Below are 72,089 nucleotides of genomic sequence, written 5' to 3'. Positions count from 1 at the left end.
AGTTCCTCTCTTGAAATTGTCTACGTGCCCCCTGTGTGCCTTTTGCATATACTACCAAGCTATATAGAATTTAAAAAGAGAATCAACATTCTAGGCAAGGTTCGGGAAAAAAAAAATCTGTCACAGACTTTTCCTTTTAGTGATTTCTGGATCATTTTTTTCCAGTCAAGATGACATTTCAATTTTAAAAGCACTTTGTTTGAAATCACCAAGGTATGAAACAGTCATCTTGCAAGGAACAAAAATAGCTTAGCACAAACCACCAACAGAGAAAGAGGAGTTTCTGTTTTAAATTTTTCTCTTTTATATTATTTAGATGTTGACCTCTTGTGTGATCTCGGACTTCTTACTGAACTAGATTCTCAGAAACTTATGCTGACTTGCTACTGGAAACTGCTAACACCTGCTACACCTTCAACCCAATATTTGACTTACATGGCAATTAATTCTGCCTTTACATCATATGGCTTGTAAATGAAATTTCAGTATTTCAACTCTAGTGAAAATTGTGTTAAGTTTTGGGCTTGCCAGTACAAGAGAGAAATGGATAAACTGCAAACAGCACAGATCCACTAAGATTAAGTGACTCACATAACTGCATAAAGGAAGAAATTAGGAGACCAGGACTTGTTAAATATGGAGAAGTCTAAGGGGAGATCTGCTTGTCCTTAATGACTAGTGGGAAGTTACCCAAAAGAAAGAAAAAACAGACTCCTCAGGGGTGCTCAGGGAAAAAAAGGAGACACGACAAATACAGGCTGCAGAAAGATAAATTGTGGCAAAAAAAAAAAAAAAAAAAAAAAAAAAAATCTTTGAGTGCTGTGAAGCAACAATAGGAATAGGCTTGTGGAGAGGCTATGGAAATTGCACTCTTGGAAATTTCCAAGTCATGACTGGTCATGTCCCTGAACAACATAGTCTGTGTTAAGATTTAGTTCTGATTTGAGAAGGAGGTTGGCTTAGACCTGTGATTCTGATAGATACATGGGTGAAACACTTGCTTCTTACTTTGTCAGCTTCCTACAAATCCTTCATGAGACTTTCAGTATCTTTCAAATCTTGTTTATAGCAATAAGACATTAGAGCAGTGTATAGATGAGTGCCTTTCTTTACTCCAGCCTAGCCCAAAAAGCTTTCAAAATAGGGTCTACACAGCTGCAAGTTCTCTTCCAGCAGATAGCAGCTAAATTGCTCATGCTGTATCACTGTCAAAAAAATCCTAAAAATGGAAGTGTAATGCCATGTCAAGTAGAAATCTGATCCAGCCTCCAAACAAGAAAAGAAGCCAAAACAGTGGTGGTTTTTTGAGTAGTAGCTGTGCAAAATATGATTCAGGTAGTGAATGCTTTAGCCACTAGTTTACATAATACAATTTTTACTTTGCTGCCGCTGAGGAAGCAACTTTCAGCCTTACCTTAAGCACACACACTTACAAATTTGCACGTATTGCTTACATACATTTATACATGCCCATATACCTGTATATATGTACATACATGTGTCTGTTCATACATGAGGTACACATGTAGAAATACACATAAAGAAATACAGGCTGAGAGTAGATTCTTGTGATGTTAAGCTTTGCAGAATATCTGGAAATGGCAAGCTGAATTCCTTCTTTTTTGCACCAAATAATTCCCTTTCACCACATTCCTGGAAAATCACCTTTTCTTAAATTTTTGAGTCTCATAAATACACATAATACTCTTCTGGCAGTAAAAATTAACCTTAGCAGGAATTGTCTACTCAGAACAGAAGCCAAATGTGGGAATTTCTGTTGATAGTAGAACATGTAGACCTCTAGCCTGTGAATGATGTCCTGCATGTGAGTGAGTTTAATTACATCACTCTCTCTATGAAAAATGTGCAATTTGGCCATATGGTGAACTCATTTCAGTTTCCCATCACTGACTGTGCTTTGGGCATTTTTGCATCCTAAACAGTATGAATCCTAAGCCTCATTAATTTTGTTATTAGCCCTGCTGCTTTTATGGATTTAAAACCCCTCAGTGGGTGTGAAAAGACAGTTTTTGAGGAGGCTGTGCAACTCTCCCCCATTTTACAGCTAGAAGTGTGTCTGATCCAGAAGGAAGCCTGCTGCCTTTCTTTTGACATGGTCTGTGGAGCATGATAGCATGATTTAAAAATTAAAATTATTTTTAGAAGTCTATTGGTCTCTGGTATCTTGCCTGCTCTTTTCCTGGGAATAGAGAATGGGATCTCTAGGAAAAACATTTCTACCAAAGTCTTCCAAGTAATGTCTGATTTGTCACATTTTTCCTTGCACTTACATTTTGAACCACTGGATTTTTTAATTTTACTTGCAGGTCTTCAGTTTGCTTACAGCACATTTGCTTCAGATTCACAACCTCTTGTCTACATTAAAAAAAAAATCAAATTGTGATTATTGTTTTCTAGTAGCAGCCTGCAATGAAGTGTAGAGTAACAAGCTACAGCATATATAGCACCCAGGCTCCCAGTACACATTTAGATTATGCTATTTTCAAGCTAATGCTCTGAAATATGAATGTGGTCTCATAGCACTATCTTTTTGCTGGAATGGCATGAGGTCCAAGAAACAAAACTCACTCCTGAACTGCAGGCACACAAAAATGTCACACAGGATCCTGAGCCACCTTAGTCCACCCACTACAGGTCCACCCACTACTGCAGGTGCACAGCCTGCAACTCATTGCTGAGAAAACCTTTCTCCTTCTTTCTGCCAACATTTTGCATGCCAGACAGCAGAGTCTGTTTCCAGTTAAACAGAGGAACTAATACTACACTCAGCCAGTATTCAGTGGGGAAAAAACCCTCTCTTTCAGCTCAGTCCAAGAACACATGACCCTTAGTGCTCTGTGCAAAATGAGTTTCTATTTTGATTTATCCATAGCCACTGGGCTGTTTCTCTGCTTGGTGGAACACCACTGTGCAGGATGGGAATGCTTTCTTTTAATATACTGGTATCTGTACCTCAAAGTGCATCTGTCAGCAACTGTGGTGGACTCTCCCCTAGTTTCCAAAGCCTATGAGTCTCATGAGTTTTCTGCAGAAGGCTAAGCAAAGATGAAGTGGAGCAGAAAGGGAGAAGCTATCAAACTTTAAGGAACAGTAGGTGTGATCTCTGCAATGTTTAGCAGAAACTTCCATGTGGTTTGCACAACACTGATAGTGCTCCCACAGCAAGAACTCATCACTACGGTACGGCTGATGATTTCAGCACAGGACAGCTGCAGTGCAGGAAATTAAAGGAAGAGTTTCCTCTCATCTGGATCCAAGAATCTGTAATTATTGCTTGCCTGTACACTGGGAAGGGGAAAAAAAAAAAAAAAAAAAAAAAAAAAAAAAAAAAAAAAAAAAAGGAAGATACTAAGCATTTGTATATTAGTGAAATTCTACAGTACTGCAGAATCAGGAAGAAAATTAAAATTTTCAGCTGAGTAACACACACTATTTATCATCAGCAACAATGAAGTAGATGGTGAATTTCCAGATGGTTATAAACTATGTGCCATAAACTAATTACCTAGAGTAGATAGCAGGTGCTGCTTCCCTTTTTCAGCAAGACAGCTTTTGAGATCAGGAAGAGCCGAGAAGGAACTGCAAGCTATCAGATTTGTCCCAGCATGGGATGGGGAAGGTACCTGGGTGTCTGGATGAGCTTTCAGTAGTAGCAGTTCAAGTGTACATAGTATTTGCTCAAGCTAAGAATTCTCTAAAGCTAATCAGCTCAAGCCTTCAGGAAATAGTCTTCAGTGAAGCAGCTTGCTTCATCAGAAAATACAGATCTGGCTGCTGGCAAGGTCTTGCTGTGACTGGATCCTGTATTCTGGATCCTTCTACTGTAACCAGTACGCCAAATGGTACAGTTCAGAGCATCACTAAGAAAGAAACATAAAAGGCTTTTCTTTGTTGCTTACTAAATTCCAGTAATGAAGTTAAGATGAAATTTGTTCACAGGGATTCCACAAAAATGAAACCAATTATTACTGAATAGAGTCAGATTATCAGATGGAACAAATACAGACTGGAACAACAATGAAAGAAACCACTTTCCTGGGAAATATTCTCTGTTGTGATCTTACTACCATGAGCAAGATTGTGCTATAATACAAGCAAAGAGATGTTTTAATGAAGCTGTAATAGTAAATTCTGTTGTTGTCAGATCACTGAAGAGGCCTATGAAATTATTGTTTTATTGCCATGAAACTGTTAATCACTGAGTGATGAAATACTTGAGACAGTTTCAGTTGAATATGAGTTGTTTCTGAGCCTCTTTTCAGGCCTCAGTGTTCCTAGGGTTCAGTGAGCTGTGCACATTAATTGCACTCTCATTTTAATGCAGCCCAACCCACTAAAACACTGGCATTGCATTTATTCAGTCAGCAAGTCCTGACTCCTTGCAGAGTGTATCACATGTAGGACTTCAATGCCATAGTTAACTCTCCATCTGCACAGCTATAAGTAGATAGTGTACAAATGTCTTCTAGAGACCACTAACCTGTTCTACAGGTATGTATGTGTATGTTTCTCTTCCTGGGCTGTCAGTGACTCTTGCCCATAGCTAAGTCAGCAAGAACATCTCAGTGATATAGAATTAACCTCTAATGTTTACCAGGGTAGATGAAAATCAGCTTTGATATAACTTGTTTTGATTGGAGAATTTATCTTGCAGTGATGTAATATTATCTCCTAGTATTTTTAGCCTGGTTTCCTAGAAAGCATCTATAACTACTAGAACAGGCCTAGAATTCTTTTTGCATTAGAAACATGTAGGTCTCATGCAAACAGGATTGTTATCACTACAAGACTTCGAGGCACCTCCCAGTGACTTGGATGAGCCTTCCAACACATAGCCAGAGGAAATGAAGCTTTTTTTCTTGTTGGTTCTTTGTACTCAGGGCCTTCATCTTAATCTTCAAAGGCCTTCATTAATTCAATCTCAGCTTCATAAAGAACAGGTCTCCCCCGTCTCTGTGAGGTTTATTTGTAACAGTTCTATTCTCTAGGAATGCCAAACCCACTGACCTTAAGCATATAACATGTGAAAGCAGAAAACAAAATTTCTCAGCTACCTCCTCACATCTCTTCAGCAGAGGGAAATGGAAATGCCCACAGACCTGTCCACTCTGAGACTAACATATCAACTACATTTTTGCAGCTGTTTACATATGTAGCCACAAGAAAAATAAGAGTGATAAATACATACAGGAAATGTTTGAGGGGAGGTAGGGAATAGATAGTGTTGGCAGAGAAAGAAGGACTGGAGGAAAAGGGCCACAGCTGCCGCAAAAAGCGAGCATTAGTCCCACATGTGCTTCTGAGTGCTCCCTTGGCCAGTATGAAAACCCAGCATGAGGCATGAACCTGAACTCCAGGGCTTCTTGCAGTTGTAAGATTAACTCAAAGTGCTGGCAGAGAGGATGAAGACTGTAGTATAAGTAAGAATAAAATTACAACTTTTTTTTGAGGTTGTATGAAAAATGGCTATTTTACAGAATACTTTTTTTCTGATGGGAGTTGAGTGTTTATTTCTTATGCCTCCAAGCTCTTTCTACCATTTTAAATAGCTAAAAATAAAGCCTAATAACCCAAAGTTGATACCTATAGGTATCAAATTCAGACACTGCACAAACTGAGAAACCAGGTAAGTACTTGCATGTGGAGTTTCGATGTTATAGATATTTGTATGTCTCTCCTCACCCTGTGTTTATACTTACTGTAAAATGTAAGGTTCTTCAATTTGTAGAAAATTAAATGCAATTAAATGAAGTGCAAAGTTAATGTTAAAAAAAAAACTGAGTAAGAGAGTGCAATGAGATATACTGGACACCTACACTTCATTTGCATTATGCATGAGTTGCTATCACACCGTCTCTGCCATAAGAGTACTATATGCACAGCTAATAAAATAAACACAAATTACTTGTATAGTGTAAGTTTTTTACAGCTTTTCTAGAGGCATGGTAGCATGGATGATGCTGTAAATTTTTCTATTTTCTTTTCCTTCTGTCTTCTTACAACTTCAATATTTTTGACTTGTGTCTGCCTTTACAGCAATCACTTTTGTCTGGTAGGTATGCTAGTACATCTCTTCTGTCAACAGATAACATGCTAATGCCACTGTATTATCCATTTGAAATGTGAAACCAAGGGAAGACTGGTGAAAAAGATCCTACTTACGGGGGAGCAAGTACACTAAAAGCTTGCTAGCTAAAATAAGACATAATGATAAGAAAAACCAGCAAAGTCACACAAATAGGTTGGTTTACAACCGCGGAAGACTCATCCCCTTCCCACAGTGCTGCACATATCTCATAACAATGCTGAGTGGCATCCTGGCCTGTATCAGGAATGGTGTGGCCAGCAGGAGCAGGGAGCTCATTCTTCCCCTGTACTTGGCGCTGGTGAGGCCACACCTTGAGTGCTGTGTCCAGTTCTGGGCCCCTTGGTTTGGGAAGGACGTTGAGATACTTGAGTGTGTCCAGAGGAGGCAACGAGGCTGGTGAGGGGCTTGGAACACAAGCCCTGTGAGGAATGACTGAGGGAGCTGGGGTTGTTTAGCCTGGAGAAAAGGAGACTCAGGGGTGACCTTATCACTCTCCACAACTTCCTGAAAGGTGGCTGTAGTCAGGTGGGGGTTGGTCTCTTTCTCCAGGCAGCAACTGACAGAACAAGAAGTCACGGTCTCAAGCAGTGTCAAGGGAAATATAGGTTGGATGTTAGGAAAATATCTTTTATGGAAACAGTGATAAAGTTCTGGAATGGTCTGCCTGTGGAGGTGGTGGAGTCACTATCCCTGATGTGTTAAAAAAAGACTGGATGCCATGGTTTAGTTGAGGTATTAGGGCATGGGCTGGACTTCATGATCTTGAAGGTCTCTTCCAACCTTGTGATTCTGTGATGTCCAAGGTATACTCACCTGCTGCTTTTTGCTTCTTGAATGACATCCTTACTCCTCTGTCACCAGTTATTTCTGCACTCTAGGGGCTCTACTTTAAAGTGCAGCAGGTGAGTAAAGTTCCTTTTCCCGAGGGAATCAACAGCCAGTTCAGGTACGATCCAGCCTCATCTGAGAGGGATGAGTTACAGAAGCAGAGGCCACAGTAAGGACCTTTTCCCACAGGAGATATCAGCAAAGCCCACACTGCACCAGGAAAGGTTCGCATTGCTCCCCAGCCACAGTGCGGGTAGCGAGTCCCTCCTTTCCCCTGCTCCTGCATAGGGGATATGTTCTTGCTTTTCAAACAAGGTTTCCAAGAGATATTGAACTAATATCTGGCTCTCCAGCTGAGATAATGAAATGTGTCTTTTCATACCTCCCCCTCCCTAAGAAGAATCTGAGTGCAGACTGACTGTTCTCTTCTTTGTATTTCCATCAATTTTTGTACATTTTTGAGCAGCCTTTCTGAAAAACACATCTCCGAGCACTTGCTTTCCTTGTTACAAGGCATGCTAGGCTTTCTTCTTTAGGTAGGGTAGGCTGCTTTTTTTCTTTTCTTCTTCAGTCTGATAAGGCGACAGCAGCTTTGCTTTAACCCTCAAATCCAGACATTTTAATTTCATTTCTAAACACAGGTCAAAGCAAAGTAACTTATACAGAAACTGAGCTGGTTTTGGATTAAATTTGGTGCTTTCATCAGAAAAATTGACAAGTAAGGCTATGAGCAAAGGCTAGACCATTGCACGATGATATGCCCAGAATGTTTTTCAGGCAAGAGCTGCATAATGCAATGTTTTAGAAAATCAATACCTATACTTTACACAGTTCTAAAAGTATCCTGTTTAGTTTTTCAGCGATAACACAATTTTGTCTGGAAAGTAAACCTGATATCAAGCATTAAAGTTTAATAGATAAGTCAACCCAGATTTTCCCCCTGCTTTGTCCTTTACTGTTCTTCAAGTAGTTAAAAGGCATCAGACTGTATTGCTTAAAATGCACCTATTTTGTTTTCTCTGACAAAGAAAGTAAAGCATTTCATCAGAGATCTAAATCTAAAAGCTGCAGTGACTGTATTTAAGATAGAACAAAAAAGAAAGGATATGTATAAAATAGATTGGGTGAAACCTTAACCCCACTGAATCCTGTGGCAAAATCCCCACTGACTTCATAGAGCCAAGATTTTACCTTTCAATCACAGTATGAACTCAGCTGATGCTGCACAACTTTTAGAGGAGGAAAAAAGATTAAAAACTCAATATTCAAGATATAGTCAAGTGTAGATTCAGTTGAACTCTGAGCTGACATCCAGCACATGGTTTATTCAGCAGAGGAAAATTATAGATGTGAAAGAATTTTAAATGTCGTGTGCAGAACAGTAAAATGTAGCCTCTTTTTAAATCAAAATGCCAGTCTTTAATTTGGTGCACAAAAAAAATTCTCTATAATTTTCACAGGCTATAATTGTTTAAGGGTGACCTTCTAGTCTGGTCAGCTGTGATCTTCTGAAAGACTTACCATGCCATAAGGATAGCAACAATGGGAATGAGAGAAAAGTGACAGAATAGGGCAATAACAGTGTGCATGTTCAGGCAAAAAGCAGAAAGGAAGACCAGAGTTCGTTAGAGAATCTTAATGTGTTTTCTTCCATAATGCTACAATTCTTAATGTTACAATTTTTAATATGACAGAAATAACAGAAAAATAGGTGTCTTACACGCCTTCTACAACAACAGATTATAAGAGAAAGTAAATTCTTTTCATGAAAAGTGGCCTGGGCATAATATGGAGCTTAAAGAATAGAGAAGGATGCAAATCCTTGAGAGCAGCAAATACTTTACAGTTCTAGCTGGTTTAAATGGCAAAGGTCTATTGGCTTCAGTATAGCAGTCTGCAATCTTGAATAAGTATTTAGTTGTCTTCTGAGGGAGATGTGATGGCATCTGGAACAGGAGCCCCTTCTCCTCGGGAAAACACTGATTTTTTTGAGCATTCTGGTAATGAAAAGGAGAAAGCTGTATAGATGTTGATAAACATTATGTAGAAGATTACTTTCTTAAATTAAAAATGGCTTCCCACTGAAAAGTTTTGTGCAGAAACGAGGTTTTGGGTAAGGTATTTTTTATTTATACCCTTAATTTTATGGCACAGTTTCTATTACTTATACCTCTCCAAGAGAACAATGAGATTTAAAATAAGACATTTAAAAATTATTCTGTGAGAGAAGATGATAGCTTTTCTGTAGATATTTCACAAAAAGTAGTGAAAGTTGATATATTTGGAACTGAGTAGACTAGAAATAATACTGTGGTTTCAGTTCCCAGTAAGTGCAACATCACAGGCCAGTGAGGGCATGTTCACTGAGGCCTGATCCTCGTGACTTAATAATACACCTATTAACTGCAAGCACATAACAACTTTCACTGCAATCACAGTTAAAATCAAACCTGTGCCTCCCTGCTTGGTCTACAAGAGCCTGAGGCAAACCGGATCATCAGCATGGTTTTTGAAATGTTCTTAGAGGAGCTGTCGGAGTCAGCAGCAGTGGGGAGCAGAGGAGCCTGAATGTCAAACAAGGTCTTGGAGCAGGAAGGAAGATGCTGGCTGGATTCCAGCACAAAGGGATAAAGGAAAACCATGCCCACAGCACTTACCTGAGAGCAAAGGACTGGGGGCAGGGAGTGGGAATTAGATGAATTTGTACATAACACAGGAGCAAGAAACAGCAAAGAGATTTCTTCTGAGTGTTGGAATTAACCTTCAGGTTTAATATTCCTGGGTTTTGAAATCACCCTGGACTTGATGTGTTCAAGGAAACAGTTGCCCTAAGAAAATATAGTTTTGCCATAAGAAATAGTGTTTTCTTAATATTTTCTGTACAATTGACAGCACTATTTTAAAGCACTTATTAAATACCAGTAAGCACCAGTGAAAATCTATACAGGGTATAGATGGGTATCTATGTGTATGAATGCTTGTGGTGTTGGGCACTTAGCATATGCCAACAGAAAAACTAGGTTGAGGGGAGGTTCAGATCTAATTCTCTGAGGGTGGTGAGCATTCCATAGCATGTTTCCAAGACTGACTTCTGAAGCAATTTCCAGAAGTCAACCCTTTTGTTCCTTTCTATTTTTCTTAAATGAAATGGGCTACCCTTCTCTTTCAACACTCTAATTATCATTAGCCTCAGAAATCACTTTGCAATTCATGAAAGTCTGAATTCTTCATGTTGACTAAGCAAACCCTTAATAAAAATGAACACTTATTGCAAACTCATTCCATGGTAATTAATAGCCTAATTATATCTGTTTAATATCTGACATGCATCTGTAACAGGCAAGGTTCTGTTCTCACTGTTGTCTTCTATTGCTCAAACTTGCATGTTAGGAACTCAACAGTCAGCATGTGTCTACAGTAAATTAAAAGCAATCTGCAGTAACTATTTTACAGCCTGAAGCACTCAAAAGCAATAGATATGGTCTTTCTTTAGATTTTGGACAGATAGAAGGCTCACTAGGTTTCTCAGACCATTTGCATTTCTGAAGATAAAAACGTTAAAGCAGAAGAGGAGGAGTATCTTCCTGCTAGAACACAGCTCAGAGAGTTTGCGTGCAGCAGCAGCAAAATATTCAGTAGGTGTTTTCATGAATGGTCATGAAAAGAGAGGGACAATTATCCGACAGTTTCCCCTGAGTAACTGAATAATCATCCAGGGATGCCATGTCTCAGTAATCCTGCAGTGCATGAGTCAGCATCACTGTGTGGGAGAGTAGTTTTCTTTTTTACAGTTCACAGTGGAATTAGAATATTTGGAATTTTGTAACATTTTCAGATTTACAAATGTAAACTTCTGTAGGATTTTTTTTAAGTTTTCCATCACTACCGATGGACCCTTTTGCAGTAGTTGGAGGCTTAAAAGGATATACATACTGTAAATATGAACATGGCATTATAACTTCTGCTGTGTATTGGGAATGGAAAGGGGAAATATAATTTACTGCATCTGTTCTGTACTGGAGGGCAGAAAAAATGAATTTGAAGACTGTAATGCAATCTACTTAGCTTTTACAGCTTTTCTCAAATATATGGTGTAAACACAGTCCCTGAAAGCACTCTCAGGTTAAAGAGTAAAGTAGCATGGATGTAACTGACCAACTCCTTGTTTTCTGGTTTTCTTGTTTCCTGTTTTCTGGTTCTCTGAGCATGCACAGAGTCATGAATCATGCCTAAAGGACCCAGTAGGGTGTTTTACCCACAGCAATACTGTCCTAAGTTTGCATGTGAAGAAAATAGAACATAAAATAGCTATCTGAATTATCCGCCATACATCAGCTAATCTGTGGCAGATCTGGACATTAAATTTTGACCTTCTGAATCCTCATCCTCTACTTATCAACCAAGGCAGTTCCATCTTACCTATCCTTTGGTGCATAGTATCTGCTAACTGCTCACCTGTACCAGAGGAGCTTCAGGAAATGCTCCAGGAATAGTGACAGAGCAATACATTTGCTGTATGATTATTTATCCTGATGACTAGTTACAATTCCAGGAGGATATGTGTCTTCAGCTCCTTAAGTTTGCATCCTCAGCCATATTGCATGGGTGTGTAATGGCATTGCTGCATTAAGGTATTTGGTCCATCACTGAATTATGCATGCAGTCAGCAGCTGTTCTGATAGCTATACATGATATGGGCTGAATTACAATGGAAAGATGCCTCTGTATATATAGTTAGGGATGAGTTTATTACTTCTATACACACTGGAAAAGAAAGGACTTTCAGAAGGAAATTGATTTTTTTCCTGGAAAATGGAATTATATGAAATCAGAATGAGTGTGAAAAGCCATGAGAAATTATCTAGAAAGCTATTCCACTCTCTGTTTATCACTTCACCTCTGGTCTATCTTTTATAGGACTCCAACATGTAAACCACTTGAGACTTACAAATAGTATATCTTCACATTAAGCAGAATAGCTCACACTCTTCCCAGCTCTTTAAAAATTTATTTTAATGTATCTTGCAAAACTTTCTTCTCTGTAAAAGCAATATTTTGGATTTTGAAGACATGTCCATCCACATGTTCATGTCAGATCAACAACTCTATGAAGCAATAGCTGGCAAAGCTTGAGGTTTCATTAGTGTCAGAGCCAAATAAGAGTTATGCATATGTTTTCCTTACTAGGCCTATAGAACCTTTCCTGCATTCTATGCTGTTTGCCTCTGTCATTATTTGAAATATGCCAAAGGAATACAGCATACTCAGGCCAAGTATTAAATGAAAACCATATACTATACCAGTGTCACTGAGAATGACAGCTTGGAAAGAAACTAAATCTGTTCATTTCTAAATCTGTTTATGCTGTTCAGGCAGCAGCATGGCAGTGCATTTCCTGGATGGTTTAGTTTTTGACGATAATTTTGGAAAATTGGATTCTGGTGAAAATGAAAAATGTCCTATGGGAATAATATACTTAACAGCAATAGTAAGGTTTCTATAGGCAATTCTAAGCTTTGATCTTTAAACCTTCCCCCTAACGTTCTCCTTGCCACCTTTAGTTTTTCAAAGCAGCAATGAAATTCTAAGATATATTGAAAACTAGTGAAAGGCAGATTTCTTACTGAGAAGTGAATGTAGTAAATATTACTATATTTCAAAGTTTCACCATTAGTTGATCAGAACTGGAAGAAATGCAGCCTATCTAAAACATCCCATGGGCACAAACTGAAACTTCTACAAGCTGTATTCTCTCTTTGGGCTACAGTGATCTGACTGAGGCTAGACATGAGTCAACTGCTCAGCATATCAGCAGCATATCAGCTGCTGAACTAGGTCAGATCATTAGGTACTGATCCCAGGAGTTTCACTGAAGGTAATGTTGTTTACTAGAATTCCTTAAAGCTCAGTGTACTGTGTGTGGAATATCATGTGTAATGATACTCAGGATTCATAACATTTTTACTCACATGGGTAATCCTTTCTCTTTTCTTTAGCAGTTGAGGAATCAGGAAGTTACATAAAGCTAAAACACTATTGCAGTATAAATAATAATATATAATGGGCTTCCATAAATCATTTAAACTAACAGCTATTGCTTGTAGCTGCTGTCATGTAGTCTAGAGCTTCTACAACACAGCTCAGTATGTTTTCACTGTTTTTTTTCCTCATTTCAGAACACTTAACTTCTCCTGCTTTGAGCCTGAGATCAAAATATGATCCATTTCATATTTTGGGTTTCAGTCTGCCATGCATGCTTGCATTTCTACCTCCTGTTTGCCCATGTATCATATGTGTTGTTATCCAGACAAAGATATAAATGGTCACCTGGGTATAGGCAAATGTCTTTCTGGCACAACCACTGAATTCAAGTTTGTGGACTAGATTTAATATTTCTTTCTCCCTCCTTCTGCTGGGATTTGTTTGGAACAGGAGTGGTAAGAGCAGTGCAGGCCAGTCGGGGAACAACATGCATAGTACCAAATTTTCCTTTAACAGAACAGTTAATAAACCTTTCACTTTTCCTTTAAATGATCTGTTCATTCATATCCTGGATCATGTTTATTACAAGCTTGTTTGGTTTATTTTGTTTTCCTTGATTAATTTTAGTCTGTGAAAGTAAAGAGTACCACTCAGGTCCACGTGTTATACCAGGTGCCACAGAGGACAGACCATTTTTCACACAGTAGCAACATATTTTTCAGGCCTTCCTAAGCTTTATTTTTAATTCTGTTGTTTCATTTCTGTAACAACAAGACTATATTGTGATGAGGAATGCCACAGGGGTATATCAAGGAGACTTTTATTAAATCATAGTGATGTAGCAAAACAAAATTCTGCCAGAAGGTAAATCCTATTTTTAAAGCCTACAGTATATTATTGGACTTGTAGTACATATAAGCTAGGGAAAATCTACCAAACCACGCTAAAATATCCTGCAGAACAACTGATTGTGAAACATTACTTCTACTTTCAGGAAGAAATTTTAATGGTTGACTTTTAACTGAATAATGGGTTTTATTTTAAAATACATCACATTCATTAGTTAGCAGTAAGGGAGCCTCATGAACCCTAGAGCCTGGCTCATAACAATAAGTAAAAAAATAACAGTAGGATTTCTATGTACTATTCTTCTAATTGCCATGGGCTCCTCCTGTTTCTAGATAGCCATTATTTATTGAGTTGAGAGGTAAATGATTATGAAGGCACAAAACCACACTTGACATGGGGGGTTTTTTGTAAGATTTTTTTTTTTCTCTCTCTTTCTCTTTGTTTCTGCCAGAAAATACAGGTAATTCAGGCAATTTTCAGACTATGCATTTTCATTCCTCTTCTTCATTACCTAGCTTTTCTAGATTAACAGAGAGACTCTTCTAACCTTGTAACAAAAAAAAAAAAAAAAAACAAAAAAACTCAAAACCAAAACACTTTTGCATAAGAATAGAATCTTATTTTATTATTTTAATTCTGGGATTCATTTTCCCTTTTCTGCTGTGTTTTTTATAATAGTACCCTGCAAGTGAGAAAAATGAGAGACTAAAGAAGATGCAACAAGTTCTATAAAACACTGAAATTGAAGTATTGAAGCTACAGATTCCCTCCAGCTGGAACCACAGCAGATATATGTTCATGGTGACTAATTCTGTACCACTGCAGATTCTGGATGCAGAAATGGGTTCTTCTGAAATCTGAAATCTCTGAGTTAGTGAAGGTCTATTTTTTTTTTTCCTTTAAAAATCTTCCATTTGTGAAGATGGCTAATGATCTCCTCTGGGACTATTCCTTCTTAAGCTTACTCAAAGTAGGAGGACAGAATCTGATGCTTCTGGTATTAATGAATCAACTTCTCTCATAAATAAATAAGATGGAAGAATCTGAGTATTCATTCAGCCTTAAATAAAAGTTTTGCAACAATAACAGTTACCCCTTGAGTTGTATAACACTTTATGCTTCTCCAGCAGAGTGGGAATTACATTCTTAAGAGAAGAACAGGTCTGTTCTAGAAAGAAAGATTAAGCACATGGACAAACCCTTCTATTTACAGTAGTTTCCATTTTTCCTTAGACTACAAAGTTAAATTACTAACACTTTCATTTGCAGTCTAATCAATGAAATGATACAACCAGTACCAAGATGTTATTCAGAGAAAGGCAAAATTTTAGTTACAGGATACTACAAAAAGAAAAAAAAAAAAAGTAGTATGCATACAGATTGAGTAAAAAAAATCTCATAGTGTAGCCAAGTAGGCAAATTTTACTCTGGGTTGCATTCACACAGGAGCTGACAAAGATGTGGGAGGTAATTATTCCTTCTACTGATCCCAGTAAGATGAAAAACATTTTTCTCCCTTCCGTTGCTATAAAATGTTATTGTAAAGAAGATGATGATAAGTAATTCTTCAGTGCCAATGGGATAAGAACAAACATAAATTAGCTTAAATTATACTAAAATTATCTCACTGGATATAAGAGAAAACTTATTTTTGGCTGTTAAAGCACTGAAATTGTGCTCCTATGGAAGTCATGAAGTATCCTTCACCAGAGGTTTTTAGGATTGGTTAGACAAAAAGCTCTCAGAATGATCTTAGTGTAGGTCATTGACCAGCTTAGTTCCAAAGGACTGAAGCACATGGCTTTCCAAGCTTCTGTATTTCTGCTCTTCTGTGAATCTGACTGAGTTACCACCAGCTGGATCTCTTCTTGTTGCACTTCCCATTTGCATAAATTTCTTTCTTGCTGTACAAACTTCATGTTTGCAATACTGTGAGTGTATAGGAATTCAGAGAACTTCCTGTTATTTGAGTAATCTTCTCACTGTTGAATTTGTGGGGACAAATTTTCAGAGTCCCTCCCTAATTTCATGCACCAAGTCTGAAAAGTTAAAGCCAAAGTAAGCAGCAACCTAGAGCCCTAATGTCCGGTGCCACTTCTGACTCTTCCCTGTCTCCTGGCTGTGCTCCTATTGACAAAACCAGCAGCTTTCTGCTGCCAGATATCCCATCTCTTCCTTTGGCAGCAGAATCAAAAAAAAAAAAAAAAAAAACCTGTGCTATTTTCAAAATTTCTCTTGTAATACAATCATGACAGAGTATGAAACTGCCAGTTAAACTCCTCAAGTCATGTGGCAAAGATTCTTAGATTTCTTTAGATGTACACAGTGGCTCCTCCTGGCACCATTTCCCATGGTCAGAGGGGTGCCTGCAAGGGCCTCCTCCCAGGCTGCCTCACACAGCAAGGGAGGGACAGCCCCACACATCTGCCCTATCTCACAACATATGCCTGACTGTGGAGGTGCAGGCGTTGACAGCTCAGAGCAATCTGTGGTAGTTCCAGGGAGAGGTGACACCAGGGATGCTCTGCCTTGCACACAATCCCTGGCATGTCACTGCAATGCTGAGCATAAAAAAAGCTTAAGGACTCAGGACCCTCTGTCTGGAAAGGACAATAGAAATTAACTGGGACTTTGGCTTTAGCTAGTTAAGCATTCAGAATGCAACACTTTTCTTTGTCTGATTTTAGAGTTGTCCAAGTCCACAGTCACTTATGTTCTTATTAGCAAAATCTCTAATGTTTTATTTTAAGTATGTTGGAAATGCCTCAGTTTTATCAATATTTCATTCTAAGGAGCCAGATGATGCATAGCTCACTCAGGCTTTGCAGGGGAGGTTCTTTCTATCTCTCTTGCTCAACTCAGAAGCAGTTTAGACCACTTCTATTAGAAAAGGGACTGCACAAAATATAGAGGCTGCTGGTAGTTACAGTACCTCAGATCTATGACCTAATGACCTGTAATGGTTTAAGCATTCACAGAAGGGGGAACAAGGCCCCCAGTACATTTTCTAAGAGAGTACCTGATAGTAGACTGGAGGGGAATTCTCTCAACTTCCAGTTTCCAGGGAATAATTAAATATTTATTAGGTCAGAGCAAGAAAAGGAGAGTAATATGTGAACACTAAGGGGCTAAGCCATAGGTTTCTTGTGGAAGAGAGTACTTCTTTTCAAATATTTAAATTTTGAATTGGAAGAGAGTGCAGAAAGTGAGATTCTTCTCTTCTCCCAGATGAAAATCATAAGAAAACAGTGAGCTATAGTGACATGTTCATTCATGCCGTTTTTTCTAGGGCACAGTGAATATTTAATAAATCTACAAGAATCACTATAGCTTCCACAACAGTGACTGAAGAGAATCCTTTCCGCCTGAGTACCATTGGTAAAGTAATTTGGGTGTGGAAAACATAGATTCAACCTCCTACAGCACATGAATGAATCTATTCTAGTTGTACATTTTTGCATAAATACCCAGGCAAGTCCACCATTGGAATAGAGCCACTGTTTAGGCCATACTTGGTGAGAAGGTCTGGCAGAAGGGACTCACATCCAGGTGAAATCTGGTGGTTTGAAACCAATACCAGAGTAGGGGACTCCACACAGGCAAGAGATGTGATCTATATCTCACCAATTTCTGTTGGCTAACATGTGCCACCTGTCCAGCTAGATTTGGGGATATCATATGTCTAGAGCCTACATTTTTCCATGTATTGCATGTAAAGCAATGCATGGAGTTTCTAGCAACTCAGGATTGAGGTATCGGTACCTGACAACTGGGTCTTTTAATAGAGAGTGAAAACTTCCTTGTAAACCCAGGTCTGGAATTTGCATTTTCAGTCTGCATTGCAAATGACTGTATTTCAGGAAGGAAAGACAGAATAATCATTGCTATTTTATACTGTTGCTAAGAAGTCAAGCTTTCTGGACATCTTCCAGAGGTGAATGTTAGCTCAGTGGGCCAGCTGCCAAGAAAACTCTGCTTCTTGCACCTCCAGGTTTTAGTCTTGTGATTCATGATGTTGCTGTTCCAATGGATGGAGCTGTCATGAGATATTATGGCCAGACTGTCCTTCAGGTACCATGAATCCAGGGGGCCTGCAATCTTCAATGGGAGCTGGTATTTAAAATCCAGTAAAATAGGAGTTAGACACCAAGGAAGTACCAGGTGAGCCCTCTCAGTGGATGCTATATGCAACTGAATGGTTAATCATTCAAGGTGGTGACTTCAGGGTTATATATAGAAGACTTTTCTCAACAGTTGCAAAATGGTGTGGCCACAAATGGACCACAAGTCCACACTGGAGGTGACTGTCTGCAATCATGCACATGAAATGAACTCTTTCCTCACTGTGAGTCTTTGAGTATTTAGACAAATAGCTAAATAATTTCACTGTTTATTCAGCTTTTCAGAAGAGAGAAACAGGTCCTTGTTAAAACTAAAGAAAAAAAAAAAAAGGAAAGAAAAATTTTTTTTTAAAAGACTGTTTAGAAAATGAGCTTGAACAAAACATTTCAGCTCCTCACAACTGTGAGTGGTTCAGTTCCATGTGAAGATATTGTATCAAAGAGATGAATATTTAACTGTTCCTCTACCATGCCATATTTGACTCCTCTCCTGAGTTTGAGAAGCAGTCGGCATCAGCAGGGTGAATCATCCGTGCTGCACACAGCCCTGCTTGGCAAACTGCAAACAGCGATCCCCTGGGACTCTGCTCCAGTTTGCACATTTATCCCCACTGGAGGCCCTAGCTAAAATAAGGAACTCCACATCTGCAATGTGCATTTATGCTGCTTCCTGACAAAATAAGTGTAGACGGACATAAAATAATCTTTGTGAGGTGGAAGGCAGGATGTTTGGGGAATGGGGGTATCTGAAGAATCTTTAAAACTTTCTGAAGTCTGGTAAAGAGCATGGGGTAAAAGAGTGGTCAGCAGAGAAGTTTATTTGGAAACTTGTTGGAGTCTTTGCAGGAAACACAAAGGGGTTTATATATTTGGAGTCAAAGGTTATATTAAAGTTGAGCCTACTCTAGCAGTGTTTATTTCTCACTTCTAATTTGGGTAGTTTACTCAGTTCTCATGTATGTCAAATAAGAAAGTTTATCCACACTTCATTTTTTGTTATTCAATTGTTTGAAGAGTCACTAACTTTTCACTGTTTCTTTCTTAAGGATATAGAACTTATCCCATGACTAGAAGCTGACATTCTAGGAGTTTAGTAGTATAAAATATGCCAGCTACTGAGTGAGGTAACTGTAGTGAAAAATATGGTTTCTAAGCGGTTGTGGAGCAGTGTGCAGCTAAATCCGGCAAAGAAGTGAATGCTTGCATTTTCCATTGATGTCAGCTCTCAGGACATCGTCTTGTAAATGGGAAGCTGACTGAAGAAGTATTGCAGTCTGACAGTGAGTGGGTAGATTTAAAATAGATTAAGAATTAACAACATAAGAAAACACATAGCCTGAAAGGATGATGGTTTTAATGCATCTTGATACTTTGCAGTGTATTCAGAGTAAGCGTATTGGGTGTTTTTGCAACATTTATAACATTTATAACAAAAATGCTCTGCTTCATTAATCCTACACCCCAGAATTATTTTAATTGTGCTGTTAGGCAGGTAATTTTGAGGGGCTTTTGCCTTTTAAAAGTCCTAATGAATGGATAATCAGTGCAAGCCCATCTCTAATCACTCTTCCATGACTATCTGAGATGCCCTATCATCACATCCCCCCTTTCCTATCACCACATATCCTGTGGGTACAGGCCTTCCTGTACCTAAAGGGTATGTGGTGATAGGAAAGAGGGGGTGACTTCAAACTGAAAGAGGGTAGGTTTAGATTAGATATTAGAAAGAAATAGGGTAGGTTTAGATTAGATATTAGGAAGAAATTCTTTACTGTGGAATGGTGAGGCACTGGAACAGGGTGCCCAGAGAAGGTGTGAGAGCCCCCTCCCTGGAAGTGTTCAACACCACGTTGGATGGCATCGTGAGTAATCTGGTCTAGAGGAAGGTGCCTGTGCCTGTGAAAGGAGAGTTAGAACTGGGTGATTTTAAGGTCTCTTCCAACCCAAACTATTCTATGATTCCTTGATCTAGAGACATGGAATGATATTAATTCTGTTGCTTCCAAGGGTGTCTTACTGAATAACTTTATTCTCTTCTTGACAAGTTGCTTTCAATACCCCCTATAACTGAAGACACTGCACTTTGAATTGCCAACTCTATCTAAAATCACATTATATTTTTGCTGTTATGCAGAATCAGTTCATTCACTAAGAAAAAGTCACCTTGAAATGCTCTGAATGTCCTTGATTCCCTCAAATGTGCATTTGATTCCCTCGTTCAGTGATTATTGCTTGTAATAACATCAAGGGAAATACACAAGAAGACAAAAAGTGTTAATGATGGCTCACAAGAGGAGGTTTCCAACAGCAATTTGATCAAAAGGATCCAAGTCAGATCCCATTTAAGATCAGGAATAAATTGTGGAGCTCTTTTTAGCTATTCCATCTTGTGACTCACTGTGCAAAGCAGTGCTGCTTCTAAGATCTTTCTGTTTCACCCAGCAATAGAACTAGCTCAGGAAGTGAAGAGCAGCAGGATGCAGGGAATTAACAGCTATGTAAAATCTCACATTTTATGAAACTTTTAAAAATAATAAATTGAAGCACTTAAAAACCAAAAATTTCACTTTTGTAATTTTTATTTTTTTAAAGAGGCTTCTGGTTTTCCTTAATTTCTTATCCAAATGAAATTCACTGCAGGAAATAAAGCCATTTTTCAGTTTGTTGTGGGTTGACAAAAAATGTGCTTACTTACTCAGTGCTTTGCCTTAGTTCTCCTTTTCTTTCATTCTGTAGAGGACTCAGACATTTCATTCCCCAAAGGAAGGATTCTGGATCAGCTGGGACAAGATGTTTTCATGGAAATATTCAAATATGCAATTATTATCTGATATGTCCTCACATGTTCTTAAAGCTCATTAAGTCATATGACACTCTGTTCTCCTGTGGAAAAGCCAGCCTACAATCTTCCCTTTCCCTGTTTCATGGGAGATTCTAAAAAGTGGTCTGAGTGTAATGTTAGTTCAGCTGGTTAGAGCAGAACAATAATACCAGGGTTGTGGGTTTGACCCCCATATGGGCCATTCACTTAATGGTTGGACTCAATGATCCTTGTGGATCCCTTCCAAGTCAGAATATTCTGTGAAATCTGTGTGGGTGAGTGGGTGGCTCTACCCAAGCAGAGGGGTACATTGTTGTTTCTGAAAGCCCCATGACTTCCTGTAAGCAGAGTCTTTAGGTTTTTTCATCAGTGCTGATGACTTTTCAAACCAACTGCTAAGGGCATGGGAGCAGGAAATTCCTAAATGTCAGAAATCAAGCAGTACAGGCAGAACAGGAATCTTCTCTTGAAAATAAGGCAAAAAAGAAAGGTGCATGCCTAGTTGACATGGGAAGAATACAGAGAGATTGCTTGCCACTGTAAGGAGAAAATTCATGTGGCCAGAGCTCAGCTGGAGATAAAACTTGGTCAGAAATGTGGGGGACAATAGAAACATATTTTTCAAATATATTAATGGCAAAAGGCAGTATAAAAACATCAGCCCATTACAGGTTGAGGATGGTCACCTCAAAAACAGGAATATAGACAAAGCAGAGGTGTTTAACTTATTCTTTATCTCTGCCTTCAACAGACCAAAGGGGTTCCAGTGCCCTGACCTGGAGGACCATGACTGCAAAAATTATCAACTCCCTGTCAATCCTGAAGCTGCTGCTCCAGCTGGATCCTTACAAATCCATGGGGCCTGATGGCATTTGTCTGAGAATCCTCAGAGAGCTGGCTGACATCATTACAAAACCACTCTTGATGATTTTTGAGTGGTCTTGGGAATTCAGTCTCCCTTCAGTACTTGGTAAAGTTATGAAGAAGATTATTCTGGGAGGTATTAAAATACACCTGAAAGAGAATGCAATCTTTGGCCACAACCAGCACAGCTTCATTAAAGGACAATCCTGCTTGTCAAACCTTTTTTCCTTTTATGATAGGGTAATCAATTTGGTTGATTAAGGGAAGCCCATTGATGTGATCTGTTTGGATTTCAGTACAGCTTTTGATACTGTCTCTCATAAAATTCTTCTGGATGAAATTTCCAGCTGACAGCTGGATAAACACATCATGCAATAGGTGAGCAACAAGCTTGCAGGTCAGGCACAAAAGGTTACAGGGAATGGGGTGACATCAGACTGGGGACCTGTCACTGGGGGGTTTCACAGGGCTCCACCTTAGGCCCTGTGCTCTTTAACATCTTCTTAAATGACCTGTATGCAGGACTGGAAGGGCTGGAAGGGACACTGAGCAAGTTTACAGATACAAAACTGGGAGGAGCTGTTGACTCCCTCAAAGGCAGGGAGGCCCTGCAGAGAGACCTCGATAAATCAAAGGGCTGGGACATCACCAATCATATGAAGTTAAACAAGGGAAAGCGACAGATTCTGCACCTGGGATGGGGCAACTCTGGATGTACAGGCAGAGTGGGGAATGAGGTGCTGGAAAGCAGTGCAGGGGAAAGGGACCTGGGGGTCCTGGTCAGTGGAAAGTTGAAAGTGAGTCAGCAGAGCCCTGGCAGCCAGGAGGGCCAGCCCTGTCATGGGGGCATCAAGCACAGCAACTGGTCAGGTCCTTGAAAGGAACAAATTTTCAGAATCCCTGAAACCTTTGTCTTTATGTGAGAGCAGGAGGGAGAAGAGGCTCCTGGAAGTCAGCTGCATGTGTATGTGTGCATCTCTCTTTATTGTGAAAAGTGTGCACCTATTCCTATTCCCAGAAACATAGGATTGAACAACTTTCTGACCCTTTTACCTACAAATTCAGAAAAAAAATCTGCCTCTTGTGTATTACTAACAGGAATCCCTCATGTCATTCTTCCCCAAATTTCAAACCTTAGGAATGTTCTGTCAGTGTAATTGCTTTCTTTATGTCTTTGTACTGTAAAAGTGAAAGGAGAATGGCCAAGACAGAAAGTCTGGGCTTGTCTTTCTGAATTCCTCAAGAAGGGAAGCCAGACTTGCAACTATGCTTTACCAATGATATATTGTATTCTTTGTTCCATTTTACTGCTTAAAAAGATGGCCACTGAGTCTACAATTTTTTTTCAAAATACATAATTCAAAGTCAAGACCATATAAACTGAAGATATATTAAAATTAGGTGGCCTAATCTAAACATTAGTTTTCGAAATATTCCATGCTTTAGTCTCTGATTTGAGTCTTCTGGTTTGTACAACAGATAACACAAAATGCAATTGATCACATTGATTATCACTAGATTCTTAAACCCAAGAGTATTTCTGCCACAGGACTGACAACCACCAAGAAATTTCAAAAAGAAAACTTTTCCAAGCAAATGTTATACAGATATCTCATAAAAGACTATCCATCCAGAAGGATATTCCCATGTTGTCAACAAACTTTGAGCTAGGAGTTATTATCCAGACTGCATAGACAACACATTAACTAGGAAAACTAATTTAGATGGGTTTGCACCACTAGTTCCTGACAGATGTATGATAACAGAACTCTTTATAAACCCTCTTATTAACCTCTTCATGAAGCTAGTGATAGTATTCCAGTATATATTTATCTTATTTCACATGACCTCTCTTTTAAGATTTTTTTTCAAGACCAAAAAAATCCCACAAGAACTCAGGGAAATGTGTTTGAAAAGTAGTTTCTAGTCTTGTTTCTTAAGTGCACTTCTAAATTCCACTGGATACAGACAGATATGAGCAGAATATCTTTTTGTTTGTTTGTAAAATGTCCATGGAGATATGCACAGTGAATGTAACACAACAGCAAGGCCACAGTGGTGTTATTCTGCTGAAAGAATTGACTTGGAGTTCTAAGTGGCTATCAGGAAAACATCTGATTAAAAGTACTTGTAAAAGTTTCTTTTACAATGGAAATATTTTTCAGTTTCTACTGAAGAAGAAATAATATATCTCCAGCAATGCTTGTCGAAAAGTTCTTACTATGAAGCTGCACAGGCCTAGAAGCAAATAAAAATCTGTGGCTTGGCTTACAGAGCCACACAAAGCAAAAGAATGTACAAGGCACGCTTTTCCCCTCTGTATTGCCTGTGCCTCTGGGAGGAGACAGCCCAACGTGAAAGAGGCTTCTTAGGAGATGTGTTCAAAAGGAGCAAGAATACTATTGACCCTTGAGTGCAGTCATCCCCATTACCCCATGGCCAAGCTGAAGTGGCTATTATATACACTGGCCTAGGGAAAAAAATTACCTCAGATGGCTCAGTAATACTGGGATTCTGTAATCATGTCCATAATCTACATGATGTTCCCAGAGGTGAGTACAGTGGCTCAGAAGTTACAGATTTGGAAGGGGCTGTGCAAGTGATAGAGAAGGGGCCTGGTACTGGGGCAGTGGCTCAGCAGGGAAGAACAATGACAGGTCTGCACTGAGAGGCTGGAGAGTGAATGTCCTCCAGTGTGGATATTCCTACTCTACACCTGATGCTCTTCCTGTTGGAAAGCCCACCAACTTCCAGTGGGTTAGGCATGACCTACAGATTGGTTTACTACTCCACCTTGAAGGTGAGCTTTCTGGTCATTAAAAACATGTTTTTAGTAGAGTGTAAGATCAGATAGAGTGGGGAAGTTTGTCTGTGTTAGACGGTCTGCCTTGAGGTTGTTCACACAATGGAAGAGCACTTAAAGGAGATAGCCCACATGAGAATTCACCTTCTCCATTAATTCTCAGTGACCTATCTCTGTATTAGAGGTGCTCCTCAATGAAACTGATTATCAAAGAGGATTTTTGGAAAAAAAAAGTTTATTTGGTCTTCTTCTGAAACATAAAGCCGTTTTTGTCTTGGAAATCCCTATTAATTGCTTATCCTAAACATACATGCCTCTCTCAGGGACACCAGTCCCCTTACCCGTATTAGACTGTGAACTTTCTTTAACCCAGCCATTCCCATTCACTAAAATGTCTCTTTGACCTGAGCTGTAAAGCCGTTGACCTTCCCACCTCCAGCTCCCTCATTCATTTGCACTTCTTCCAAGATATCTACATGACACAGGCCATCTTTATGGGTGAACATAAAGAGCAGTCAGACATAAGTACCTAATAACAATGCCTATGTTTTAAAAGCCCTCAATGTCTGAAAAGTATCATTATAGCTTGTGTAATATATGACATTGCAGAGCACCTCTGACTCTCCAAATGAGGAGGCTTACAGGGAACTGGGACAGCCATTCTCATCTCTGGATAGGTGAAAACTTTGGAGTGAAGACATATGCAGAATTGTGACAAATATTCCTCCTAAAGAAGCTAACTTACAAAAACCAGAATGTAGGCAAAGCATCATCTGTACCTGTATTCTGAAAGCTTTGTCCCTTGGTACAATAAAGAAGCCCAAGAGACTATAATTAGATTTAGTTTCCTCACAGTGTCTCCAGATGGAGAGGTATGGACACAGTGCAAACCTGTCTTCTGAGCAGGAGGCACATCTTGCAGTTTTATGTCTTGACAAGCTTAATGGACCTCTAATACTCCCTGCTGCTTTTGGAAAGACTTTTGGAAAGGGATTTATTGCTTCACTGCCATATAATCCTTGGACAAACACTACTTCTAAAAAAAAATCTCAAAATGTCTGTTTTGTGAGTGAAATACACTTGCTTGGCACAGATATAAATAGCGGGAAATACACAATAGGAGAGAAGACACTACTTAAGTACATTTTATTTTGAGCAATAACAAATTATTTGCTATCAGCCACCATAAAACATGTATGTTTCATATGTCCTACACAGAAAAAAAACTATGGCATGAAATAGGCCAATAAATAGCATTAGTTCTTCTTTTGGCATCTGATATTTGGTGCCACCATATATCGATCCTGAATGCTGAGATTTGTTTCCTTCATCTAATATTACCATGATTCCCCACAGCTGGTTTTGTAGAATATGAGAGATCTTAATGCAGTGGCTGCTTGCATTTGTCCTGCCAGGCTTGCTGCAATGGAATCATTATACATCTCATTAAATAGTCAAGGTCAAACCAGCAGCTAAGATCTCTTGTATGTGGTTCTCTGTGGGTGGCTAAATAAATAAAGATTTCAATAAATATTTGATGTCTTCTGAGAGATGAGAAGTAGCTTTCTTTGTTCTTACGGAAGGTCCTTGGTTAGTACCGATTTTTAAGAGAACAGTCAGCCTGTAATATATGTTGAAAGGCAATTTTCTTGGATCCTGAAGCCAAAATATTGGCAGACCTTCATGTAAGGATAATGTCTTTGTTCATATGATTTATAGTTCCTGATGCATGAATTCAGCTGGCATGGCTGAGCATCAGTTCCTGTTAGAGCTTGTATCTAAGTAGCACAGATATCCTGTTAGAGTTTGAATCTGAGTAATAAATGCAAAGAGCAGCAGACCTCTCTCCAATTAAAATCCTTCAAAGACACTTTCATGCTCATGACATTCCTCTTCTGTCCTCTAGGGTCCCTAGAGGACCGACCAATCAGTTATTTGTGAAATCTCTTGAGGGAATTCTCAGATAGCAGACATGGGAAACTCATCTCTTTGCAGCCAGTGACACATTTTTCTCTGAGTAGAAGCCACTGTGGCCATGCCTGAGGAGTGATTCTGCCTGGAGTTTTGTCGTATATTAAGGTTCTTTGTTGTTATATTTCCCAGAAGGATTGTTGGGTGACAAAAACCTGGAGCTATTTGGGACTGTCTGGATGTAGGTGTTGAATCAATCATGGGTCAAGGAAGTGAACTGTCAGTAACAGAGTGACCTGGATTTTTTTCATGGGGTGTTCCTCCATTCTTCCCCAAAATGCTTTGTCAATTCTCACTGAGTCTCGGTGATCTCAGAAATCAGCACGTTTTGACCATGTCAAAGCATGGCCTTAGTCCAGGATCTGGATCAGAGAATAGTTTAGCTTATATTGTGTGATCAGTTGTACAACAAAGCTGTCAGACATCTGCTTCTGTTCTGCCTGATAGCCAGTGGAAAGCCGTGGCTCATACTGTGCATGTGAGAGGCTCAGGTAGAATAAATCTGGCAAGTAAATAACCTCTCTTTCACCCTTCCCAACCCCTAGAGACAATGGCTGTAGAGAATCTGTTCACTGGTAGATTAGCTCAAGATAGCTGTCTTTAGGATGTAAATATTCTGCATTTCAAAACAGGACAAAAGAACTTAATTTGATTGTGAGGCTGAACTTTGTAGAGACTGCCTGAAAAAGATAATAGGCTTCCCGAGATCAATAAAAATAATTAAAACTCGGGACTGGGACCCCAAAAGCATAACTCATGATGTAAAACACATGATACAATTTCAAAATATCTGAGTCATATTTATGAATATTTATGAATGCCTATACATCAGGATTCTAAAAAAAAAAAAAAAATTAATGAGCAACACTAGAAAAACTTGTACTTATTTAATACCCTTTCTCTTTGTTTAAGCTGAAATCTGTAGGGCTGTTCATTTCTTTCCCTGATTATTACATTTCTAGAAGTAAAACAGTAGAATTTTGTACTGATTTACGTAAGATTTATAATTTTATGCTAAGCAACTGTAGACAGGATAGGCATGTACATCTTCTTTATGTGCTAAGTCAAAGAAGAAAAGTTGCATTGACAGTATCACGAAACATAGGTATGCAGTAATTGTCAGTTTTGGTAAAAGAATAGAATACTATGAGTGTCATTCTCTTGAAAATTGCAATACCATTTTTGTTTCATTCTGAAGCTGAATTAAATCCCTGTCATTAAAACACTGCAGCGCTCTCTTTCCCTCCTGTGACTAGCAGAAGTTTTTGACTCCAACAAACCATGGAGTCAGTGTCTCAGTCCCCACTCTGGCATATCCCATATTCACTTCTGAAAATATTGCGTGTCTGTACCTCCATCTGGCAAAACCAGAATGAAATATTAGCACAATCAAACAAATAGGTACTTCCAGAATGTCACAGATAACTGTATCCCAGGAAATTCGCAGTAACCCATCAAATGATACTTTTGTTTATAACCAGACCAAAAGGGTCCAAGTGTTTTGTATTCATTCATTTTGCTCAAAATCAGACAATCTTCTTTGTTTGAAGCATCCAGTGAACTTTTTTTTTTTTTTCTTAAAACAGGTGAAAGCATTATGATCATTACAGAGCTGATCACCCAGACTGATAAAATGTCCCACATATTTAACCACCATATAATGGTTTCTGATTTGGAATTTTACTTGCAAAAATATTGACAGAGAAAAAGAGAAACTAATAAACTAAGTTTCATTTACTGCTACATTTTGCTACTGTGAGTAAAGCTGCTGTACCTTAAGATAGTTAGTCAGGTCTCATCCTCATGGCTGTGGTTTCTAGAGTTACTAGTTCGAAAAATCATTTTCACCAGTGCTGCATGGGCAAGATAAATAGAGAAGAACACAGGCAAATTCAGGCTGGTTGACTTTGTTTTACTTGGTAGGGCACTGATTTTGGGGTTTCGGGTTATTTCTGTAGCACAATGAAGCAAATCCTTGGTGATATACCTGAGATTTTTTTATGATTTCTGTAGTAATACATTCCTGAAAATTGCCTCTAGACTCCATGTCCCAGAGATTGAGTGAATTGAAGTTGCTTCACCGCCTCCCTGGTGTGTAGGTTGGAAGAAAACCTGTCTGCAAAAAGGAGGCTGAATCACAAGTAGTACCAGGCAGCCTGCAACAGACCTTTAAAAACGAGACGTCTTGTACCGTTTGCCAAAGAGTGGGGAAAGTGTGAAGATGACTGAGATGATTCAAAGCCCTTTTAAAAGCCCTCACATGCCTCATCATGTTCAGTTTTACAGAGAGTAATTTACTCCCACCACAATATTTTGCTACATTCAGATGAAAACCTGGAAACTGGTGTTAAGTTAGTGTAGTACTAGTGGAATGTACTAGACCTCATCTTCGAGAGCTTTGCTCTCTGTGGGGTCTGAATGGGATTCTGGGGGGAAAGGGCCGTGTAATTAATTGATTTTATGTTTATTGCAAGAAAGGAGGAGCTAAACCTCTCTTCCTGTTCATACAGGGTGAGGACATGAGCCTATTTACTCTAATGAATTCCTGATTGGAATCTCAGGCCCTATCCCATCTCAGACCACCATAGACCTGAATTAATGTTGAATACTATTATAGATATTGGTCTACAGTGATAATAAAGAGACTGCAAGACAGTAAGATGAGGGGAGAAAGGGGGTTTTACTGTTTGTATCAAGTAATATTTTTTTCTTACCTTAATCTTTTTATATTTTTGTTGGATTTAAGTTAGCAAATTTCAGCGTAGGCTGCAAGACTTCACTGCTCTTGACCAAATTCCAGGGCAGCAGTTATTCCAGCTCATGCATTTTCTAAAAGACTAAGAACCACAGAAAAAAAAAAAAAAAGTTACTTGCAATACTGAATTACCAATTTTGTTATCAGCTCAACACAGTGGGCAATGTACTGCTATGTGGTTTTAGAAGAGATTTACTACTTGAGTTTATGGCTACCTTTTAAAAATTGATAGCATATTAACTTCATTTGTGTCTTCATTTTTGATTTTGGGGATAAATACCTTCAAGTAGTGGGAAACTGTTGAAAGTTAGTGTCCTGATAATGTTTTGTCTTTATGGCCAAAAAGAATAATCTCAGTGTAGAAAAATTCCTGTCAGTTACCATGAGAAAGCAATGCTATTACTGACATCTCTTTTTCTCTAGTTTGCTTCTCTGTGCATGGTTTGCTGTATTCAAGAGCTTTCATGGTACAGCTGACATATTTAGACATTTCTAGTTGTTTCTCTCTAATGTATGCTGCTTTTTATTGCTTTCTGTGTGGTGATGATGAAACTATGGCCTAGCCCATAATAAATCCAGGTGAGGAACATTAAACTAAAAAGAAAAAAGACATAAGATGCATATTATCCCTTTAAAATTTATAAATGCCAAGCTTTCTTCAACATGTGTTTAAAGATGAACATTTAAAATATTTTTGGCATAAGAAACTGATTGACACTGTAATAGAGTCCAAATCAGAACAAGCCATTCAATTTGAATAGATAAAATATGACAGAGTTTTTATTGGGTGTTGTAAATCTGTTGAAAAATGCTTGCGTTTTATCTAAATAGAGTTTTATCCAAATAGACTTGTGACATTTCATTTCTGTGAAACTAAACAAAGGGCACAAAACCAGAAGACTTGCTGGTGCACAGTTACAGCTGCTGGTGTCCATAGTGTGCAGCACTTATCAGAGGCCACGGTTGCTTTAGTTTCAGGGTCTGTCTTGCTATAAGTAATTACAAAGTCAACCATCATCTTCTTGCACAGCACCTCATTTTGTGCCTGTTCTGGTCACCCTAGGACAGTGCCATACAACGAGAGAAGTGTTTCTTGTGCTTACACCATCTGAGTGATGTTTATCTCATGGTTATTTTGCCATCAGTGAACTTTCCACAGATATTCTCTATCCAGAGCAACTAACAACAAAATCTCAGGTAAATATACTCCTACTTGTCATTCCCTTGGGAAACAGGCTTGAACTACCTGCAATATAAATGTTTCTCCCCCTTTTTTTCTTGATGCTGTGGTTGAAGGAGGAAGTTTAGGTAAGTTATCTGGATGTAAGCCTCACAGATGACCAGAGAAAACAGGTGGAAAAAAGCACAGCAAAAAATATTGTCAGACATTGTTGATAGCACAGCTTCTATCAGAACACCAGAAGGATTCAGAGTAGTCACAGAGCCACAGACATAAAATGGATTTGAAGGTGTTTGAATTTCCAGGACCACATTTTAAAGCTCAAACTCACAGAAGGCCACTAATAGCTCTCTGTGAAGAAACTCTGTGGCACAGGTTTAGTTTATGGTCATGAGAAAAAGCCTAGCTTTTATGTTTAAAAAGCCCCTGCAGAACTGGGGGAAGGGCTAAATAAAGGACCTTTGATTGAGACATGGGAACAGAGGTAGACAGGCTCTAATTTGGTCGTAGCATTTTTATCTAGTGAAATTCCATTGCTACAAAACCCCATGGTATGCCAGTTTTTGCTGTTAAATCTATTTTTATTAACATGGAAAATGAAATAATTTCAAGGCTCTGGAGTAATCTGCCCAGTGTTTCACATACACGTGCAATATTTTCAGTTTTGCTGAAAGAAAAATACTATGTGCTTATCTGGAACATTTTCTTGCCTAGCTCCATCCTGCAGTGATTAATTACTGTTGCATTTCAGTCCCTTGGAACAGAGGATTAATAACAGAAATACTGCAGAGTGTGCCATGTTATTCAACTCTGCACATCCAGACTGGGCTTGTTGCAGCAGGTTTTGCATACATCTTGAAATGCCTTGCAAGAGCTGAAGCTGTTGAGGATATTTTCAACCTTATAAGTCTGCGGAAGTCTTGCGTCACAGTCTTCACAAGGCTGCAGGAGGAATTTGAGCACAGGCTGCATGACTGGTGGTGCCACTGTCTAACCCAGATTCCCCTGACTGCTTCAAAGGGCTGAGAGCCCTCATTCTCTCAAGCATGTCTTTATTGCTCTTCCAATCAGTGGATCATTTCTTACTGCTGGGAAGTAAAAATAATCTCGTTAGTTAATGTATGAACCTTGGGCTTTTTTCTGATTGTACGGAGGATGACTTTGTAGATCACTTTTATTTCTGTGTTTGCTTTTATTTTATCCATTGTAAAATGCATGTAATAGTTCAAAATGCTTTGCTTTTAGCCACCCCGCTGTTCAAAGCACTACAGAAATTCAGTTGGACACGAAACCAGAAAACCATGGGAGAAACCTACTCTGCTAACCACAAGAAAGGAACCAGTGACTATAACTCAGCCACTCAGTAGGTTATCACTATATTATTTTGGTAGCAACTTTTTCTTGTCAGATTGTGACTCCTATTTCACAGTGCCCTGGTTATCCCCGGCTCTTGTATTTTTAAGACATGTATTTTTAAGACATGGAACACAAAATGGGAATCTACACTCAGAGCACGTGGCAGTCTAGACCACTGTGGTGTGGTCCTAGCTAGGGAAGGAGGTAAGTGATGGAGGCTGTGGGAATTGAGAAAGTGAGGCTTGTATGACACCTGAAGTAAGGTGCAGGGAGGCAATCATCAGTGGTACCTGCTGAATGAATTCTGCACATACATTTCAGTGACTGAAGGACCAAGGCATTCAGAAAGGCCTGAAAAGTGTGGTGATTATCTGTCTCCTGAACACAACACCTCCCTGCTGGAACCTTGGCATACATAGCTTTGGATGTGCCTCAGCAAGTTTTCCTTGCTGAAGCAAAAGGAGCATGCTGAAGGGTTTTTAGACTTCAGGAAGGATTTGATGGTGGACAGCTTGATGGTGTCGCTGCAGGTTGTCCTTATCAATATAGTTTTTCCCTTTTGCAATGTTGTCAACATTCACAAATCATTTATTTTTGAAAAATAATATATCTAAGAACCACCTCTTAAAAGTAAATTGTCATTCTTCCCTATTTTATTCTTCCCTATTTTATTTTATCTTAATATTTATTTTATCTTAAATAAAATATTCTTAGGATTAAAAAGAATGATGTTCTAATCTTCTTTTTATATTTGATCCATTTTCTTTGTTTACATTTACCTTTATGTTTTCATCACTCAGACCAATATAGGTCAAAATCCTCTTACTGATCTCTGTGAATACACATTAATAATACTGGGACTCCATGGAGGCATAAATATCTGTCTGCCTACACTGCACTGCAGAAATATCAGGTTTAGTCCATTTTCCTTTTTCTTTCATTATTTCTAGCTTCTGCTTCTGCTTTCATGGTATCATAAATTTTAACAAAATGCTAGATCTTAGCTGGCAGAATAAACAGACAAGAAATTATGAAACTAGATGGAAGAAGTGTAATAACTATTTTAAAAACCCATAATTAGCTAGGTCACAAGATAGGCATAGAGCATGTACCTAATTCTGTCAACACCCTGCTACCATAAAGTTAGGCTCTTGAAGTTCTTCCTGAATCATTCATTAAATGCAATTAGACTTGCTGTCTTACCTAATCAAGCTTGCAGGCACTGAATTTCCTAAGAGTCTGGTGTCATTAGCTCTTCAGTCCCAGGAATGCAATGACTAGGAGTGATGGCTGCCTATGTCAAACCTACTTTTTTCTTGACTCCCTATCCCTCTTGGGCAATTAGTTTCATTTGAGCCCTTGAAACATCTTTTAATAAAGCTTTTTTTCAACCCTAGTGGGAATCTCCAGTTTCTTTAAGCAACCATAAGCAAATCTGTGGTGCCTGAAATACATAGTACGTTTTACTGGAGCAGACATATGACCCAGTTTTTCCCTGTTATGAATAGGGAACACTTCAAAAGGTACAGTTTTGATCAAAGTGCAAAGGGTTGAAATCAAAGATAAAGCGACTACTTCCTAAGTACAAAATGTTTGATTGGCTTGATGAGGATTATTTGTTTTGGGTAATAATTGCTATATTACTTTTCTATTTCATATCCACTCTAAGAAAAATGGTCTCTGAACGACAAAAATAAACACTTTTTCAAAGGTTTCTATTACTGAGAACATAACATGCTGAAAGAGGGCAGACTTTTCCTTCTCATGAATTGGGATTGACATTTATCACGCAGTCAGATATATTGCAGTTGTTAGATATGAGGCCTAAGGTCTAAAAAACTATTATTCATATAATTTGTTATTATCATATAACTTTATTTAACGCAGTATGGTGATTGATGACAAACCAGGTCAATTACTCTGACATTTTTCCTCCAAATGAAACTAATCTCAATCCTCCACAAGTTTAGATTTTTTTTTCCTGTTTCTATTTTTCTTTCTGAAAGGCAAAGATACTTTCACAGTCCCCTCTCCTTAACCTAGATAGCTGCTCCGTTGCAATATCCTTTGAGAAATAGTAACAGATTTTCAAATGGGAATCATCTGACACTTCCATTTACCTGGAGACTTCACAAGGATTAGATAACTAGATGGGAATAGAATTTTACTCAACAGAAATTAGGAGCTGGATCCTGCAAGTCACTTATAGCAATGCTCAGATTCTTCACATGAACAGTCACAACAGCCTAGCTCACACCCATTCCTCCATCCTATCCCCTTTCCACTATTCCTCAGGATACATCCCTAAAATGAAACTGAAAGGAACAGGACACCTGACCTTTCAAGTATGCAGCCTCCTACCTCTACTACTCATGGAAGAAGAATGGCCCTTCCTGTGTAATGTGTGTGGGAAACCAATTAAACTTTGATTAATGGATAGGATTACTCATGTAAGTGATTAATCACATCAGAGTTTTCATGATCAGGCCTTACCTTTAGTGTTTCTTCCCCCATACACTTGATGATGTGACAAGTTCTTCTCCAGGGAGAGAGAACCTTAGGAAATGCAGAACAGAAGGTGACATTTAAGAACTCATAGCAGGGGAATTTTACTCATTCTGGGACTAGTGCATTTTGTATCTGTAGGCATTATCATTAATTGAACACTTGTTTATGTCTCTAAAAATGATTTAAAATACTTTGATTTCAAAATGCAGTCTGGATATGACTTCTATCACTAGTCAGAAAGTATTTAAGAGGGCCTGATGCACTTCTACAGAGAGTAGGAGGAAATTATGTTTACCACCCTCTTTTAAGCTGATCTGCAAAATGCTGTACTTTTAAATGTCTCCCAGGAACAGATTTAGAGTGAGGATGGTATATTTTCAAGCCTTGTTTTTCTCTTTTGTTCCAGCCAAATGCTCTTTTGTTTTCTTTACTATTTCTACCTTCCTTCTTGAAGCATGATTATTAACCACTAAAACAATCAAAACATGTGCTCAGTGCAAGTATCTAGAAGCATTTAGATATTGATTTTGATTCAAGGAATATATTATTTAAGACTGTCATTTGAGAATAAAATAATTAGACTATTTATAGTAACTTCTGATATAACTTCTTATACTGCTAATAAAGTGGTGAAGAGATGCACCATCCAAATTAGAGTACCCTGCATCACCTGATGTATCAGCCTATTAAATATGCTCAAGTTCCTTTTCTTGAATCAAGCTCAAGTCAGCTGATTGAAGAGGGTTTTAAGCAAAGAGGAAGCTCTTCCCTGACCTTTGAGTAATTCCAACAAAGTATTTTGCTGCTACACAGTTTTGCAAACCCAGGATCATTTGATATCCTTCCTCCTTTGCTTTGGAAAGGGTTCTCCATTTCTCTGCTTAGGTGCACTGGACTCCTGAAGGCCCAGCTGTGGAGCAGAAAGGCAGAGAATATCCCATGAGTCATTACACCAGCCTGCTTTTTCCTCTGTAAGGTAGGGTGGCACAGGATGAGCAAAGAGGATCCTTCAATGGTCAAGGGCTCCAGTTTTTACACTGATGAACCCTGCAGGTGAGGGTCCTTACACTTTGGGCTTCCCAAGACAGAAGGAGAGCAATACTTTGCAGCAAATTTTCCATGTCTTTGACCACTGATTATTATTACAAGCCTCATTACACCCTATTCCTTAGGAAAACAGTGTAGTTAATATGCACCTGTTACTTGTTTATTGCACATGGTATCAATGCATTTCTTCGTTCTTTCAGAGTGTGAGTTCACACTGACCAAAAAAAGAGCAGTGACTGCCTCTATATGTACATAGAATACCTCACAACATGCAAGATTATAAAGACAAGGCTTATGTATTGCCTTTTTCCAAATGACCTGAGGGTATCTTTTTACTGTTTAATACACTGGAGTACACTGACTTCCTCACTGGACAAAACTGACTAATCAGGGATTAGGAGCAGCACAGCAACTCCATGTTAGCACCAAGTCTGCTGAGCATCTGGGTCCATCAGGCCAGGCAACAGAGCTCTGTTGCTTTGAGCTCTGAACAAGTGAGCATTCTGGAGAGCTCCTTGTTAGGGTGAATGTCAGAATCACTGCACTGTAACCCACACTGGGCTGGGGATGTACCCAAACCAAATGGCTTTGGTTGGCAGCTTGGATAAAAAACAAGAGTGAAATGTGGTCTAAAATTAGTTAGGGATCCCTGAAAAGTTTTGTGCATCTGCCTTTAGGGTGTTGGTGGCTGGGGAGCCTCATGGCCTGAGTGAACCATTGACAGCATCAATGCAGCACAGCTGTTTACCATCATACAGAAAGAGGAAGTGCACAGCAGTGAAATGTCCAGTTCCCAAATAGACTTAAAATATACCAAATACTCAGTGTAAGCAACTGTCACCAAGTGCTGCATGAATGTATGGGGTGCTGTGGTTTGGAAGAGGAAGTGGTGGATGTTAGAGGGTCCATGGGAGCTTTTCGATAAAGCTACTGCTTGTACTTTCATCACTCCTTGTTTCCATGGTACTAGATTTGACACAGCTGTTGCTTGCATGGCTTTCCTTTGAAGAGTCAGAAAATCCTAAAGCTGTCATTTAGTGAGTGATACTCTTCTATAAACTATCTGGACTTCTATAAATATTGCTGACTGCATACAGGGCATCATTAATCTTATCTTCCAGGGAACATCTCTAATCACAGCTCTACCCGCCCATGTCAATCTAGGACACATCCAAGCCTTAGAAATAGCAGTGGAAAAATCATAAAATGTTCTAACACATGGAGTTGGCAGACAAGTGCCAGACAGGATCACAAACTGTGCAAAATGAACAGTTTGCAAGTGAATGTGCTTCCCTCTTTCCCCCATCCAAGTGCTGGCTGAGTATCCTATGATGATTTCAAATTAGTGCACTAGCCCTTTATTTTCTTCTATGTGAATTTCCCTTTAATCAGAGCTGCCTACTTGACAGTAACACAATTATATGTGCTGGAACATCTTTGGTTCCATGACCAAGATGGTCTCTTAATTTACATTATGAATTCAGCAAGTTTTCCAGTTAAAACAGGATGATATTAGAATGGGTGTTAAGTCTGCTGTGCAACAAGTGCAAGACCTAATTACAAACTCTTTATATAAGCAATTAGTAAATAAGGTCAGAAAGAAGAGCTGGATGCTTCTGTTCACCATTATCTTAATTGAACTCACAATTCAGGAAACGAATCATGAATGCCAAGGAAATTGTTTTCTTTATTTCAGGGTTGGACTTAATACATGTCTCCCTTGGAAAAGGTTATCTATCCATTGCACTAGAATCAAACTGCAAAATGCGAATTTGTGATAAGTTCGTGTATCATTTTATGATGGAAAAGGCTGGAAAGGGATTTTTTTGGTGAGGATTTTGAGATGCGGCTCTGTAATCTGGCTTACTACAAGAAAAAGAAAAAAGACCAGAGCTGTCTGGTAGACCACACAGGTAAGACGTAATACAGGCTCTTCCTGTACCCAAATATGTGACCTAGGAACACCAGCTTGCACTGTCTGGCTGAATACAGAAGTACTTCATCCTCAACAAAGGCCAACATATGGCACTGACAACATTCCAGGTAAACAGACTTGCACAAACAAGATGATAAATACATGGCTGATGTTGACTGTCTTTGCTGTTAGCTATTGTTTATGGAGCAACCTTGAAGTGTGATGGAATAGAAGATATGAAACTCTATTGCAACAGTAGCTAGAACCTCAAGGGCATTTCCAGGTTTTTACCCCAGCCATTAGTTCACATTCTGTGTCATGTACCAGCCTGGATAATTTTTCAGCTGTTCATGTGCCAATGAGATTACCACTCCTCAGGCAGTCTTAGTGCCTTGTATTCAGAGTATTGTAGTTGTCAAGGTATGGGTTTAGAGTTTTAAAATCTGCATTTTGGTTTTTTTTTTTTTTTTTTTTTGTGGGGGTAGGATGGTGGGCATTTTAAATGTGGAAGCCTTTCAAAGGTTGAGATTTGACAGTTTTTTCTGAAGCTCTTGGTCTGCATTTCAAGGCATCTTCACTTCCCTCACACACCTTTCAAGATTCAGGTGCTTCAGAACGGAGTAGCAAACTCATAATAAATTAATTTGAAAACTAGCACCAAAATCTAATGAGCTCATTCTTCATCAGAATTTTGTTCAAAAGTTTTGTGAGAGCATCTTTCATTATACATTCAATTTTGATGACAATTTGTAGTGATTGCTCAAAATTAACACTTCCTTCTGCTATCAGAGAGAAGATACCTACTTAGAGAAAATTTCTTAACATATCCATACAGCCTTGCATTCATGTTCAGTGTCACTGAAGCCAATTCCCAATGTATATGTTTAGTAATTATGTTTAATATGAAACCATGTGAACAGATCAGTGACTCTTTACCAGAATTAAAATAATAGCAGGGAAGCAAAAATAGAAGTATAGATTTATTAGAGAAGTTATCTAAAATACAATATTATTTTCCTTTTTAAATTAGAACATATATTATTTCAAAGAAAAGATATTTTGTATTATTTCTACGGTAATAACAACTTTTAAAGATAACATTTAATTTAGAACATTTTTAATTAAAAAACCCAACACTACCATTAAGACGTAACTAAGGCTGTTGACAGCACGGGTAAAAATGCAAAATAGTCTCAAAAATATTTACATGTCAGTTTCTTAAAATCTACGAAGTCTAATTCTAAATATTAATTTTGCTTAACTTTCTCAAAATACCTTTTTTCTCTAAATTATAGCTAGATTCTGTATTCCTGTGCTTCTTACAAAGCTTCAAGTTATCATTAATTACGTGTACTATCACACCAGTGGATGAGGTTTCTTAAAATGGCTTATTTTGCTACCACCATACCCTCTCCCAAGTAGCCAACTTATTGTTATAAAAAAGTGTCAGTCGCAGTAATAGTCACCAAAATGCACACAGCCACCCACCCCCTGCCTCCCCCAACCCCACACCTTAAGAACCCTTTCCCATTCAGCCAAGAGCCTTTCACATTTCAATAGCTGGCATTTCAGATGCAGAGCAAAAGAAAGAATGGATCTGGGAGACATGATGTTGCTTGGGCACACATGGCAAAGTTTGATTTGGGCTGAGCAAAAGGGGCTCCTCACAAACACAGCAATTCCTAACACTCTCAGCACTGAGGTTACTGGAAGGAGGCTCTGACTTCTCTGCTCTTCAAAGGCTGGCATGGGCGCCAGTTGTCCACCATATGGCACACGGGCTCATTCTCAGCATTGAAGCAAAGGCCACGGAGTTTGCACATCTGTGGGAAAAGGCACAAATATCCTCAAATGCATGCTTTCATTTCAGCAGGACTTTTTGAAACTACACATCTTGAGCCTGAACCAGAGCTCTAAGTCAAAGTTTTGCCAGTATTAGTAGTCTAGAGATGGCATCAGCACCCACGTCTGCATTTCATCCACACCATTTCCAGCCTTGACATAGCCTCACCTGTCCACAAAATATCCTGGCAAGAACAACTGTAAAAGCACAAAAAACAAGGACATAGACACACATTTTCTGAACTCTGCAAGCAAAGAGCAGTTTGTCCTTGATCCAGATATGAATTGAAATCCTTTCAGAATCCTCTGCAAGTTACACAGTTTTGGCTGTTTTTTTTAAGTCCACTTGAAATAATAACAACTAAAAATGGCTTTACCCTTGGGTCAAAATAAAGCTGCTGAATTAATTCAAGTTATCCTGATTTCCAAATGCTGTGAGAGGGGAAAACTGCTTCACATCAACAGGAGCATAGTGTACAGTTATGGTACTTGTTCCTGAAGTACAACTGGTGCGTGCACAATCTGATGTAACAAAAGCACCTTTATGTCTAAGTAGGAATATCCAAAACTCACAAAAAGATTGTGCCAAAATAAGAACCCAACCCAAGCATAATTTCACACAGTCAGGTAGAACTGCTGATGAAGGTATGTAGGTGGGACACAGGATTTCCTACAAGTCAGGTTCTAGACCAGGTTTTTCCACATTCAAGGAAAAATGGCCTCAGCAGTGACCTGTCTCCGCTGGACTTTACCTTCAAGACCAACCAGAACAAAGCTGAAAGCTCAGCCTCTGCCAAGAACTGCGGTGTCACAACAAGTGATAGCAGGCTTGCTACACCATGCTGTTATTATATTCAGCTTCGGAAAACCTATCCACCTTAAACCCTGAATCAATACTCTTACATATGGTTTCTTATTTTGATCAGTATGGAAATGAAAAAGCAAACTGCCACACAGTGTGGAAATATTGATGGTAACATGGAGAGATGTGTAAGGGAGAAATAAGTGGTAACTTTTACCACTTGTAGGTGGTTGGAGTAGGTATAGTAGAAAAAAAACACACTATTTTGGTGGGTGTGCTCCTGCCTTATAATAAAACCGTATTTGCAGACTTTGGATTATCAACAGTAATAGGAATAGTTTGGAGTAGCGTCAACTTTAATGCTCCTTTGCAGTTTACTAATGACAATCGATCACTGCTATAGTTATTACTTCCAACAGTTCTTGCTCATCACATGTTCTATCTAACTTAAGTTCTAAATCACCTCAGTTGCATTTTCTTTTATATCAGAAACCCCCTAGAATTAGGTGCAGATTGTTAGCATATCTACCATCAATAAAAGGTACTTAGGAATTTGAAGGTTAAACTAAAGCCCTTCAGGACTGGTTTGTATTTATAGGCTCTAGATTCTATTTATATCTCTCAAACATACAGATCTGAACCCAAAAATGGAATCTTGCCTGTACGTAATTTCATTAATGGATTGTACAGAAAGCTGGGGCCAAGAGTGATTTAATCTGCACAAGCTTCTTCCTGCTAGAAAGACTATCCTTCTCAGGCTGGTCAATAGTATTTTCTTAGGCAGCAGACTTCTGGAATCTGCAAATTTTGCCTCTTCCAAACAATGGAAACTTTGTTAGAATCATCACAAAGCTGCGTAGGATTTCCCAGTCTGTTCTGTGACAAACAGAACTTGCAAAAAGAGTTCAGTGTCCTGGAAATGCTGGAAAACCAACAAACCAACTACAGCTCTACAGTGTGAGACTGTGGATGCAGCACACATGCTCCTCAGGTGCTTTGTAAACCTGGCCTCTTCAGGGCAAGCCAGAGAGGTAATTGCTTGTACAGCAAACCTTCTGATGCTCACAATACATGCTGGACTAACTGCATGTGCAAATGGTCCTTTCATGCATGCCTCAATTTTCCAGATTTTTACCACATGACAGCTCTAACCATGTATCCAGAAAATATCTGATAATTTTTTTCAACTTCCCTCCCTATCTTCCCTGGAGTGCCCAAATAGAAGACAAGTCTTACATTCTACAGCAAACTATATCCACAGGCAGAAGCAGAGTCCTGTCAGAAGAGGATTACCACTTCAGACAGATATTTTTGACATGTGATGCTAGCTATACCCTGCACAACTCTACACTAACACTGCCACTTCATAGATCACCTGGTGGGCTGAAGCCATCTGTGCAACTCCAGTACACATCTACTGGCACCATCCATTGGAAACGTACCTGTTCAGGGCTCACAGTGATGGGCTCCTTCAGAACATGCCAGATCACACATTCAAGCAGTGGTGGAGTGGTCAGTGAGCCAGGGTATGTCCAGTAGTCTCTGCATGCAGGAAGGAGTCCAGTAGGGTCAAAATTTGTAAAGGAAGCTTGCTTTCCCTACAATAAAGTAAGCAGATGGGCTGATGTCAGGAAGAGAACACATACACACACTAGGATTGCAGTAGCGAAGTCTCCCAGAAAAGCTCCATGTTTGTAGGAAGGCAGAAATGGGATTTGGCATCAAGTGTTGCATACCAACTGTAGTACCTTTGGGATTAAATACTCTCAGCAATATATTTCTTACAAGATTTTCAAGATATTGCTTCTCATATCAAATGCTGCATTTATGTTCCTTGGTCTTAGAGATAAGATTTGACCTTGCCTGAAAAACAATTGAGATTTCAGATGCCATGTACGCTGATTGCACTGTAAACACAGAACCTGTGAGACCTGTTGGAGAGTCCACTGCAGTAAGGAACACTATCCATTTACCACAAAGGGAGCCTGATGAGAAAGATGACAGCATAGTGTAATTTTTTACCTTTCCTGTCCATGTTTCTCATTGGCCTTTACCCACTATGAAGGTACTTAATTACTCAGTAAGTACTTTTAGTTTCTCATTAGTCAGCACACTAAAATCACACACACACACTGCACACAATATTTAATATACAGGAAGACTTTTTTCCCCTAAATTAGATATCCTGATCAAACCGTTTATCTGAATTCTCTCTAGAAATAGCCAAGAGAAGCATGCCTTCTTGGGAAAAGGAAATTTAACCCACAGATGTGCAGATGAGGGGAAATGCCTTTTCCATTTGTTACCACAGACTAGAAAGGGGACGAAGGAATGTAGTTTAGATTAGGAAGATGAATCCTATCCTATAGGTTTAAATACAGTTAAAAGAGAGAAATGTGGCCACAAAGATAGGAAATAATCACTGTTTCTAGTACTCCATGCTCTCTACGTCAACTTCATTCCAGTCTGTTTTGCTTTTAGAATTAAAGGAGCACCTGTGCTGATGGCAAGAAGGTTTGTTTTACGTTCATATATGCAGAAGGCTGGGAAGAAGTAAAAAAATCTACTTTCCAAAGAAAATAGCACAGTTGTGACGGGTGTCCATCAACACAGACAGCAAGTATTACCTTGGTTTGAATGGAGCTCAGAGCATCCACAACCTTCTGCATCTCAGGCTTGGTATTTCCCACCTGTAACATAAACCATATGAAAATAAAAATCGCCATGCATTCTAATGACACCTTTAGTTTTCTGTTACAGTTCTCCAGAAAACTTTTTTTCCAGCTGCATTTCATTACATAATAGCAGTATTACAGCATAAGTGATTTAAACAGGCTCTGTAAAATCATTTCAGTTGACAGTGAGCACAAACGGGTCAGCCAAGGACATTGGACACAATGAAGCTATTTTCATTTACAGTGTGTGGATTTATTTTTGGAGCTAAGCTGTTCTTCTTTTATGGAAGTCATCCTCCTAATAAAATAGTCACCCACAGTGAGGCCAGGATGGAATACTACACACTGCTGGAGCAGACATCTCCTCCAGCTAGCTGTCAAGGCAATTCAACTAGCACAAAACACAAAACACTCTGGCATTTAACAATGACAAGAGAAGGAAAATAGGTGCTATTTAGGCTGGTCACACTGCATATTCACACACACAATTTGGTCAGTTATGCACATCACCTTTCACTGGTAAGACTTAAGGTAGCATCACTATCTTGATGAAGTTAAGAATACTTGCTACAGGGCTGCAACAGTGATGGATGGCAGTCATACTCCATGGCCAGTGTACAATTTTTACAGATAAAGGAAGGTAAGAATTTGGAGCACCACCTAGTTTGCTACAGATTTGGGCAGTATAGCAAATGCTGCCTTATACTCTATTTTCTGCTCTTAGGTTCCTCTCTTAAACACAATGCATGTGCTGGACAAATAATAGAAAAAGTTTAACAAACCTTCATGAAGATGCCCACCACAGCTAAACCATCAGGATGCTTCACAGCTTCAGCAAATTTACCATATTTTACATTCCAGTGAACAATATGGAGCTAGGAGCAAGAAAACAAAGAAGCATTGTAAAGATGATATTCCATCCAGAATACTTCACAAATAAAGATGCAGGGAAGTAATTTATTAAGAGATGGTGTTTTACTGCTGAGGTTTGAAAGCTTTTGTGTACAGTTAAGAATTTGTTGAATTATTTACCTACTTTAAAGTTTCATTTATTCAAAGAGATTTCTGTAATGTGTTTTATTTTGCTCCTCACTCCTATTCCCTGGTGAGTTTTAAAGGCAAGCTGTGGCTGTATTCATTCTGCTTTTCATGTGGTGAATCTCCTGTTATCTGCAGCATAAGTTTTTCCCACATACAGCCCACAGGATTTTGATGTAGTATTTTAATGCTATATATCCTGGAGTTCTTACTACACTGATATATATTGCCCGTGTCAGAAGAAGCAGAGAAGATACTTAAACCACAGATTCGACTCACAATTTGGAAGTTTTTTTTTTTTTTTTTTTTTTTTTTTTTAAACAGTCCTGCCCTTTACTGGAAAGACTTGGAAAAGAATATTAAATTAATCTCCAGGTCATGTTAGCCAGGGTGTTACTTTCTTTTTAATTTCCAAGTTATTTCTAATTTAAGTTCATCAGGCTGTTTCCCCACACTGCAAGTCAAGTTTAACAAGTAACTATGGTACTGTGAAAGACAGAAGGCAACTGTAAGTTTCTCAGATAAGACAAAAGCTACTTTTCTCATGAAAAAGCAGCAGAGCCAATGAATTTGTGGGGTAATTTCTTTTATCTGACAATGCAAATCACAGGTATGTTCCACAAGTGTATATTTATTAATATATTTTAGAAGTCAGTCACAGAAACCAGAGGTAGATTTCTAAACAGAGGATGAGGAAAGGTGGGATATAAGGTATTAAAGTCACTCAGTTTCTATATCAGACTGTAATATGTAGTCTTAAGTGGTCTGAGGTACATCCAAAGTCTCAAGGGTATCACAAAGAGTGCCAGACAGTAAGGTTGCACTTTACTGTCTGCTCTCTTCATAGCTCCCCTTGATTCTTTGCTACCAAAATATGAAAATATCTGCCCCAAAATTATTCTGTTGCTTTTATAAATACCTCTGATGTTAAAAATTGAAGCTAGGAAAAGGGGACGTGCATGTTCAGATGTGCTACAATTCTCTTGTTTCATAATTTCCAAGAGTCACTGAGAAAGCAGTGGAAAAAATGGGTATTATTAATGTGGAGTTTTCTGTTTCTCTTTGACATGAAGTAGCTGAGAAAAATTACAACCCTAATGTCCTGCTCTTGCAAGGACTATGTTCTAAGGTGGCATCATACCAAAATGGTCTATGGTAACCTTCTCCTATGAAGATCTGTAGTCAAAGTACTACTGTGGTGGAATACTTAAATAAACCCCCTCATTATACAAAGAAGACTGGAGAAGGTAAAGCATGTCCTACCTCTGCATCATACTTCACACCATCCACAGTGTGCTCAGATCCTTGGCCATCACAGGATCCCCAGTGAATGTGAAACTGCACCAGCCTGTAGACTCCATCCAGCGCTCCTCCTTGCACCACTGCAAAGAAAAGAACTTTTATTAGCAACTCACATAATTTTTGTTATCAAGTCTCCCTTCAAACTGAAACAGCTGTCTCAAGTATTTTATGTGATTTACAGTTCAATGCATGCTGCCATGCTACTCCAGATCATCCTCAATGGTACATTACTGCAATACACCAAAATTGGTAATAAATGCATAAAAACATAAGTGACTTTACAGTGAGCAGTTCATCAGCAATTTAACAGGCATGCTGGTATTACAAGTGATGAGGAAGATGTAACTTTTCTGTCACCAAATAGATTAAAAAAGCCCTTTGTAAGAGGCCCACATAGAATCATTCTAAGGATGTACATTTGAAGACTGAATCATCTTCCATGTACTAATGTAGTCTGTCCTTTCATTTTAGACACTTCATCCATTTAGGCCTTAATCCTGCAAATCCTGTGGCAGATTGGATTGAGTAAAATGTTTTTGGTTCCAATTTAAATCCGAACACCTGTTAGCCATGGGTTAGCCTTCTTGCAGCAAGGTAAAGCTCTAGGCACAGGACAAGACAGTGCAGAGACGTGAATTCAAATCTTTTGTCCTTCCCATTGTGGTAAAAATGTCAATGCCTACAGAGACAGACTTTTTGGAACCGATTTGTTTATTTATGCTCTCTATTATCTGGCATTACTTGTGCTATGGGACTGCTCTGAGTGAAGTTCCCAGCCACACTTTGAATTATACAAGAGCAAGCTCCCTTATTCTGCTTGTTAGTCTTACCCTTCTACTCCAACTGTGACCAATCACCGTTATGATATGCAGGATCAAGCCCGACCATTGCAAAATGCTCAGGGCACAGACAATGTCTCCTCCAGTGCAGCACAAAGCACAGAATAACAACAAAAAGTTCTATTAAACAGAGCTATTTATCTAAGTTATCAGAGAAAGGTTTCACACCAGTTTGTGGGTTGGTTGGGGATTTTTTTCCTTTTTTCCCCCTAAGATTCTCAAATCCAAATTCAAAATTAAATCTTTAAGTTGTTAATATTTAAAAATTTAAAAACAAAAAGTAATTTGAAGTGTCAGATATTTTAAGAGACCAATTACTCTCTATAAATATATATACAATAAAGTGACAGAAGAGTGCTGACATCAGGTATTACATGTAAGTGTGCTCTATGTATGTGCCACAAAATAATTCTGTGGAGTAAAGATGCTTTCCTCTCAGTCTGCAATTAGTCTAGACACTAGCACAATACGTACATGTGTGAAAATATGTATCAAATGCTGATTGGAAAAGGTGGCTGCAGGTTTGAAAAAGTCACATTATATACAAGCATGGATATAAACAATAAGGTGACAAAGATTTCACTAAAAATCTGCAATACATGAAAATGAAGTCAGATTTCTTAAAAATACGTAAGTTTCCACCAGCGTTCCCTATGCATGCAAAATTTGGGTTCAGTGGACAAATCCAGCATTTGCCTAGGGCTCCTTTGGTAAATACATTTAGAAATCTCCCAACAAGTATTTTTATTTGAAAAACATGAATACATGTTCCACTGCAACCTATGTAATTTCCAGTACTGTAGCCAAGACACCAGGACTTGCCCTATATCCAAGCTATGTGATCCAAAGAAGAATGTCTACTTAAAGTAATCAAATAAGAACATATTCTACTTTTGCATTTCTGCATGTGCTAGCTGCCAAGAAGCATAACTGTTTCAAGCACAGGACTACAAATCTGAGAACTTTTTTCAGAACAGCAGCTGTAGAAGGGCATTCATTCCTTTTGGAAATGAAGCAACTGGTTGCTGTGTCTTTACAGATTCAAAATCATTTAATGTATACAATTTCATGTCTTATTTTAAAATGATGCCATGGAGTTGCAGTGCTTCAGTTCACGGCCTTGCTGGTTGTTGCAGGTACAAATGGACTGAGGTTCCACCACTCCTTCACCTCAGAAAGCACTAGCACAGCACAGGTTAATCTGCCATTATTAATCAATGGAAAGCATGCTGAAAAACAGAACCATGCAATGTTCTTGAGTTCATTTGCAGTGTTATTTCTCCACACAAAGTTTGCTATAGTCTCAAAACCCCAGAAGATGCAGAAAAATCTCTTCACAGTTTTTGCTTACTTTTCTCATTCTGTGGTTCTCAAATCCAGCACTAGCTTATTTTGACTCACAGCAGAGCATTCAAAGAAAGTAATAATTAGATTAGTGAGAATGAATACAAATCCAGCAGGCTTAATTACAGAATGGCCCTCTTGTTCTAGCCTATATTAAGCAGTTATTTTATTTTTAATACTCAGTCTTTCCAAGAAAGCAAAACTTAAAACTAAACTTAAAAGGCAAAGTAGCAATGATAGAACTGCTATTTTCTTCAGAACAAGCTTTTTAAACCATAAATAAATGCTACCAGCTTTTGCACGATGGAAGTTCACAGAGAATCAGAACAACATTCATACCAGCAACTTCCCTGTCTATGTTCCATGTGACAGGAATATCAACTCGAGGCCACATTGAAAAAAAATCCAATCTTTCCATCCCTTTTTAAAAAAGGATGGGGACGTTCTGATCTGTATTTGAGCATCTCATCATTAGCTCTCTTACTTTTGAAATCAGTATTAGTGAAAACCATCCTGGAAATACATATGCAGCTGTGATCCTTTCTGTTTTATGGCACAGCTTCAGATGGATGCTGTCTGAAGACAGCACAAGATGAGCTGAAAAAACATTATTTTCTTACAGATTCCATTTACTCAAGACAGTTTACATCATAACCTGGTCTTGTGTTACAGCCCAAGAGGTGACAGTTTGACAGTGCCCTTTCTTCTTTTCCACTATTAGACACTTATTAGACAAATTTGGAGCTACTTTCCTTAGATTAAGAAATGGTAAATTTTTTCCATTACCTTTCTATCTTCTACCCTTTACTAGAAAGGTTATACTAGCAACATCCAGTAATTATATTTCACTGTTAAATGATCTCGTAACATGGTCTAAATTAGGTGAATACAAGTATTAGCACCACTCATTCAGGAAGTCAAATAACCACACAAACTCTTCCACTTATGTGACTTATGCCAACTGTGGGATTTCTTGGATACAGAAGGTGAAGTTGATTTGACTCCATTATACTTTCTTGGGATATTTGAAAACACACAGAAATCAAAGGGTGTTTTGCTGCATCTGGTACAGCTGTTTACTGAGGCTGCACACCTTCACTGCTCTATTTAAAGGCAAGTTGGTGAACAGTTATTCTTCCAGTGTGAAACAGAACAGCCTTGTAAAAAAATACTGTGGACCACTTCATACCTTTTCTCAGGAAGTGGCAGCATCCACATCTAAATTTTTGCAGGAATACTGTGGGAATTACTGTTATTTAGTTAACTCCTATGGAATGTTCTCTTTATACAGAGCAGAAGACTAATACATCTCATAAAGCCAATAAACATGTCAAAGGATTCATCAAAACGGAGGAACTACAAGATTGTTCAATGAGTTGGACTGAATTCCTTCCTGTCACAGCAATTAGTGTGACAAGAAGAAATACTACTGTAAAGTTTGTTAATCTGAGAAAATGCAGAATGAGAAAATGTTCTACAAATGACAATCACTGACTACAAAGCTCCTTCCAGTAGCTGAAACAATGAGTCCACTAGAGTACAGTAGATGTTCAAAAGCTCCAAATCTCAATCTCTAATTGAGATTGCACCAAACAAAAACCTAGCAGCAGGATATTTCAAGCATCTACCTTCAAGAACAGCCCTCTCACACACACACTGCTTTAGCACAAAGAAAACCATGATTTTATATCAGCCTACAGTAGATGTGATGTGTAAATAATATTCTAGGCATATGTTTATGTAAACATATGCACAGTACATACATTAGTGCTAATATTTAGTAAGCTTTTGTGTGTACAGACATCTGTACAATGGAAAACAGGACTTGAAGAGACAAAGCAGATGAAGCATTACTTGAGGCAAGGAAAAAAACCTACTTGAGCACCATGTACTATTAATGACATGAAAAAGGCTCTTATGAGGATGCTCAGGAATTAGCCTTGTGTTCTTATGCAAGGATGGGCTTCCCATTTGAGAGGCTACAGTTCAGTTAGGGAGAGCCGTCACTTCTGGGAAACGTGGAGTACAGAGTGTCACATTTTGTGAGATGTTTCCTTCTTTATATTATGTCTTTCAGACATTCCTCCTAGGACATTGTATCATGACAAGCAACAAGAGCAAGACAGCATTGAAGCATCTGACTGTAGTGCTCTTATTTACAGAAAACGTCTGTAATGGTTTTCACTATGAGAAAAAAAAAAAATTGGTATATCATAAGGGAAAAAAACCAAAACAAACCTACTTCTGACCTTGCTAGAAATTGAGCCTGATAAGGCTACAAGGATGTTCCACAGAGATAGACCAGAATGAAACAGCTGCCAAAACACAGCAAGTCTGAAGACGTGTGTATCTGCAGCAGGTCAGTGGTTCCAATTCACCTCAGTTGAACTATTTCATCCAGACTGGGCAGCAGCCAGGAAGACTCTGACCTGCTTCAGGATACAAAGTCATTTAGGTTCTTAACATTCCTCCAACTCCCTGGGACCAGTAGAGCTTATTTCTCATGCAGTCTCTTAAACAGAAATTCTCTGAGAATCATAAGATGCTGTACTGAGTCTCGGACCAGTCTTCAGCCCTCACATTTCACACTATATAGGCTTACATCAACTTTTAAGAACCAAATTGGAAAGTATCTCTTGAAAGTATCAACTGATTTAATTTCTAATAGTAATACTTGAATACTATGCAGTGGCTGCTCACTGTACTGAAAATTGTGTACTGCACAGGGTTAATACTACACTCAGATCTAACAAAGGACTAACAAACTCAAGGTGTGAGCATTGCCTCTGAGTATGCAGCAGTCCCTCATGGCTGTAAGTAAATAAACAAATTATCAGCTGAGCAGAGTGGTAATCGTGACATCTGGCACACAGCTTCATTACAACTTAAAAATAAACTTTTCCAAGTGGCCCCAGCTGATAACAGCTGACTAGTTTCTCCTGGTTTTGCATTAAAAGCACCTCTAGAGGAGGGATTTGCAAAAGGGAAGGAATTAAGTTTCCATGATTGTTAAATGCGCAATTCAGGTCAAATTTCTGCTCAGAAATTGCATGTTAATATTAAAAAAAACCAAACCAAACAAAAAAACCCCTACACACAAACCAACTCCACCCCAGTGTAAACAAAGAAGGACACTTCTCTGTAAAGAAACGAAGACCTGAAACATGCAGGACTAATCTCATGCCCGCTCATCTTCCTTTCCAGTTCCTGGAAATCCTGGAACTATTCAAGTACTTGTTTATACAGACTTTGCAGCTTCTGGTGATCCCAATTCACAGGAAAAATTACAAAGATCATATGCCCTTGAAACCTCTGACATTTTAGCTAAGCCATACACAACATTATGTGTGACATAAGCAGGTGTCTGAATACAGTCCCCTAAATCTATAATCAATCAGCTCTCTGATTTCTGATTCCAAAGGATCAACACATTCATTGCTTAAGCAATGTGGACCTTCAATGCATGACCCTATACTGATGACATGCAATATTATTCTGGCATGGTTAATATTATATCTTTAGATCTGGGAAGCCTAAAAATAGACCAGTAGCAGTGACTTTGATTAAGAGTTGTGCCTTAAGGACAGCAGACTTACATATTTCTTCTTCCATTTACCAGCTGAGGTGGAATTGTAGGAGAAGATCAACAATGGCATTATTTTCAAAGAAACTCACTGCCAACTGAGCAGTGCTAATACACTGGCTCTTCAATAACCACTGTGACAAAATAGATTAGTTTATTTACAGTGAGTCATAATTCAAGACAGCTGAAGTGTATGCATTAATATTTACAATTATAGAAAGAATCAGGTAATATATTGGATTACAACTACTGAAACACTCTCAAGGGGAGCTAGCATCAAGGCGAATACAGTATTTTCATTTTCAAGGTTTTCTCATAATTTTTAAGTTCTACTATGACTTAATATCTGCAAAAATGTCAGATTTTCTTGGGACACTGACTTGAATTTCAATACTCTAGCTCAGCATCAAGGAGAAGGAAACAATTAAGGGACTTAGCCACAAGCATAAATTACCAGCACATTTTGTCAAGTCTCTAGAGTCTGACACCATAGTTGCAATTCACTTCTCAGTAGAACTGTCAGGTTCTACAGCTAAAATATAGTATTTTAGCATTCTTGTTATAGAATAAATTAATGGCTGATTGACTTCTTTTATAAGCTCATCAAACACTTGATCAGAAAATACAGACTACAGAGTCTGCTGTTGTGAACATGCTTCAGTTAAATTTCTGAACTCAGATAAATTCTCAAAGACTCTGGAAAAACTCACACAGGGAACACGCTTTACACATGTTACAAAATCTTTCAGGCTCCTGAGGGTTTTTTGAGGACAGTCATGTCCTGTGGTTTTATGGCTCTGAGAGGTCGCTGTTTAATTCTGTCTTTTAAAGCAAGGGAAGTGATACACAAGTCCTTACAGAAGACTGGAATATGCAACATTTAATGTTAAATGAAGTACCCTTAATGAGACTCCTTTGCTGTAAAGTTCCTGTATGATAGTTACACATCTTATTTTAAGAATTATCATCATCACTTGCTTCACTCATACATGTAGGGTCTGGTTCCATCATGAGAGTGGATGAACCTGAATTCAAAGTTTTATTCCTAGTGACACTTTTATCATAATGACTTTTTTGCTGTCAAAATTAAAAAGAAATTTTTGAAATGAAAGACTTTTAAAGATTAATGCCTACAAATACTTTATGTTGTACTACTATTAAAAGACAGTGGACATGAAAATTAAGAAAGCAACTGCAAGAACTGAAGGCGAAGACTAAGTAACAACTGAATGGGGAAGTTCAGAGTTCAGTTTCTACATACAAACCCAAGAAAGCATTCCAAAAGGCTCTAAGCATACAAAATAGAAAATAACTACTTTTATTATACTATTACTACCTGCTTCGAGTTTTTTTAAATTGAAATAGTATATTTTTATTATATTATTTATTATATTATTATTATATATTAATTATATTTTAAATTGCATTTTGTATATTCTGGAGAGCAGGAGTGAGCAATCAGACACTAAGACCTAGAACTGCTGTTCAGTTTCAGTGTCGTTAGTTATGAGACTGACGGCTCTTAATGAAATGGATCTACTTTGTGTGCAGTTACTCATCTTGAAGATTATTCACAAACAATGATCTTATTACTTCATTTTGCGCCTACTACTACAGATAATTCATTACCACATATGGGACAGCTCATAGAAACAAGCAATACAGCCTGTGGGAAGTATTTGCAGGATATTATTCCATTGTCTTTTGTAAAACATACCAGCACATCACATAACCTCACATAGCTTCTCCCTGTGATTGTTGTGTGATGTCTAAGCAAGAACACATTTGAGTCTCAAATGCAGAATCAAGCAGATACAAGTCAAAGACAGCTCTATTTTGTGTAAGGAAAGTAGGTTACCTAGTTAACTGCATACAAATGAAGCCATTAAGTGTGCTGCCAGGTAGATTCTGTGCACTGCAAATTTCAATAGGAAGTCTAGTAGTGAATGATCCACCCATACCCAGCTTCACAGGTACCTATTTAGTGGTTTTTGTTTCTAAAGAATAATAATTTTTTGCTTCACTAATAGAGATACTGAGAACATTTCTACTTGCATCTTCTATCCTCCCACTCTGAAAGCTGTGTCACTGCATATTTGTCAAAGGATCCCTGTCACAGATGTTCTGGTTCTGCACTGACTTCTCATAAAGAGCATTTTTCCTGCAGACGTTTCTTTAAATTATTTTATGTTCCTGCCATTTTTTCCTCACAACCTGATTTTCACAGTTGTTTTCACAGACTTAGGTACGCACCAAGTGAACCCAATAGATTTTTACACTGTGAAGACCTCAACCTCATTCCTTTGGGCTCAGTGAGAGCAGGATGGCAGCAAGAGTAGACTTGCATGTATCTGGTAAGAAAATCTTTTTTTTGTACTCTGGATCATTTACCTTATTCTCCATGACACTGTTAAATTGAACACGATGCAGCTGCTTTAGCTTCCCAGTGTTTCAAAAAAATAAACACAGGTCAGAATACCTTTTTCCTCTCCTTTTTAAAACTGTACAAATATCAACACTGATACTTTTTGTAAATTGTATGTGGACCTATGTGTATTTATACAACTGTTAATGCTTATATCTTACTAGTTAATATTGTCCAGCATAAAAAATAGAGTTAAAATACAAAGTCAAATTCTTAGAGCACTGCTGAATGTCTGTTATACTGTTGTATTACATTAGTTACAAAAACCTCGTATTTTCAGTAGGCACAGATCATTTGGTTTCAGCACCATTCCCTAAATGACATGCCCAACAAAACACTTAGGAAAAATAGGACACTTGCTCAAGCAAGTTAAATCAAGCAGTGTATAGAGAAGCTAGTGACTTAGAACAGGATTGTTTTTGTTGTCCAAATTAAAGATAAAGGCACATTCATTGTGGCAGGGTGATGACTTTGCAAATGCAGCCATATGAAAAACTACAATCAAAAACAACATACAGAACCCTCGTTGCAAGGGCAGCTTGGATTCAGTATGCCCATCAGAAAAGTCGTTCCTTTCAGGAAGGATTATTAAGGTTTTGCAGGATTCCGTGCTTAATTTCACCACAGAGCACAATGAACAGCAAGACACTGTAGACCGACCGCCTGCTAGCAAACTTTGTAGGAATCCATCAGACACTTTATCTAGAAAGCCCAGCATCAAGAAATGCCAGGGATAATGTTTTTTTGACTTATAAAAGAACAAAGAGCTATTTCTTCTAATCATTTATCTGTTTCTGTACTAACCTGGGAGCATACTGGCTTCAGAAATATGAAATAGTATTTTGATAACCAAAGAAACTATTTCCACTTCAAGTTGTTAACTGTAATCCTTTACTAATTTAAGGCCATTTTTTCCTACAATGTTATTAAGCCTCTTCTTTTAACCATTTGAGCAGGAGCTTATGATAACCTATGCCTAAAATTATTCCTGTCAAATACACTTAAATTTTTTTCTTTCCACAGCCAAGCCCTTATCCAGATCCTTCTGACTTATACAAAAATAAACCAATTCACTTCACTGGAGTTTAGCTGCCTAGACAGCCTTAGTTTTCTTCTAATGAGATCTCAGTTTCCTGTTTGCTGAATCCTCACCTTACAGAAGCCAGAATATTTTTGTTTGTTTTCATCCTTAAAAAACCCTTACGGATTTAGAATACATTTTAGTAGGAGTTAGTTAGTAGCAATTTCTGTCATTCCCCTCCTGCACACGAAGGTGGGGTCTCACCTGACTTGTCGGAAGAATCATCAAACTCCACGTTGAAAGAGTGCCCGTTGTTGACGATGTTTCTGGCCGTGCTGGCATCATAACTGAAGCTAAGAGGCTTCAGAGAGGAGTCGTACTTGGCGGACTTGCGGCAGATGTCAATGGGGGACTGGCGCTCTCCATTGGCGATGGGAAAGTGCTCATGCCAGTGAGCGGGTCCTGTAAGACAGCGGAAAGCAACTCAGTGGGAAAAGACACAAAGTTCGGGGGATATAAGCGATAACTCTCTCTCTGGAAATCGGGACGTTCGAACACCAGCATCAGCCTTTAACTGCGTACCACTTGTGTGGGCTGGCGGTAGCAGCAGCACAGGCGAGCAGAGATCCCACCTGGGCACCGAGACACCCGGCAGCCGCACAGCCTCGGCGGCTGAGGCGGGGGTTGTACCGGGGAGTCCTCGGGGACACCCCGTCCTGTGGAGCAGCGCCCATCGTTCCCTTCCCGAAGTAAAGGAATGTCAGCAGGGAAGCAGGAGATGCTCCGGCACAGCGTGCGGAGCGCCGGACAGGCTGCACGGACGCAGGTGCATTTCAAGGTTACGAGAAAAAAAGCGCCACCGAGCTCACTGCCGCTCCAAGCAAGGGCTCCGCGGGGCAGCAGCGGGCGCGGCTCCCGGGAACCTGCCGGCAGGTGTCCTGCACCGCCGGGCACTCACCGTCGTGGCTGCCGTATCCCCAGTGGTGGGACATGGTGCGGCCCTGCTCTGCCCGCCGAAGCTGTCACAGCACCCTGGCCCCAGCCCGCTCTCAGGGGCTTTTATAGGCTCCCGCCAACTCCATGCCCTTCTCTTCGGCCAGAGGAGGGGTGGGGAGTGCGGACGAGGGCGGAGGGAGACTCCGCTGGGGGCGGGGAGAGCGGTCCCTCATAATCCGCCATCGGCCGCGGAGCTGTGGCGGGCCCGGTGAAGAGCGCCCCCAGCAGGCAGGCGGGCGGTGCGAGGCGGCTCGGAGCGGCTGCAGGCAGGGCGGGGGTGCCGGACTCCCTCCGGGCTCCCTCCGGGCTCCCTCCGGGCTCCCTCCGGGCTCCCTCCCGGCTCCCTCCCGCCCTCCTTCCGCGCATCGCGCACCGCGCACCTGCGGGCGCTGCCGGGCGCCGCCGGGCGCCGTGACCTTGGGAGGTGCCGGCGGCTGGGCCGAGCAGCGCGCCGAGAGCCGGTGCGGGGCGAGCGGCGGGTGCGAGAGTGCGGTGTGAGAGAGGGAGCGGGTGTGCGTCCGTGTGTCCCGCGGTGTGTGTGTGTCTGTCTGTGTGTACGTGCGGGTGCGCGGCGCGGCAGGGCGGTCGGGTGCTGCTCCCTGCCGGGAGCGGAGGGAAAAGAGGGAAGAGGGCAGTTCAGCAGTGACGAGGGTCCTGCAGCCAGGGTTTGTCGTAGGTACCAGATTTTGGAGGCGGAGATCGGCGGAGTTGCAGAGAGGAGCTGTGGTGGGGCTTCAGAAAAACGGGCACGTCACCCGCTTATTGCTCCGTAGTGCGTTTTTCCTCATCGCCTCCGGAGAAGCTGCAGGTCGAGCTGCGCTTACGTGTAATTCTTATCATTGAGGCATTACACGCTTAACTGTGAGTGCGGCTCAGCTGCCGGTCTCGAGGCTGGATTAGCGAGAACAAAACTGTGCAATACATATTTTAGATGTTTTCCTATTGCGCAACGCTCCGGTGTTCTGTGGCGGGACAGGAGGGATCGGACCTTGGCAGCCGTTCCAGCGGCGGCTCCGTTCCGTGTCGCGCCGCTTCCCTCGGCCCGGCGCTGCGGTGGGGCGGGCTGGCCCCGAGGGGCAGCTCCTAGCCGAGTGCGCTTGCAGATGATCCTGTTCGAAGGCTTTTCTGTGTCTTGCTCTGAGCAGTTTTCGGTATGGAAGTGACATTGTAGCTTAACCCCACTTTCTTATTAAGATAGTTTATTCAAATTTGGTTTTAATATTGTTCTGTTGTGATTTAACCACGGGGGTCTAGGTTCTTTTTTTCAATGAGGTCATTGTAAATCTAGAATAACAACACCAGAATGACTTCATCGTTTACAGTCCGCATTGTAAAAATCTGTGTCTTTTGTTTGTATTTGTAAGAGGAGGGAGAAAAGTCTATTTGTGTAATGGGCAATAACAAATGTAACCAACTGGAAATTACTTACAAAAATTACAGGCATTTCTCAGACCCTTTCAAGTATAAGCAGAAAATATTTAAAGCTTATTAATGATTAACACAGTGTGTATCCTCACATTTGCATGCTTCAATATGGTTTAGCGACCACAAAATGGAAATGTGATGGCAAAACTGTATACACAGAAGTTATTTAGAAATGGCTGTGGCATGTGGTGTAGAACAACAAATGGAAATGCATGTTACACATTTATTAGTCATTCCTTGTTCTATTATTATAGATACTTTGCATCAGTCACTTTCAAATCTGCCAGTCATGTTATCCAGTATATCAACAGTCAGTACATGCAGAGATACACAAACCCATAAAGGCAAGAACCCTTGAAGAACACAGCAAAAAACATCTCTTTATGTTGTAAGGAATAAGATTTTGGTACCTTTCAGAAGGTTTCCATCCATTCAATTTTACTGTTGAAAAAATCCATTCAGCCTGATTCTTCTGTACTCTCACAAGTCAAGTTTCCACTGACGTCAACAGGAGTACCATATAAAGGACAAGTACAGGATTAAACATGACACAATGTTTGGCATGGTAGGCTTCCTAAAAGATCTTAGGGTTCTTACCAGGGAAATTTTAAGTCACCAGCATCACCAAGGTACTGGGATTTTTAATTACTTAAATCTTAAGTTTTTTATCAGTAGATAAATGTGGTGCATGCTAAGCACACAGACATACATCTCCAAATAGAAAGTCCCATGCTCTTAAAATCAAACACCTATTTTCCTTGATCATTCAGCAGTAGTTGCAGGCTTGAGCCCATGCCAAGGGACTAATGAGAGCCTGGCATTGACTTGGGCTTGTTGATTCCAGCCTCTTTCTTTTCTGTCTCCCACCCACATCAGACTCATAATCTGTGACTGTGGCTTTATGGCAGAATGCAGTGCCTCAGGCAAAGCCATAAGCTAGCCCTAAGAGGAAGCTGGGTACTAGAAACGGTACAGTCGATCACACTGCACATGGGTGAAACTGCAAGGCATGTTAGCAACAGCAAAAGGACACAATGCACATCAGCTCAGTGCCTGCAGCAGTACAGGCTTCTCACAGAAATCCCAACTATGCTCCAGGAGGCTGCTCTTCCCTGCCCAGCTGTGATGAAGTCGGTGGAATGATGCATACCAGTGAGGCCTACTTGCATGTACAGAATATGTAGGAGCAGTTCCTAAAGCACGTGTTCACAAATCCTGTGGCAACAGAAGCATTATAAATACATTTCAAGTAATACAAATACAGGGAACAGATTAGATAATTACTGTAGCCATTTGATTACTTATGATTGACATTAACATTTTGGGTAGAAAAGATGCCAGTGCAATCTTGTTTCCCTTTTCTGTCACTACCAGTGCCACATACTGTGAAGGTTTTTAGAAACTAATAAAAGCAGATGCTATTCTTCATCTCTCCTCAATTTCTTAGAGTCAGATCACATCCAAATGTGGTAAACAAATTGATGTTTCTAGATTTGATGGTACTTCTGAATCATATTAAATACAAAGAGAAGCAGCATCAATAGCTTCAGTAAGTGCAAACTCTTCACTTACTCAGATACCTCCATGCTGTTTATGGTACTCATTCATGGGCAAAGGACAGTGCAAAGCCTGTACATCACTTAGGCCCCACTTGAATTCTGTTTTGAAGTTGTACATGTCACAGAACAGTTGTTGACTCTGTGCACAGGAAGGGCACATCCTGTTTGTGTATGCTTTATGAAATTTCCTGAAATATATTTTTATTGTGATTATTATTACTTGTGAAGCACAGAAAATGTCATTACAGATGGAAAATGGCACAGATGCTTCCATATCAAAGTCTTCTTTTCCTTAGTAAATTACCAGTTTCTAGTAGCACTCTGGCTGCAGGAGTGATGACATGTCACACAGGCTGTAACCTGCTAGACATTTTTAGCAGAAGTGCATTCAATGAATGTGAATCTACCTTTTAATTTTCATGGTAGATTTTCAACTCTGAAAATCTATTTGCAGTCTTTTTTTATCGTTAACAGTCATGTTACTGTTCAGTACTGAGCAAGATGCAGAACTTTGCAGTGTTCTGATTCATTCTAGCAATTCTGTGAAAGTTAAATGCATTTATGAAAATAAAAGTAATTTTTGATCCTCAGTCAGGTCAGAGTCTTTTCTTGTATTACAAAAATGATGGTTTGCTAGTAATTTCTAATGAGAGACTAATGCAAGTGTTACAAGCTTCATGACATTGCTGATACAAGCCACTTCAATGCATTTTGAAATATACATATAAACTTTGAAATATACCACCTTTAAGTAATCTCTGCTGTAAAAATGAACAAGCTTGACTGCATGAATAAACTTTAGTTTCCAGACAAAAGCTATTTGTCACAATTCAGTGAAATTACATCCATGTGACAAAGCCCTGTGCAGTGTAAAATTAATGTCAGTAAGGACATTTTAGTTAAGTCCTGCATATTTAGGGAAATCTCTATGTATGTGCCTTCTCACACCAGGCTAATGTATTGGTTCACTAGTTGCCGTGATGTTTTGAACTGTCTCACAGCCTGGCCTTTAGGTGTCTGGTCTGTTCAGCTTCACGTCTTATTTCCTTGTTCATGTGATAGTGTGCCTTTCTTCTCACACATGAATGTGTCTGTGGTCATCATCCTGACTTCTCAATACGTAACTTTCTGCAAATACACTCCATAATTTTTTGAAAACCTCTGCCTCCTGCAATTGGCATTGTTGCTGGTAAACTTACATCAACTCCTACTGGAAGTCTATTACCAGGATGCACATAAGCGTATGGCAAGGCAACGGCAGCGGCAGCAGCTCGCCAGTCTGACACTGCATATGCAAAGCATTTAAAACTGGTTTATAAAATAATCAAAGCCATCAGCTTCCAGCTGGTCACAGGGAAGTCACTCACTATTCCTCTGCCAAGAGGTGCCAGCACCATTTGGAAGATAGAGAAGATAATGTTAAACTCTAGAATTCCTGCCCACCAAAGTCAACAAGTTATAGATTCCCCTTTTAAATGTTACTAGCGTCCAGAAGGTTCTTGCTTTTGATGCTTCTGGAAGTAACTTCTGGAAGCAAAAAGTTACATTCAGCTAGAACATAAACCATATTTATTGTACTGGTACACTGACTGATGAAAATGAAAGGCTTTCCTCTGCTGTAGTGAAAAATAATTAATGTAGCACATACTTACATTTGGACTCACCAAATATTACAGCTTTAGAAACACTAAAATGAGTGCAGCGTGAGTGAGAAGGGAATTCCCAAAAGACAGAACAGAAAGTTCCAAAGTAAACTTCTGTATCTTTCCAAAAACAAAATAAAAGGTAGGACATCAGTTTATGAAATTGAACTAAAGAAGAGAGAAATGGAAACAAAAAAAGAGGAGTACCTAATTACACATGCTAAGAGATAGCTATGGGAAAAGGATTGAACTTTACCTCTAAGTATAGCTGAAAGAAGTAACAGAAAGTAGATTTGTGAGAAAATTTAGTATTTACCTTGGTGTCAGCTATTACCATACAAATGTTCATATTCATAAATAATTGTATGTATGTAATTCGGTTGGGTTCTCTGATGAGTTTATTAATGCCATCTATCCGCTAAATGTAGATCATTTAAATCACCTGAACTTAAAAAACCCACCAAAATCAAACAGTCATACTGTTTTCACCTTCATTGCAGGTAAAAATGTAAAATTTAGGAAGAAATGAGATTTGAACTTCTGTGACAACTTCTTAATTTCAAATTAAACAAAACAAACAAAACCACACAGCACACTGTGAGGTATTCTATTTTTTTTATTAGAGAGCATGCCATGCTCTGCTGTTGTTTGCTGAATGTGTAAATTGAAGGCACTGAAAATAGTATTCAACCAGATAACCCTGTAATGGGCATTCTGGGATTTACTTTACATGAGATCCTACCCAAAGCTCTAACTTTGAACACAGGAATGCTGCTTCTCAGGGTACAAGGGAATGGTGACAAGCTCCTCTTTTACCCTTTGAAAGAAGTTTCTACTCCAGCTACACAGAGGGTAATGAAAATTCTTGTGGGCTGGGAAAGGCAGTGCTAAGCACACAGAGGGACTATAAGCTGAGTGCAGAGCAGTGACCAAGGAGACTCTCACAGGAGCTCTCAGTTGCCCTCAGGATGGGAGTTAGATGGTGGCTGAATACCAATGACTGCACTGTGCAAAGCTTCCAAGTGTCATGTCACAAGGGAATAGATATTGGGTTGTTTTGTTTTTTTTAGTTTCTCTTGCTAAAGTTTCACAACCAAACAAGCAGGAAATAGCAGAACCCCTTAGTAACAAAAGACCTTCATCTAGCTTTGCCCAAAAGCCCTTCACATGAATCTATTTCTTTTGCCATTAATGGGTGTAAAGAAGAAGGATGGATACAAACCCTAACCTTTGATCCAAAGCCTACACCCAAGTTCTAATAAAATACACTCTGGTTCTAATGAAATACTGCAAATTGAACTGGACAATCCTAGCAGCTGTGTGAATCTGTCATTGAATTATGGTACTTTAAGGTACCATGAGGTACTTTAAAAGCAGCAATGAAACCTGCCAAGGTTTGCAAATACTTAATAAAGCAATGAAATAGTCACATAATGCATATCTCTTTTTTGGTTCCTGGGAAAATAGTTGAGTATTATTTTGACAAAATATCTGTTGGTTTGTTTACATTTCTGTCTAGGAAATACAGTAAGATACTGAGAAATCTATTTTGCTATATATTTCTACATCAAGCTGCCACTAAATGAAAAGTTCTGCATTCCCTATGAAATTTTGTGACAGGCTAAGATATTGGGCAAAGGACCTTCAGATTTTATGGGGTTGAGTATAATTCTGAATTCTAACAAGCTTGTGTCTCAGAATAAATTTTTCTTTCTTTACACTATTAACTGCTCACTCATTCTTTTCTACCTGGGTAAAAAATTAACATTATTGTCCTACTTGTGTCAGCATTAGATGCCTCACTCAGTGATAAGAAAACAACCTTGTGACTTCAGAAAGAATGCTTTGGAACTTTTCCTATTATATACATATACTGATTTTTGGACTTGAAAGGCTACGGAAACCAACTGGAAGTACTCACACTATCGTAGGCTGGTTTTGTTTACATTTCTTTTCATCCACTTTATCTTCCTTTCTCCTTTTCCAGAGATGTATTAGACATGCACAAACATACACAAAGATATAATTTTTCAGATTTTTGCATGATTCCAATGCTAGGCTTTTTTAAACTTTGTTTTAGGGAGGAGAGAGTTGTACTGCTCTCTCCAGTGATGAACAGTAGTTTCAGCAGAGATGAGCAGCAGTGATGAACAGTAATTTCACTCATGAAAAAATAAAATGAAAATAAACTCACCTGCTTTATTTTTAGGTTTTTTGTTTTGTGTGATTTTTTTTTTTGTAAGATACTTCAGTATCTGGCAATGGAAAATTTGGTATTGGAAAATCTGGCAGTAAAATATTGTTGATTTAAAAATAATTTCTATTCATAGAAATTGAAAGAGGAAAGCTCATTATGGTTACTATGTATGGTTAAGGCTTTGTATTTACTCAGCCAAGGTTTAAGCCCAAATTGGTGGGTTTAAACAGCTTAGTACAACAGCTGCTATCCATCTCACAAAGTTCAAATCAGTTCAAGCAATCAAAGCAAACTGTAAAGCCAGCCTTGTAGGACTAGCTAAACTCTTTTCAGCACAGACTGAAAAAAATAAAGAAAAGATTCTTTCATGTCAGTTTTCTGAATGTTGACCTGCAGAGTTGCTGATAGCTTCTTCACTCCTTGACACAAGGTACCAGGGTGACTATTTCAGATATGTTATCTTACAAACAGTTTAAACTGGGGATAATACTTCATCTCCTACTCATGTCAGAGCTTGACCCCAGAATGTCCTCTGCAGAGCCTGAGGTGGTGTGAAAAGGAAAAGCAGTACAGAGCTGGCTGGACCAGTTTTTAGTCAGAAAGTCATTGAAAAATTCAGCCTGTGTCAGTGGATAACATCACTGGTTATCCCAGCCATGTTTAAGGCTTTGTCTTGGAATGGATATTGTCTGCTCTCTACTCTACTCCTTTCTGTGAAAATCTACATGCTTTTCCATCCTAGAGTGGATTTCATAGAATATCTCTTCTACTTGCTTAGGATGCAACAACTTTGAAAACAACCAGGCTAACTGAAAATATTAGAGTCACCCTGCAACACTCCCTACAAATTATCAAAACACATCAGTGACAGAACTTAGCTTTGCCATAGATTTTCTTTGGAAAAAATGGCTTTAGGCAAAGTGAAATTGGCTAGCTGCTGCTATTAGAGGAAAATGGTAATTATCTTCTGAAACAAGCAGTGGGGTGACAGTATTTTCAAAAAGCATAGGACAATCTAGAAAAAAATAACAGTTCGCGACTTTTTATGTTTTTACCATTTTAAGATGCTTGCTTTGGGCACGTGGGTTAGCACCCATTAAAAATAAAGACTATTGTTAGAAGCTCATCAGAGTTTTAGACACTTTACAAAGTCATGGATTGTAAAATGCTTCTATAGAATTCCTTTTCTTTTTCATATCTGTCCAAGCTGTACATTTTTTTTTTCAGAAGAAGTAGAAAATGGAGGAAAATTAAGAATCCAAATTCATGTCCAGTTTACAGCTAGAGGAAGACCCTACGTGCACGTGGAATGCAGGACTTGGTCTTCAACAAGAATGAATAGAAAGTAGATGCTTTGAATTTGGATTGCTCTAAACTAATCAAAATTTAAGACTGCAATGTCACCTGAATACTTCTAATTTATTATATTCTGATATATTGCATAGTTCACAAAATCGACTTTTCAATGCAGAAAGCAAAGTTCAGTAATGTAACTATTGTTTTTTTATTTCTTCATTTTTCATGGTGTTTCTCGCATGCAACTCCGAAAACTTCTATTCAGTAAGCATTAGCATTAGTCAGCCTTCTTAAGCATTCTGATCGGATTAGTATTTTCCCAGGACTGATACACTACACAAAACTGGTTTGATTATGCAGCTCCTTGTAAAAAGCCTTTCAAAAGCTACAAATAACTGTACATTGTGTACCAAATTGTCTATTACAGGTAATAACTCCAAATAATGATGAGCAGCTACCACCTCTTTTATATCAAAGCATTATGGAAATTATGTTGGCCTTTAAATTCTAAATGGCTTTCTATATTGGACTGGCAGCAGGATATAATCTCTTTCCCACCACTTGTTTTGAGCTGAATATTCTTTGAAAAATGCAACTCAAACTGAATTTAGACATAGAAATCAATTACATCTCATTGCCAAAGTTTAGAGGAGAAAGAATTGCTTACAAAAGCTGATTTTACCAAGAACATGATTTTGGTAGTTGTGATTTTGTCTGTCAGCAATTCCCTGGGAAACAGGCTTGGCTGACCACTTTATGTACGTGGGTTTGTCAGAATGCACAGCTGACGTTTTTTGAGTAAGTTTAATTTTAACATGCAAATTGTGGGTTACAAAAATGGTGAAAACCCCTAAATAATAAGTTCACAGAAGTGGAGACACTTAGCACAGTGATGTATTGACCCAGAAAAAGATCCATAGTGGTGCTGTATAAGCTGTTACAGCTCTTTCAGTGTCAGTGATGTATTGCAGTTGCCAGTGCTGGGGACAAATGCTGTAGAAAGGGATGCAGGCAGAAGGGTGGTAATGTGAGGATAAAGCTGTGTACAGCCAGCCTAGAACACAGAGTGCTCTAAAAAAAAATTAATAAAAAGGCAACAGCGCTTTTCTGTGCTTGTACAGATAACTTGCAATTGGGAATTATGACTACTAGGTAAACTTCTATGAAATCCCATGTTTTCGTGAAAGATATAATATCCTCTATCTTTTTTCTTTTGCTGTGGTCAAAACCAAGCATTATTGCAGTCAGTCACAGCTACCATCTGAAACTTCTATGTACAGAGGAAAAAATTATGAAACCTCCTTCTTGAATGCAAAGTAACACTGAAGGGCAATGGGCATAGCTGCTGTGCTGAATAAAAATAGCTAGTGAGGTTGACTGTGCAAAGTCATAGAGACTGTATTTTATTTGAAGAAACAGCTCAGATGGGGCTTGTCATTTGACACAGGTTTGACAGTATGAAGTGGAAGCATCCAAACTGATTTGCCAGCAGTAATAAGGCCAGTCAGCTTCTGTTTGAAAAGGAAACAAGTACTTCTCAAACTTGTTATCTTGGTCAGACATACATGCTGACAAACTGGATTGAAGGCCGTTTGTCACTGAATCCAGATCAAGTTGTATGACATTTGAAACACTTCCTGATAGAGCATCAGTGTTAACAGTATTCATACACTGCCAGTTCTTATTTTAAGAAATCAAAAAGCAGTTTTCAGGCAAACAACAGAAATTTTTTATAGCATTTATCACCATAGAAAGAGAGGAAAAGGAAGAAGTAAAACTTAAGACATTTACATCGTTTCAATGAGTTTATTAAAACCTCTGATGCAATCAGAAACCCAGACTTTGAAGATTCCTGGAAAGTCTCTCCGGTCCTAGAGCAGTTCTTAATTTTGAAGTATGTCCATGATGAGATGCAAGGTAAAGGTCAATCAAGCCTTTTCAAGCACTTTGTTTTTATATGGAACATTAAAACAGGATGCACCTTGAAGCACATCCTGCTTGTCTTGCTTAGGCCATGAAGCATCATGATCTGTAACCTCCAAAATACGTCCTCAGACTCAATTTAGATTGCAGAAGTCAGGGCTTTTTCATACACCTTTGTAGAGGGATTAATAGGAACTGTTGATGCTAATGATTTACTTACTGAACACTTCTCAACAAATTGCTAAGGCTGTTTATCAGAAAGCTCTGGAAAGAAGTGTAACTTTCATTTTGTATCCATCAACAGAATCAAGTTTTAAGTCATTAATCTGTTTAATTTAGAGACATTAAAGACACACAAGTGATCTCCTGGAAGAGGAAAGGACCATCATTTCTGATGAATTTTCACAGTAACTATATGGTCAACACAGGATCAAGCTCTCTGCTAGGGTAAAGCTGTACCAAGCTCTTGTACCTACCTCTCTACCAGACAAGCAAAAACCTGGCTATTTAACAAAAGATGACTTCTTACAACCAACATGGGCTAATTCATAAGGTGATATAACAAGCTGATCTGTGATGAAGTCTTGCAGCATATTCACTGCATTATCATCAAGATGTTATTGATAATAGTTCCAGCATGATGGGCAGAATTCACAACAGTTTGAGGTGTGAAGGTCTAAGCAGCTCTAGACAGGGAAACAAAGAACATGAAAAGAAGACCCGTAGCTGCTTAGAACGAGAGCCAAGAACTGGTGAGCCACAACCCAAAGCTTCATTTGGTCATGAGACAAGTACCAGATCCGCTGAGAAGCTGAGGAAAGGAAGAACTCTGGGGATAGTTCACACATGACAGCAGCTTCTCACTGTGAGCAGAGCCAGGCTGCGCTTGCTGCATGTACACCAACTGGTGGTGTGACTAGCTGGATTCATGAGCTTGTACCAGCTCACTTCTTCCAGCAGCTAGGGGCTACTCATGAGATCCTACACCAGCACAGAACCCCTGTCAGTCAAATGGCATACTCCTCTAGGGTGGGAGCTGTGCCTGAATGTGTGGCAAATTACATGGAACTTACATGCCAAATTACAGCCATCTCTATCCCAAAAAACAATTGACTAGGTGTGGTTAACATCAATTCGTATCAATGATATGCTGCACAGAATAATGGAGACTGGGATAAGACAAAAGCCCCTCTGGGCAGGAATAGGTTTATTTTGGACTGGAGTGCACACAGGCAAAGGACTGATCAATAGTGTTGGCAGAAACAACAGCTACAAACGGAAGAGCTCTGAACACCACTCCAAGTTGTGCAATCCGGGGCATTTATTGCATATAGGCTGGCACAGTCAGCTGTACACTCCCTGACCTTGTTAACTCACCCTCTCTGCCTCATGACTGTTCAAGTGATGTACAACAACAGTCTGACATTTTCCCACAATACAGGTTCTGGGGAAAAGGTTACATGGGATTCACCTGTAGCAGAACTATTTCAGACCCAAGAATCTACTACAAAACTGAAAGTCACTCTGGACAGCACCTACATGGAACTTCACTAGAAAGTTACTATTTTTTCAATTATATAATTTGTCCAGTTACAGTAACATTCCAGAGGCAGCCTCAGACACACACCAATAGTCAACAGTCTTTAGAAGAATCTATAATTGTTCCTAGCAAAAAAATTGCAATAGAGCCAAGTTCAAAATCCATGGATTTTTCAATATGACTCTTACATAATGAAAACTTGGTCTAAACTTTATTAATGGCAAAAACATACAGTGACATTTCAGAAATTAAACAGTCTTATAAAGAAGGTGTTTTAAGATACCTCTTAAAATAGTTTTATCAGAATAAACCTAAATTTAAATGAGGCTTAATTCAACATTTTTTGGACTTTCTGTTTGATGACATTTTTATGCATTAGCTGTATAGTTTTTGCCAATAAACTCCTTTACCTTATAAACAAACGGAATCTTCTCTGAAAAATATCACCTCCATGCCCTTTCCAGGTGAACAACAACCAACATCACTCTTAAATCCCTCCCATTTCTCTTGTCTGACTTTACCTTACCAAAGAATAAGTTAGTAAGTGTGGATAGCTCAGAATTATGTATATGGGATAATCATATCTTGATCTTTGTTAAAATTCTAAGGACTGAATGATAACAGACTTGAAAAGTAGATTTTATTCAATGGCTTCAGTGTAGGCCTTTCATATCAATTTGTGTACTCTAGCCTGGCAGTATTGGTAAAAATGACCCTAACTTATCTGCCAGCCTTAAGTTTGGTCAGAACTGGGACAGAACTCAGGAAAGGAATTTGTATTATCAAAGTCTATTGTCTCTACCTGCTCTACAGCCTGCATATTAATGTATCCATGCCAGCATCAAACCTCCTTAAATGCTATGCTGCATTTATCCATCATTGTATACCAGGAAGAGTCTATAACAGCAGCACATGACTGCAATGACCTAATTAAAAAGGAATTATTTTTCCTTGAGAAGATAGATAAGAGATGACAGGGTTTCCTTCAGTGTTAATAAGACACAAAATAAACTTGACTGCATGGGATTGGCTTTGAAACAAAAAAATACTTTGTTTGATTACAAGCTATTTAATGGCTTGTGGATGTGATATTTATCTGAGGCATCTATTTTATGCTAATATTAGTACAGGAGATGAACAGGTTTTTCTATCATAAGTGTTCTTAACAGAAAAGTCAGGCTGATTAAAGTAATAGTATAGACACACAATATAACATTATTTACCTTTTCTCCTAACTGGCTCCTACTTTAGTTTTTAGGATTCATGAACTAAATGCCAGTATTATTACTTGTAATTTTTTTATTAGTATTATTTTTTAATCCAAGTTTGTTCTCCTTATAAGTTATGGTTATTTCAGTAAACACTCTTTTCCCCCTGATATATCCACATTTCTTTTGAAGCATCTCAGTCTCTGTCCTGGTCCACTCTTGGATCAATCTTTCTGATGTGCCTTATCTTAATTCTACTATCCAGAAGGGTCAGTTTTGGAGTTGACATTTTCCTTTCTCCAAATTCTCCACTACAATGTTATCTCTGTCCTTCAAGAATGCCTCTCTCCTTTCTCACTTTGAGTCTACTTCTCTGGCTAATTCATGGAACTTATCCAGGCCTTCTCTCTAGCTGCAAATATTCAGCAATATATCTTGATCTGTTTTTCATTGTGATTTGATGGATTTCTGACAATATCAATTCATGCCTTATTTTTCAAGCATCTTAGCTTGTCTTTTGATCTTCCTGAAGAGCTCTGTTCAAACTAAATGTGCCATTTCTACCTCTTTTGTCCCTTACATCTTCCATAGTGCACATCCAATATTTGACTCTTCTGGTGGAGATCTAAACTCTTCCAATAAAAGACTTGTCTACATCACAAGCTCTTTTATTGTTAATGACATCTATACTCCAACCCCACAACTAAGATTTCAAAACCTTGATGTATCTGCAATGATAGCAGCCTGAACTAGCAGACTTATCCTTATGGGATAGAAACACCTGAATTATAAAAATAATCTTATGAGAATATAGCAGAGTTAGAAAACTAAAGCTTGCCTTCTTTTTCTCCCATAACTTCTAAGGTAAAGTGTAGTAGAGAGAGAAGTAACCAGGACCAGGCAGACTATTCACATTTCTGTGTATTCCAGTGCTTCTACAAACTTGTATTCATTTTCCCCTACACTCCTGTTTTATGAAAACTGTATAGACATATGACACTGCTGGTTAGTCTTATTTTTTTTTTTCTCAAAAGACTTTCATCATTAATATTAATTCTTGTCCTCTCAAATCAAGGAACAGTCCCTGAAACTCCATGATGGTGGAAGCATACTAGATTTCTCATAGACTGATGGATGGCCCTGGAAGGGTCACATTAGCAGAAGTTCCAGGCATCACTGTGTCATGGTCTTACAACATCAGGTGCAGGTGGGTATCTACAGGTTGCTCTATCAATGCCCTTAGCAGATCAATCTGCAGCAAGATGAGGTCAAGGACGTCACTCAAAAGTGTGTCTCTTCCACACATCACGAGCCCCTTTGACAGCTTTTTGGTAAGGTCCTATCCAAAGCATGGAGCCTTAAACTCTCTAATAATCAGTCTCTGGAAAATCTGATTTTGAGAAGAGCATGTTTCTGAACAGCAGCATCCAATCATGTGAGATCATTATACATCTAACCAGGAACAATTTACTTAAGAAGTTTTTTGCAACATTATGCTCCAAAATGGACATCTTACAACTTTTGTAGGGCAGTACTGAAATTTGAGATAATCCAGGAGAGGAAGAACCACAAGACTGTGAAAGCTCCCTAAGATGTAGTGTTAATAGAGTCAACTTCCCTGCTTTCACAAAATGTATCTACATTTCTGTACAAAAAGTTTTGACACTGAAGAGATGGCAGCATAGTTAATGGCTATTGTCATGAAGGTTACTGCTTGCCAAATGGAACATTTAGTTTAACTATGAGGAAAAGACAGCTAAGTACCTTCCCATGCTGCTTTTCCTTTCCTAACCCTGCTGATGCCCCTCTAATAAACATACTTCCCTACCAGAAAGGGAAAAAAATCAGCAGCCAAGCCCTTCCTGCATTATGCAAGCACTGCATTTTAACACCACTGTTGCTATTTTACATTAATAAGCCCTGTGTAAGTGAAGGCAATAATTTTCTAAAACAGCTGAGAGACAGTGGATGCAGAAAACCTCAGACCATGATAAGTCTGTTTTATATTTCAGTTTTCATTCCTACAGTTATCAGAGATCACAGTCTTGTGTTGAATGGATAATGTCTGGGAAGACAGGATAAATAGCAGCAAGACAGAGTCGATAAGTGGTTCCAAATTCATAAATCACCATGGCTGAAATGTTCCCTGTGACCCACTCTTATGAAATTCAGATACTACAATCTGCAGGTTTCACTCCTTAGGTTTTTTTGTTTGTTTGTTTGTTTTTGGTTTTTGTTTGTTTGTTTGTTTTTGTTTGTTTCTTTTTTTTTTTGCAGGTTGAAGTACAGTGACTTTTCATCCCTAAACCCACTCCAGACCATACAGACGTTACTGCATAGTGCAAAGTGCAGGATTTGGACGCCCCTGGGGTTGCTGGGGAACCAGAAATTCCAGGCATTTGGGAAAGGGAGGTATAAACAGCAAAACAATAAGCTCATGTGCTCAAGCCCCTGCAGCATGGTACAAGGTGTGCTAAACATTTTATCAGGGGGGAGAAGGGGGGGTAAGAAGGGCTCTGCAGAAAAGCAACAAATTATTGCTATTATATAACTGCTATTGGGCAGGCTGCCTGCAAGCCTTTGTTGAACCTCAGTTTCATGACTTTAGGGTTAATTATTTCACTATGTCCTGCTGTACTTGTATTATTTTGCTGGCTGCTTTTCCTCCATTTATTTAGTATCTTTTGTTGTCTTGCACATTTTTAAGCTTACAAGGAAATAAATATCAATGCTTGAGCATAAAAATTTTGTGAAAATCCAAGGAAACATCAGTGCCTTGGAATATAAACCTGGTTTTATTCACACAAAATCTGTAAGAAAATTCAACACAAATTGATGTTAGCAGAAGAAAAACCCACAACAATACGCAGATACAAAAAGAAAGTATTTTCTCCATAAAATGCCAATGACAGTGCAAAGAATGCAGAGACATACCTAGTCACAGTTACAGCAGCTCCACTTTCTAGGCCTCCTACATAACTTGAAAACTAAGCAACACATAGATAAAATAATGCATCAGATGACCTCTATCAATACAAACATATATGTGTTCATATTCAGTCACTCACAGACTTCACCTTGACTTCAACAAGTATTAATTATCTTGGGTGCACTTACAAAAACTGTTGGTATACAGAGTAGGTCAGACCAGACAATCGAAGCATAACATAGCATACTTTCTATTTTGATAAACAAAGAAAGGAGAAACGGTAATAATAAACTCACTGAGGCAAAAAATCACAGATTTAAGGGAGGATACATTAAGAAATAATGCTAAATAATTGTCATTAAATGCAACAATTCTAGGAAAAAAATTCCCAACTCTTGAGTTCTAAGGTAATGTTACTGTTTACCTCTGATGACAGTGAAAAATAGTGGCTTGGCCAGTGCCAGGTGCAGCCTAGCTCTCTCTGGTTTTCCTCCTGCCCACCCTGAGAGACCTGGCAAATGGAAGCAGATTGGAATGTTTCTTCTGTGGCTGTGCAGAGGTCCCGTGAAGAAAACTTCTGTAATCACCTGCCACTGCTGCTGGGGTCTTCTTGGGATTAACTGGACAGAAGCACTTTCTAGGCCTTAAGCTTTATTAGGGCCCCTCCTCAAGTCAGATATATTTTAAACCAATCTGTATTGGAGCAAAGGGATGTTGACTCAGAATTATTCCCAAAGTTAGAGAAAATATGACTTGTCTAATAGAAATAATTCCTCCACTGTTTGGGGGTTAATCTTTATTCCCTTTTTCTTTCCTTGGATAAAAGGATTTAAATATGTGTGACAGATAAAACTGTCTCTCATTTACTCACTGATACACAGCAGAGAATATGCCATACCAGACCTGGAAGCCTGGCCCTGCTGGACCTTAAACAGGAGTTTCAGAACCACAAGTCCATGACTTTTTGGTCCTTCAACCTGTAGGAGAAAAGCCTTGCAAGCTCTTCTGCTGATTTAGGCTTTGCATTTTAAACCCTGCCATCTAACACCAGTGAATCTTTCTTCTGCCTCTGACAAGGCTTACAAGGTTTGTTTTTGTTTGCATCATGGAAATTTAACTACTTTAATACAGTGTGCCTAGCACAGGGCATACTGAGGAGGAAAGGGCATTTGAAGGGCTACAGGAAAATGGCATAATAGGGTTTACCCAAGAAGACCCCAAAAACTATGGAGCTGAAAAACACTGCATATCCAGAAGGCACAATCTCAGCCGGATTTGCCTGTATCTGCCTGCATTATTACTGTTGTTCAGATATGAATATAAATGTGGTTTATATTCTGTCTCTGTTGCATTGGGTCTTGTGACTGCATGGAGCTGTACCAGTGATGACACC

The 72,089-nt window shown here is 39.0% G+C and overlaps 1 protein-coding gene and 1 long non-coding RNA gene across 2 annotated transcripts; both read right to left on the bottom strand.

The window, feature by feature from the left end:
* Positions 1 to 14,410: 14,410 nt before the first annotated feature.
* Positions 14,411 to 35,148, bottom strand: LOC128795055 (uncharacterized). Its single transcript, XR_008433386.1, has 6 exons — positions 34,133 to 35,148; positions 29,063 to 29,185; positions 28,123 to 28,201; positions 20,585 to 20,669; positions 19,662 to 19,785; positions 14,411 to 18,200 (listed from the first exon to the last, which is right to left on the bottom strand). It is a non-coding gene; the product is annotated as an uncharacterized LOC128795055 (long non-coding RNA).
* A 2,928-nt stretch (positions 35,149 to 38,076) lies between these two features.
* On the bottom strand, positions 38,077 to 55,112 carry LOC128795005 (carbonic anhydrase 2). The gene is made up of 7 exons (XM_053955410.1): positions 54,939 to 55,112; positions 54,245 to 54,442; positions 44,730 to 44,848; positions 43,211 to 43,303; positions 42,381 to 42,443; positions 41,196 to 41,351; positions 38,077 to 38,932 (listed from the first exon to the last, which is right to left on the bottom strand). The coding sequence occupies exons 1-7, from the start codon at positions 54,970 to 54,972 to the stop codon at positions 38,813 to 38,815; spliced, it is 783 nt and encodes a 260-aa protein (XP_053811385.1). The 5' UTR covers positions 54,973 to 55,112; the 3' UTR covers positions 38,077 to 38,812.
* Positions 55,113 to 72,089: the final 16,977 nt, after the last annotated feature.

The sequence above is a fragment of the Vidua chalybeata genome, chromosome 1 (assembly GCF_026979565.1).
Source record: "Vidua chalybeata isolate OUT-0048 chromosome 1, bVidCha1 merged haplotype, whole genome shotgun sequence".
Taxonomy (NCBI): Eukaryota; Metazoa; Chordata; class Aves; order Passeriformes; family Viduidae; genus Vidua; species Vidua chalybeata.
This window is presented reverse-complemented; position numbering and strand designations above follow the sequence as displayed.

What these genes read in the sequence shown, in the direction of transcription:
- LOC128795005 (XM_053955410.1), bottom strand. Translation starts at nt 54,972, where the DNA reads ATGTCCCACCACTGGGGATACGGCAGCCACGACG. An exon ending in TGATTCTTCCGACAAGTCAG is followed by an intron (nt 44,849 to 54,244) that starts GTGAGACCCCAC and finishes TTTTCTTTGCAG; the next exon opens with TGGTGCAAGGAGGAGCGCTG. An exon ending in TGGTGGGCATCTTCATGAAG is followed by an intron (nt 42,444 to 43,210) that starts GTTTGTTAAACT and finishes TTTATGTTACAG; the next exon opens with GTGGGAAATACCAAGCCTGA.